General features: G+C 39.8%; 3 protein-coding genes across 4 annotated transcripts in view; all 3 read left to right on the forward strand.

The window, feature by feature from the left end:
• The window catches only part of LOC146636281 (protein mono-ADP-ribosyltransferase PARP14-like), a 19077-nt gene extending 7579 nt beyond the window's left edge, over positions 1-11498 (forward strand). Inside the window, exons 8-17 of one of the 2 annotated variants that reach the window (XM_085350767.1) lie at positions 226-288; positions 386-562; positions 640-822; positions 4589-4604; positions 7145-7184; positions 8018-8037; positions 9349-9890; positions 10352-10488; positions 10572-10752; positions 11215-11498. In XM_085350767.1, the coding sequence (XP_085206893.1) occupies positions 226-288; positions 386-562; positions 640-822; positions 4589-4604; positions 7145-7184; positions 8018-8037; positions 9349-9890; positions 10352-10488; positions 10572-10752; positions 11215-11498 (1643 nt within the window). Of the gene's footprint in view, positions 1-225; positions 289-385; positions 563-639; positions 823-905; positions 1253-4588; positions 4605-7144; positions 7185-8017; positions 8038-9348; positions 9891-10351; positions 10489-10571; positions 10753-11214 lie in introns of those variants that run through there. The other variant, XM_085350768.1, reaches the window with a different exon arrangement.
• A 2724-nt stretch (positions 11499-14222) lies between these two features.
• Positions 14223-26103, forward strand: LOC146636282 (protein mono-ADP-ribosyltransferase PARP14-like). The gene is made up of 14 exons (XM_085350769.1): positions 14223-14394; positions 14488-14612; positions 16269-17783; positions 17868-18104; positions 18342-18566; positions 18718-18772; positions 18934-19080; positions 19759-19821; positions 19906-20082; positions 20233-20409; positions 20522-21136; positions 22207-22343; positions 23579-23759; positions 25811-26103. The coding sequence occupies exons 1-14, from the start codon at positions 14223-14225 to the stop codon at positions 26101-26103; spliced, it is 4119 nt and encodes a 1372-aa protein (XP_085206895.1).
• A 5470-nt stretch (positions 26104-31573) lies between these two features.
• Positions 31574-58337, forward strand: LOC146636283 (protein mono-ADP-ribosyltransferase PARP14-like). Its single transcript, XM_085349507.1, has 14 exons — positions 31574-31745; positions 31819-31943; positions 45954-47468; positions 47553-47789; positions 48120-48344; positions 48430-48484; positions 48647-48793; positions 52453-52515; positions 52600-52785; positions 52878-53054; positions 53181-53795; positions 54619-54755; positions 55813-55993; positions 58045-58337. Exons 1-14 carry the CDS (start codon positions 31574-31576, stop codon positions 58335-58337), a joined length of 4128 nt encoding a protein of 1375 aa, XP_085205633.1.
• The last annotated feature ends 2611 nt before the right edge of the window (positions 58338-60948 follow it).

Genomic DNA, 60948 nt, shown 5'->3' on the forward strand with positions numbered 1-60948 from the left:
ATGTCCATTCCTTGTGTTTCTTGCTTTGCAGCGCTGTCAACAAAGCAAAGAGTAGCTACTTTGAGGAATCTAAAATATAAGATATGATTTTTATGAGTTATTTCATCAATGTTTTCTTTGCTACATAATTCCACATATCTTGCTTCATATATTTGATATCTTCAGTATGTATCTAATGTAGAAAGTAGTAAAAAAAATGTAAAAGTTATTATTATTGATCTACAGGTGGTGTATGCCAAGAAATCTTAACTATGGCTGGACCTCAGGTTGAGGCTGAACTCAGAAATGGTGAGAAGAATGGCTGAAGATACACATTTAAAATTGCAATATATTTCTGGCACACAGTTTGCAGTATCTTAATCATGTTTTTGTTGTGTCCGTGTAGCAAAAGTAAAGAAGGGAGATATTTTAACAACCTCACCTGGAGGGTTCCCATGTAAAGCTATTTTACATGTGTGTGGAGAAAAAAATGTGAGTCTCATTGAGAAACAGCTGCTTTCTATCATTCAAACTTGTGAGTCTTCTGGATACAGGTCTGTGGCCATTCCTGCCATCTGTGCTGGTGAGTAGTGGGCAAGACATTAAAGATGCATAAGTGAACAGAAAACATATAAATATTTTATTTGAATGGCTGTCCAGGATCTGGTGGTTTGGACCCCAACCACGTTGCATATGCCATCCTCCAAGGGGTTAAGACTGGTGCAACTTTCCGTCCTCTCCAGTGTCTCACCAACATTCGCCTTGTCCTCAACAAGTTCAGTGTTTTCCTGGCATTTAAAAAGCGAGCAATGCAGATGTTTCCATCTGCTGTTATCAACACAGGTAACAGCTGTTCCTCTTCCTCATGAGGCACCTTTTTCATTTTTGAGCTATTTGTGACTGATTATAAATCATCTGTTTTACAGTTGTTGCACAAGCCACCCCAGTTATGAACATAGACCCAAGCATCCTTTCTACCAGCTCCAGAGTTCAACATTACACCTTCATGATTGTCGGACTATGCAGAAAAAATGTTGACAATGCCATTGCAAATCTCAAAAGTCTGTATCAGGCTGAGTGCACTACGCAAATCTTCAGGCAGGATGAACTTGCAGGCCTCACTCAAGATGATGTGAACCACTTAAAGCAGTTGACTGAGGTCCTGGGTGTGTATGTATTGGAAGACCATTTTAATCCAGGCTGCTGGACTGTGAGTGGGCTGAAAGATGGAGTCCATCAGGTGATGCAAGTGATTAGAAAATCTGCTACGTAAATATTTAGTCAAGCAAAATACTGAAAATCCACTTTTTTTCTTACATATCTGTGAGACAGAAGAGGTGTGTAATAAAATACAGATAGATATTAGGTTTTGGTAAAAGAAACAAAACAAAACAAAAACACACCCATACGTTTGTTTATAGTGATCTGAGTTTCTTGAATACCTCAAGTAGCTTAGCACCAACAGAAATGTGTGAAATGCACTCTGTTCTGCTGAGCACAGAAAAAAATAACCAGCCACAACATTTATTTGTAAGTTTGTGATTACAGCAAATGTAAATGCCAAGGTTTTTGAATTTGTGAGCATGTCTGCAAATCAAAGCAAGAATAAACATCCTTCCTGGGATATTAACACTCCTGCATGAATTTACTTTCTGTTTTTTTTTTTTTGACAAATTCACAGCTGCTATGTTATTGTTAACAGTATTGATGCAATTTCTAGTCTCAGTATGACATCTAGTGGATGGTCTGCTAACACAGCAACATTACTGCAGTATTGTTGCACAACTTATTTATTGCTTCAGTTTAGCCTTCTTTTTTCTTTTTGTGTTGTTTGAAATCTCAATGCATGAATTGAAATGTTCAGATCCTAACTTATGTCTGCTTTACAACCGATAGAGTTACAGCTGTTAAATGTGTAAAAACAACATCATCAAAAAACATAAATACCCATGAGGGCTTGTGTGGAAAAGTGGCCTCACATTGCTGTTACAGAAGACGACTTTGCAACTTTTTAAAGTTGTAAAGTTGTTTTTAAAGTCTGTCATTGCCATATTTAACAGGTACTTCGTGTAGTAATAGCAATAATAATCATTTAAATAGATAAATAGATAGCAGAATAGATAATCAGCAGACTTCAGATCTCTTTTAAAAACATTATATATGACTGTGTCAGGTTCGACGGTGCCCCGACCGGCGACCTGTGTGTGTGTTTGTTCTCCCGCTCTGTTTTTGTCTCCGTTGTAGTTGTTACGCGGTTGCGTAGCAACGGGAGATGTCCGACCCGGAAGTTCCGCCACTCTGAGTGGTCCCACCTGCAACTGATTCCTCGCCAGCTGCTGCCAATCATCCACCATTGTGACAGAACTATTTAATGATGTGGCTGAGTGACAGACAGCGCTGGAGTATTCCACCAAGCCGGGTAGTGACTCGAATTCAGCGAGTGTTAGACAAACGTTTGATAGCGGAGGGAGGCTAACCGCATCTGTTTGCCTTTTTTCCAGGCTACGAGTGAGACGGAGATACGAGAGGAGAGACGTCACTGTTTACGAAAGTTGTATGGACACACGAGGGGAGCACGGAAGGGACTTAGCACTATGGATTACTTTGGATTTGCTTCACTGTAAATAAAGACACTGTTCAATCTTAACGAGCGATCCGCGTCTGGGTTCTCTTACTCATCACTCCCGTAACAGACTGTGACTTCATATATAATGAAGTCACATATATGACTTCATATATGAAGTCACATATATGAAGTCATATATGTGACTTCATATATGACTTCACAGTCATATATGAAGACTGTGACTTCAAAGAGAGGAGCATATTTTTTCTCCTCTGATTTAATGATGGTTTGGAGAATCACATGTTTTAAGTGTTTCTTAAAGTGTATGTATTTCAGAGAGCTAAAGAAGCCTCTTGTACAAGAGGTACTTCTTCATGAACCAAAAAGAAGTCCAGCTGCCTTCTTTACAAACACTCAAACCTGCCTTGAGAATTTTTCACAGGCATACTGATACAAGTACAACATTTATTCATGACTATTTGGTAAGTAAGACCACGCCCCTTCAAAATCAGAGTTTCTATTGTCATGTCAGTGTTTGAAATGAAGTATTTAATATCTGTCTGGTAATTTCCTCAACAGTAGATTTCTCCACAAGCACATTTTACTCAGCAACATAGACCGTGGGGACGAGGAAAGTAGGACCCAAAACGCAGGACTCTGCGATGCCACAGTGCACTTTATTTACAGTGAAATAGACACGCTAGCCGACTACCAAGAACACACGTCTCACACAGACTATACCAGTCAGGAGTAATAATCCCACGTCGACTGTCGCCGCGAGTCCCGGTTAAATACCTCTGTCTACATCGGTACTCCCGATGACGACAGTCGCCAGGTCACGCCTTTCCCACGGTGCGCACTTCCGTAAACAGCCCCGAGGACCAGGGGGAGAGAGAGAGAAGCAGACACACGCACACACACTCTACATACAAACGTGGACAGAACAGTAGACGACACAGACCCCAAATAATAATAATAATAATAATAATAACCACTGCTCACGGACCCCGAGTCCTCCAGAGCCGGGTCCGTGACAGACAGACAAGTTAAAAACAGTACCCGCTCCAGCATTGCTCGTAATAAAGATAGGGGAGAGCGGGGTAAGTTGTCACACGGGTAAGTTGTCACACTGTTCATAACTCCAACACTAGAGGCTCTATCTCAAAAATGAAATAGCCACTTTGTGTGACTTCTTCTTCTATAGTCAACCTCCTGTTCACATGTGGTCAAGACTGCTCTAATCTGAGGTGAGCACATCTTTTTTATTTTTTTGACCTAAAAGGAAAAATAAATCACTTTAAATTTTCTTCAGTACAACTTTGTTAGGTATAGATGTTACAGATTATTATTTTACACAAAATAGAGGAGACATTAACGTGTCTTTTGATACTTCAGCTGATGTGCTATGTTGAGCTAACCCTGACATTTAGCCAAAATTAGCATAAATGTCAGTTTGGGGCAAGTTGTCTCATTAACTTTGGGGCAAGTCGTCACATGTGACAACTTGCCCCAGTACAAATAAATGCTCCAAAAAATTGTGATATTGTAATTCATTTGTATTTGTAATAAGGTTTTTGAAGAAAGGAAGGAGAGGCAGGAATTAAGGAAGGAAGGAAGAAAGTAAGATGGTTCGAAATTATCAACGAAAGACAGAGCGTGGCAGAACACCACCTGACATTATGTTAAAGGCAGTCAGGCAGGTAAAGATGCAGAACAAATCAATCACAAGTACAGCAAAGGATTTTGACATAAATTACCGCACTGCAATTACTGACAGCGGACTACCAACTCCAGAGGACATCCAGCCATATCCAAAAGCTGGCCGCCGAAAACCATCCAGCAAAGGAAGAAAACGATGCAAATCAGCAATTCTAACCGACACGCCAGTGAAGCAGCAACTAGAAAAAGAAAAGAATAAGGCTGAATCTAGCAAAAAGCTGTTTCAAAAGAGGGACGCGAGGGGGGAAAACATCTGGACCTATGAAGAACAACGCAGCTAAAAGAAGAAAAATAATTCAAGAGTCATCATCAGATGATGAAGAGTGCTTCTGCCTTGTCTGTGTGGAGCCATTTTCAAACAGTCGTCCAAAAGAGACCTGGGTAAAATGCGTGAAATGCAACAAATGGGCCCATGATGCTTGCACCTCAGGCCAGGCAATTTATGTGTGCCAGAATTGTGACTCTGAAGTTGAGTCTGATTAATCAGAAATAGGGCATCTGTTTTGTTCAGAGGATAAACATGTTAAGTAAAGCAAGTTATTTGCAGCATTCCATTCAGTTATGATGGATTTATGTGCAAGCCAGAGAACATTTGAGTTTAAAGTTCAAACTAAAGTTTTCTTTCTACTTAATGTTTTGATTAAAATGTGTATTGGATTGAAATAATTGTTTTTTTCCAAATTCTCTTGGCATAATTGTTCAAATTTCCAGTTTTGGTTTGAATTTAACAATTAAAATCAATAATCATAATTAAGTATTTGTGTTCATATTTTAAGATAATCTAGTGTGACAACTTACCTGCCGATGGGGCAAATTGTCACAAGTGCACATTCTCCATTCAACAGTCTACAACTCCGTAATGAGATAAGATATGAAAATGTAATGAATACATCATATGTGCCCGAGACTTCCGTCTTTCATTTGGTGAAACATTTATTACGTTGTGATGTATGGTGCTCAGTAAAAGTTAGTCAGTGTGAAGAGTGTGACAACTTACCCCGCTCTCCCCTACTTCTACTCTAGCAAGTTCCCTAAATGTTACCATCCCAGCAGGACAAACAAGGAAATTCACCATATGAAACACAGTGACCTATTTTCATATCTAGGTGTGTCTGTGATTATGACATTCCAATGGAGGTTACAGGGACTTACAGGAAAGCGAAACAGAAAAAAAACCCCTGGGAGATTAATGCTTTCTCAGGAATGTGGTCTATGGAGACGTAAGATATAGAGGACTTGTATAAAACATATTGTAGATATTGTAGGTATTGTAGGTAAAATGCCATTATTGTACTTTATAATCAGATCAAAGGGAGAGAAAACATCAAAATAAGAAGTTGGCCTTCTGAGGGATTTGAATATGGAATTAGTGGAAAAGAAGGTAAGGAATCCCAGTGTGCTTAAATTGTGTTATGTGTAAAAACTCTGTCTTAACTAGCCAACAAACAATCTGGGTCATGTTTATGGGGGACAGTGTCAGACATGAAACTAATGCTGAGAGGTCAGTAAAAAGAGTAGAAACTTTCTTTCACAAAGTAAATGTAAGAGATTAGGCATCATGTGAAGGATAAATATATTCTATTTTTATGTAATTTCTCTAATTACCTCAATGAATAACAATAAACATAGCTCATTTATGATCTACTTACAATCATTCTTTGTCACTTCCATATCTACACCATGCAATAACAAAAACAAAGTAGTAGTTCCCAAGGTTTTACTATGGCTACACTTGCGTTTCTTTCTGGTAGTTCCCCCACCGGATAAAAACTACATTTGGGAAACGGGTCTATCCTGCTGGGTTGGATAGACACCATCCCAGCAGGTTATTTCATAAACTAACCTGTTGCCGTGGTGACATCCTGTCACAACGCCATGCTCACTTCCATGTCCTTTTTACAATGACACAAGAGCAATTTCTTTCAAAAATGTTTGTAAAGGCAGACTTCATGGCTAGGCGCTTGATTTTATACACCTGTGGCAATGAGACTGAAAACACCAGAATTTAAAGATTAAGAAGGGTGGCCCAATAAAGGTGAATGTAAAGTGAAGGTAAAGGGATCGTCCACATCCAAAGACAGAAAAACAAACAGAAGATAAAGTTCATGGTATTTCATGATTTGTGGTTATAACCAGTCACTGCCAGTACCACAGTCAGCAAAATGCTTTGCAGTTTCAGTCTAGCTTTAACTTGGACTTGTTTCCGCTCTACAAAAGGGGAGGGTTGTTTGGTTTTGCACTTCCTTTATAAAGTGCAAAACCAAACACACTTCCGTGTAAAGAGCCTGATCAAAGTAAGTGTCAGACTAATTTTCTTCAAAATATTAAATCCTCACGTCAACCATCAGCCACCGGTAACCAACAATGTAACACCGACCTTTAAATTTTGTAATGTATGCTGATATATTTAAAAATAATTTACACACATAATAACAGCACATTCAGCACACGGACGGTTGTCCAGTGCGGCATCGTGGTGGGGGGCGGATTCACGGGCATCGGCAAAAAAAAAAAAAAAAAAAATTGCTCGTACTCACGCTGCCCCGATATCAGCCAGCGCATATTGGGAATGTCATAGGCACCGATCGGTTTTCTATCGCCCATTTGCTGGGAGTAAGGGCGCCCTCTGTTTGCGAGGTGCGCCTGCTGCTTGCGGCACAGGGAGGAGAGGGCGGGGATGCGGGAGCAGCATCTAATAACCAACTCGCAAAATAAAATAAAAACAAAACAACAAACACGAAAACACCAGACATTATGATACAGACTTATAATTTGCACCGATGTTTTTTCGAAATTCTATACGCGAGTGCGAGAGCCCTCGGTGCGCCTGCTCGCTGCTGAAGTCAAAGTAAACTTTATTGTCATCTCCGCTACATACAGTCCAGTAGAGAGACAAGACGACAAGGCTCCAGTTACAGCAGTGCAAGTAAACAAACAACAAATATAAGAAGAGTAAGAAAACAAATACACACTTTAGGACCAGGGGTAAAGGGATTAATAACAATTTAAAATGTATATTTTACAGTTTGATGATTTAAAGTCTCACACACAACCTGTCGAAAAGGGAGGGGGCCCTGCTGCTTCCAAATAGAGCACATTTCATTCAAAATGATGTAAATCCAAGCCCATTATGTATTCATGATTTGAATCCTGGGTTGTGTGAAATCTCAGAAATAAAGCCTAGACAAAGTGAATCTGTGAACTAAGGTGTAGCTCTGTTGTGTTGTGTTGTGGTGATCCTCAGGTTGGGGGATTTGTGTTCATACTGGAGTTCAAAATTAAAACCAATGGATGTTCATTTTGACTAGATAGTACTTGACAGATTTACAGAAATGTAAATTTATTCTTTGTACATTACATTTCTGAAATCCAGTACTTTTTTTCCACCAGATTTTTACTAAAGATTTCTTGAAGGAGAAGCGGAGGAGCAGCTAGGAGCTACTAAACTTGAGGAACTAATAAGGCAAATATCAGAAAAGAGAGTCAAGCTCCCAGCAGATTTGAGGACTTTTATCAAATCCAGCCATGCCATCTCCAAGTACCAGACTCTCTTTCAAAACTTTAGACATCCTGTTTTCATAGAAGTGGGATCAGATCTGGTTCTGTCCAGTTTGTCCTCTGCTGACCTGGATGAGGCTCTGGCAGCTGTGGTGAACGATCTGAGTGTGGAGATTGTGAAGCTGCAGGGAAATGCAGCGGTATCTCCAGATCTTGACAGGATGAAAGAAGTCCTGATGAAAGCCAAGAACAAAGAGAACGTTCATGAGCTCAAAGTGGATATCAGCTTTGTCCCAGGATCTAATGGATCTGCCACAACCAAAGTAAGACTGGTGGGCTACAGTGAAAATGTGAGCAAGCTCACTGATGTTCTTCACGACTTCCAGTTGAATCAAGTTACAACTCAAGAAAAAATCTCTCTGCTTCATCCTGAAATGGTTGACTGTTTTCATAAAATCTTAGACCTGACTGGCATGAAACAGACCAAGGTTCCTTTAAGAGCCTCACATGTTCCAAATCCACATGTGTCTCTATCTGGACCCCGATGCCAGGTTCAGGAGGCCAAACAGGCCCTAACGTCAGCTCTAACCAGTCTGACAATAGAAACTTTGGGTCTGGATGGAGCAGGGGCTCAGCGGTACTTCAAGACTCAGGGTAAAGTGAGTAAAGAGCTGGTAGAGGACTCCTGTTGTGTCATCATCCAAGAAAAGCAAACTGTAGTCACCCCAAATGTGAGCACAAAAGCATATGCCAGCAAGTCACTTACTATCACACCCCAAACTTTGATTACTGGAAGGTCCATGAGGACTCTGGATACCACAACAATCCCATATGTTGATGTTAGCAGTTTGGTTCAACAGGTTAGATTATTTCTATTTTATTCTATTAACAGTTCGATAACAACACATGTCATAAAAAGATGGTGTTTACTGCATGCATTTGTATTTGCAGGTTTACGGTGCCTCCTACAAAAACAACTTGAGCATGAAACGGGAAAACCAAGGTATACCAACAGCTATTGAGTTAAGTAAACTAAGGTAGATGTAAAGCACAAAACAAATGGAAGCATAAAGGTTATTTAGATAAGTAAAAGTATAAATACTGTAATCTGCAGGAGCTCAACAGTCAAAATAAAGATGCAAAGTGCTATCAGCAAAACATACTGACTAAAAGAGCCAGTTGACCTAACAGCAGAACAAAGAGGCAGTCCAAGTTTGCTTGAGTATAGCTTTTTATTTAGAAATTATACATGAGACTAACAAAAAGGGACAAATACAAAGTTCAAAAACGGGCTAGGAGTTAAAAATGAGGGAGGTATACAAACAGGCCAGCATAAAACTCTTAAAATGCATAGATGCAATTGAAAAGGGGAACTATTCAAGGACAAGTTCATGAAGACTATTCAGTTATATTTTTGCAGTAGATGTTTTTTTTTAAATATTTAAACACCAAATAATACAGATGTTTCCTTCTGTTGTAACACAAGTAGTTTGATGAATGTTAACATCAAGTTCCTGTTTATCAGAATCCTGTTGATGTGTTTTTATAACCTATCAGTGCTTGACTTGTTTTAACACAGACACGAGTGTCCTCTGTACTACTCATCAGCGGTCCATCTTCCTGTTCCTGGGCCTTGGTAAAAAGAGTGTCCATGATGCAATGAAGAAGGTAAAAGATTTGTACCAGGCTCACTGCTCCACAAAAAAAATGACAAAGGAGGAGTTGGCAGACTTCACCCAGGATGAAATAAAGGATCTACAGAAGCTAGTGGAGGCCCAGGGTTTGCATGTACAGCAGGACCAGAGTGGAGATGGAGGCTTGGTAGTCAGCGGGTTAAAAGATGGGGTCACCGAGCTGATACAGATGCTTCACGCTGCTGCTCGTCTACGGAGAGAAGTCAGAGTTAGGGAGGAGGATAATTTGTACCATTGTGTGGCGTGGTGCATCCTGGGATATGATGGTAGCTGGGAAAGGCTCCCCAAAACAGATAATTATAACCTAGAGCATGATATCAAGAAAGAGATAGTGGACACACACGGAAACATGTGGAGCGTGGATCTGCAGAAGATGGAAGCCAGAAGTCGGTTAGCTAGAAAAACCAAGCTAAAACGACTGGAGAATCACTCAGGTGAGAAGAGTGGTCTGGAAAAGCTGTCGAGTCCTAATTAGCACATCTTAAATGTCAAAAGACTTACAAACATTAGAGTGGTGATAAAATACTTTAATGGGATTTATGATCTGAGCTAGAGCTCCTTGACATATTTTTAATCATGATTTCCTTTTGTCTATGCATTTCTTTATTTTTAAAGTTCATCTTAATTTCCCCGATCACTATTTTAAAAAGTGTTCATGTGAGCAAAGCAAGCCCTTTGTTACTCCATATGGTCAGTTTATGTAGTGCACAAAATATACGCCTTCGTTTTTTACCTTTTCTGGAAGCCTTCTGTGAGATTATGTCTGATTGCGCTGCACTCAGGATTTATGACAGTTTCAGTATGGATTTTGTCTTGATTTGTTTGTCTTTGGAAACAATAATTTTAGAAACATTTTTTTTTATCTTCTTTGGTTAACTGGTCTAACTTTTTCCAGACTTTACTCTTCCTTTGTACTGGGACAATATGGCTAGTGGTGAAAATCTAAAAGTGGTTGCATTGGAGCCTTCCTCTTCAGAGTACCTCAAAGTAAAGGCGGCCTTCACGCAAACAGTTCAGAAGAATATATTGAAAGTGGGTGGTTTTTACCAGAAATCTAAGTTAACTGTGTTGAACAGGAAACTTGAACAGCTGAACATTTTGTTCTTTTGTGTTAGATTGAACGCTTGCAGAATGTCCATTTGCGGCAAAGCTACGAAGTGCAAAAGAAGAAGCTTTCTGAAAAGAACAGACAGGAAGGGGGAGCACGTGAAAGGCTTCTATATCACGGGACGAGTCAGGACAGCTGTGAGTCCATCATAAGAAATGGATTCAACAGGAGTTTTTCTGGGAAACATGGTAATTATCCTTTGATCCAATCAACTTTAATCAGTATGATCACCTGATTCTGTTTATAGAACACCGGTGCATAGAAAATATCCTATAATAATGTTATAACATTTGATGTCACTGTTGCTTTATTTTGTTGATATTCTTTTTTTATTTTCTAATACAGAACATTACAGTGCTCTGCAAATGTTTTGACCTACCCTTCATGTTTTTTATATTTTGCTTCCAAGCAGCCATTTTTTCTTGTAATATTTAGGGTGGTCTATACAATCGTTTTCCAGACATTTGCTTTTTCACAAATTTATAGTCCTTGTACCTGACCATTTTCAGAGGATTGTGTTGTGTTTTTTAAACCACCTAACAAGATCTTTGAATCTTTCAAACGTAAAAAAGACATCTAACCTGAGAAGTGATATAAATGTCTGATAATTCCAAAACTTTAAATGTCTCTCTTTTATTTTCTGTTTTCAGCAACCTTATTTGGTCAGGGGACCTACTTTGCTGTCAATGGCAGCTATTCAGCCAACCCCGGCTATTCAGGGCCAGCTGCTGATGGTTCTCAGAGAGTATTTGTGGCCCGAGTCCTCACTGGTGTTTACATTCAGGGCAACAGCAGCATGAAGGTGCCTCCGCCTCGCAGCAATCAGCCCGATGACCGTTATGATTGTTTGGTGGACCAAATAGCAAATCCAAGCATGTTTATTATTTTCAATGATAACCAGGCATATCCAGATTACCTCATTACCTTCTGTTAGTGCTTCATCATGGGGAACATTTCCTATACAGCTAATACATTTTCAACACAGCATTACCATCAGTAACTTGAATAGTCAGGCCCCATCTTATGTTAAAGACCTCATAGTACCGTATCACCTCTATAGAGCACTTTGCTCTCAGACTGCAGGCTTACTTTTGGTTCTTGGGATATTTAAAATAGTGTGGGTTAAGATTAGGCTTAAAACCTCAATTTTTGGTAAAGCATATGTTTAGTGCAGATAACCCTCAATCCTCCTTTAGTTACGCTTTAGTTTTTCCTTCCCACTCTCGGTCAGCATTGTCAGCACTTGCTCATAGCACTTGTCTGATGTTTGTGTGTTTTTCTTTATATCTGCATTATTATTGTCTTTATTTTACGATGTGAAGTGTCGACCTTTGTGATTTGGTGTTATATATGAATAAAACTGAATTGAATTGAACTGAACTGAATTGAATTAAATTAAACAGTGAGTGCAGACAGCAGCTTGCTTTGCAACATGGCTGCTGTTTTGTGTTGAACAACATTTTGACTCTTCTGATAAAAGGAATCTTCTTATTGTTATTCTTATTATCTTCTTATACAACTCACTATTAACTGAACAGCCAACGAAATAGTCACTCTGTGGAAAAACTGGAGAAGTAATTAGTCGCTCAACCACACAACATTAAATAGCAAATAAATCCATCTTCAAAAGTCTCTGTGCTTAAATTCCTGAACTTAAATTTAAAGAAAACTGGCTGCTCAAGACAGGCCAAGTGTAACTTTGTGTTACTACTTCTGCCACAGCGCAGTCTGGATTTTCCCAGCCCTTGTAGGCGGGGCTTCTGAAGCACCTTTGAATGGGAAGGACATATTTAAAGAGGCACAGATCACTGTTGATGTCGAGACAGTTCAAATTATAATTTATGTCAGGTCTCTGGTCTTTCTGTTAATTTACATCTAAAATATGAGCATTTCAATAATGTTATTCAAACCATATGTTGAAAAACTGTCATTATTTGTTAATGCATAATAAACTAAGCTAACTTCAATTGGACTCTAAAGTTTGGATTCTGAGCTTTATCTACAATTTAATCTACAAATATCTATAGATATTTGTAGATTACCACTTGATACTACATGTGAGAATGTGGAAGAACACTGTGGAAGACCAAGACAAATCTGTAACTGATGACTTACCAAAATGAGCACAAAAGTAACTGTAGTGTTTCACACTAAAGTGAAAGATGTTTAATTTCCTCAGCAGTGAATAATAAAAGATTTGGAGTTTGTTTAGTAGCTGTAGCTTTATGAAAATTTAAGTATTTTTAAAATGTATTAAATCAACAATCCCTACCCTCACCTATGGCCACGAGCTGTGGGTAGTGACCGAAAGAACGAGATCGCGGATACAAGCGGCAGAAATGAGCTTCCTCCGAAGGGTGGCTGGCCTCTCCCTTAGAGATAGGGTGAGAAGTTCGGCCATCCGGGAGGGGCTCAGAGTAGAGCAGCTGCTGCTCCACATCGAAAGGAGCCAGCTGAGGTGGTTCGGGCATCTAACAAGGATGCCCCCTGGGCGCCTCCTGGGTGAGGTGTTCCAGGCATGTCCCACCGGGAGGAGGCCCCGGGGCAGACCCAGGACACGCTGGAGAGATTATATCTCTCGGCTGGCCTGGGAACGCCTTGGTATTCCCCCGGATAAGCTGGAGGAGGTGGCTGGGGAGAGGGAGGTCTGGGCCGCTTTGCTTAGGCTGCTGCCCCCGCGACCCGGCCTCGGACAAAGCGGATGAAGATGGATGGATGGATGGATAAATCAACAATGCTTTTTTTGCCCTGTGAATTTTTACATATACTGTTTGCTCTTAAAATAAACTCTTTGAGAATGAAAAATCTAACATATTTATATAATTTGTTCAGCAATTTGATCTTAACAAACTGATGCCACTTCTCTAATTGTAGAGGCTAAGCCTACGGTTGAAGCGACTGAGGTGGTCGTTAACGGGGTGACGCGATGTCACTGGTACGTATGAATTAAGTAAACAGTCCAATAACTCCAGTAGTTCTTATCTTGTCCTTTTTGGTCTTTATTCCCATATCATCTTAACATAACAGCGCAGCGGTCTCAAACTGTTTGCCTTCTTACAATTAATGACACACCTGACGCCGATTACGTGCGTCTACCTTAAATACCTTTACATGAACAAAACAGAAAAAGGTGACCTCTAGCGGCCACATAAGGTATTAACCCAAAAATGGCTCCTACACCCTTGTTTAAAGAATCAATGTAATGTATGCTATTGTTCACTGCATGACATCTTCCCATAAAGGTCCTCATCACATGATTCAGTCACTGCCACAAATCTCCTGAGCTTATTTACCTCCTTCTTAGTAAAAGCCATATCTGTAGAATTCTCTTTGATGTTTTAAAGCTTGAGTTAATGACAGAGCTCACATAATTACTGGTAAAATGTCTTTCTCAAAACCATGTTAAGACATAAATATGATTTAGAGTTATACTCTGACAGCTGAAACACCTTGTAAAGTACCTGCAGAGTAGGTAGGTGAGCTGAAAAGCCCCTGAAAATTAAATGCGGACTTTTTGCATTGCTGGGTGTATGAGTTTAAGTATGAGGATGCGATACTTGAAAAGTGAAAGTGAAACAAAAACAGGCACTCACAGAGCGGCACAACCAAGTTTTAGACGGGCTGAAAGTTCTCGTGTTAGTGTAGAATTGCAGATAAAATGGATGAATATCAGTATCCACTGTTTTTTGAAGCCACTGACTTTACAGACAGAGAGAAGGAGAAAGTGAGGAGATACTTTCAGAAAAGGCGAGACTCCGGGGGTGGCGACTGCGGTAATGTAGAAAAACTCGGAGGAAGCGTTTATAAAATCTGTTTCAAGGAAAAAGAAGGTAGGACAGTCGATTATTTGTAAAATATTTTTTTGGGGGATTTGTGTTTAATTGCAGGCTGTTTCAGTGACTCTGTTTATGGATGTTTTCCAGATCAAGATAGAGTTTTGCAGAGGAAGTTTCACACCATCACTCTTCCGAGTGGAGAAGTGCGGCTGACCGTGAGCAGGACAAATTCGCAACAGACCTCTGACCAGCCATCGCCAAGCCAATCACTGGTACAGTTTACTGCACTTTCAAACATGACTTTTGGTTACAGTAAAAACTCAGCGTCAGAGCCGGATAATGTTGCGAAACCAGTTTTAGAGGAGTTAGCCTCCAGGGAAAGTTGGACCGCTGAGGACAATATTGACAAAAACAGATGATTGTAAAATAGTTAAAACACATTGCAAGTACTGCAAAGAATACATTCTAAATAGTAAAACTCTCTCTTTTAAAAACTACACGATCATTAAATTCGATGTCAAGGACAAATTTACAGAATGTGTTTGTTGTTTTAGAAGAATATCAGTGATGTATCACTTCCTCTTCTTACAACATTTGGGCAATAGACACACCAGCCACTTTAGTTTTGGAAGTATATGTTTGCTCCACTTTTGCTGTGCCATCTTTGTTATTCATCGTTATTATTATGCCTCAGATGTTTTCAGTGGCTGACAGTTCTCAGGCTTCTTTAACTTATGAGTCTCGCTTTTGATACAAAGTTTAAAATATAAGTGTAGTTTAGTGTTTAAATAAGGAAGCCCTTCCCTGAAAAATACATCATGTGGATAGCACAGCATGCTTTTGCATTAAAGCCTTTGTAGACAAGTAAGTAACCCATGCCATGTATGTCACTCCACCTCCATACCATCAAAGATAATGCTTTTCAGAACATGGGTGACAACAAGCAAGATGGTGATACACTCATGGGACACTTTACTTTCACCTTGATAGTACCAAGTAAGACTTCAGTACTGCTTTAAATCGTTGCTGTTAGTTTTTGATTGTAATGAGTTGTCATTTGAGTTACTTTTTCTTTCCTATCAGCTCGAAGCAGTCTGGCCACTAAACTAGCACACAGATAAAAAACAAAACAAAACAAAAAACATCATGTTTTAAATGATTCACAAATTATTTCATTCTGCTTTCATTTACATTGTACACAATAGCCTAATTGTTTTAGAAACAGGGTTGTGGTGTATTTCTGTTATAAGACAGTGTCATAGTCAGACATAACAAAGAAAAACAAAAACATATTAACAGAAATGTTAATGTTAATGTCAATATGTTTTATCTACATAGGACTGTATGAATCTGTACCACTGGCAACTGCTGTGAAATCCAGTTTTTTGTGAAACGAGTTTATTTAGGAAACAAATACTTATACTTGTCTTTTTTTAAGAGGTGGTGATTAAAATGGTGTTTGGATGTTGGATGGATGTTGAGGTGCTAGGGCTGTGCGATATGACTTTAAATAAAAATCATGATTAATTGAACGCAATGACACACAAACTAGGTTTGTGCTGTAAATATGCTGAACCACTAAAGCTGAGATATTTTTGGTATTTTCTCATAGTTTTCTTCTTTTTGATTGATGTTGTGTTTACTAAAGTCAATTGGGCATTGGGCTCGGCGTTTCAAGTTTCCTCTATGATGGTTGTCATGCCACAGACTGGACATAGCAGAGATAGTACATAATGGGTGAAGTATTAATAAGTGTAAAGAGAAAAGAAATAAAATACATGACATGGCAAAGATAACGTCAATTAGAGGTTTTGAAAGAGGGTTATGATTCATTTTTGACTTACTGCCCAGACCTATGTGGTACACAATAAGTAGCATATCTTATAGCATAAACTCACAGATTTGTTTGATTTCTTTCCGTCTTTTAGACCTCAACAAACCCAAACATAAAAGGTCTTGAGAAGACTTTCAGGATAGATGTTTTCCTGATGTTTTTCCTGAGAGACAACTGTAAAGCATATACATTTTTTGAAAAACAACTGTCGTCAATCGGCTGCACAGTGGAGCTAAATTTTGATGAAGAGGAGGTTTTGGTTAGAGGGGAGGTTGACAAGGGTCCAGGAGGAGGTTTTGGTGGTGCTGCAGAGAAATGGGAGTATCAAGTGGATCAGGTCTTCGTGCAGCTCACCGAGACCTACAACTGTTTTCATGTACTTGAGCCAAAACAGATGGAAATGGTACTGCAGGACTCGGCCTTTAAGACAGATGATATCAAAGTTTACACAGAGAGTGGCTATGCTGTGGTTGTGGGAGAGGTTGATGCCGTGAAGGAGAAGATTGCAGTTCTGGAAAAAAGCCTACCCACCAAAAAGGTAATGCCGATTGTGGAGAAGAAGTTCAAGCTCATAGAAGAAGAGTTCAATCGAGAAATGCGTGCTAATTGTCCAGAGGTTACAATCATCAGAGGTAGTGCCATGATCACTTTGGAGGGCCCTGACAAAGAGGTGCAGTCAGGAGCTGCAAAACTGGTTGAACTGATTAAGAACATAAAGGAGAAGAGCGTTAAGTTCCCTACAGCTCTGCTAACCTTCATGAAGACCAGTGATGCCATCCCAAAATACCAAACTCGCTTCCAGCAGAGCCTCAGAAACCCTGTTTTCTTTGAGGTGGGTGCAGATCTGGTTCTGTCCAGTTTGTCCTCTGATGCTCTGAATGAGGCAGAGGCAGCAGTAATGAGAGACTTTAAAGTGACCACTGTACAGCTGCAGGGTGCAATAGATCTCAACAGGTTGAAAGAAATTCTGACGAAAGCCAAGAACGAGGCAAACAGTAGAGAGTTCAGAGTGGACATCAGCTACATGCCAGGCGCCAGGGGAACCTCAACAACCAAAGTCCGACTGGTGGGCTTCAGTGAAAATGTGGCCAAGCTCAATGAAGTTCTTCATGACTTCCAGTTGAATCAAGTTTCAACTCAAGAAACCATCAATCTGCTTCATCATGACACTGTCTACTGTTTTGATAAAATCTTAGACTTGATTGGCATGAAACAGACCAAGGTGACCTTACAAGCCTCACATTTTCCAAATCCTTGTGTGTTTGTGTCTGGTCCTCGATGTCATGTTCAGGAGGTCAAGAAGGCCCTAACATCAACTCTAGACAGTGTTGTAGTAGACACTTTGACTCTAGATGGACCAGGGGCTCAGCAGTACTTCCAGGAAGAGGGTAAAGTGACTAAAGAGCTGATAGAGGGTTCCTGTCACGTCATTATCCGAGAGAAGCAAACTGCAGCCACCCCAAACGTGCAAAGACCACGAAACACCAGCAGACTCAGCGACACACCTAGATCTCTCAGCTACAGCAGCAGCATGTACAGCACAGTTGGAAACTCTGCAATCAACAGAACAAACCTGAAGATCAAACTCAGCAGTTTAGAAAATGAACAGGTTTGATTATTTCCATTCAATTCTATTTCCCATAATCCCAAAATAAAATATCAACATTCATGTTATTCAATATTATTTCTGCAGGTGGATGTTCTGGTGGTCCCCATGCTCAACAAGCAGCTGACTTCTACAAATATTGGCAACAGTTTGTTGGCCAAAGCTGGGAATATATTAAAGTTAAAGTTTGATTCAGTCTTAGCCAGTTGTGCCCTCGCCCCTGGTGATGTTCAGCTGGTTGATGCACCTCCATCTCTGGGCTGCTCCAAGATTTTCTTCATTGAGTGCTTGCCTTGGGACGGAGTAAGAGGAAAGAGTGTTCAGGTAAAATTGAGGACATAATACTTATAGTGATGGAAAAGATCAAATTCATTTACCTTTAGAAGTACATGAATGAATTTCCTTTGGGATTGGTAAAGTTTCATGAAATTAAATAAAGTACCATTTCTGTGTATAGTCTGTGTATAGTAGTTTGGAATAACTTGATGTTATATGGCACAAACTTATAGAATGAAATCTAACTGTATCATAGTTTAAAAATATATAACTTTTGATTTGCAGGCTCTTGGTAACGGTCTGAAGAGGTGTCTGGAGCTTTGTGCACAGCTGAATTTGGGTTCAGTGGCCATTCCAATCATTGGGCCAGGAATTGTTTTACAATACCCGCTGAGAGAAGCTATTCAAGTGTTGACCGACATCATTCAGCAGTTTGGATTATCTGCATCTTCTGGATCTCTTACAAACATCCACATTGTGATTAAACCTGGCTACCCTGATTCTGAGGCGGTCAGTGTCAATCAATATGTCCTGATCTGACATGTAACATGCATATCATACTATATCACTTAATTTATAAAGCACTTTTAAAAACAAAAACAGGGCTGTTCTGACCATGCATCAATTCTTTATCGTGTTATTCTTGTGTTTTTATCTACAGTGCTACCACGATGTCTACAAACAGCTCAGCTTAAATATGAACCAGGGAGGCCAAGGTAAACTAGCACTACTCATACTGTCTTCAGTATGTGACATTAATGCATAGTGAGCAGATAAAAACCATTCAGCCAGTGTCATATTTTACCATATTCATCAGCACCCTCAGTATCAGAATAAATTTCAGACAAAATCTAATGTGTGGTGTTCTTCATCTCAGCAATCTTCAGGTCCCTCACCAGTGACCTAGATGACATTGTCATGATACTGGAAAGAGGAGTTAAACTACATGTGGTGTTTGGTGACATCACTAATGAGACTACAGATGCTGTGGTGAACACAACAGACTTCCAAAATTTTAACCTTGGTAGGTGAAACACAAAGGCAGGAAGGCGTAGTGAGCAGGATGTTCACCCTGTAACTGTAAAGTTATTTTTAACCACAATGGTAGCATAGCTCTCTGTGGATGCCAAAGGCAGACAGCTATTTATGAATATTTGCTCAGAAATGGGGATGTATATTTGAATGTAATCTTTGAAGATTGAAGTTTTCATTTGGCATATACTTATGAACTGGCACATCATGAAATGAGCACAAGTAGTCATGGTCCCACAATGTAAGTAATTAGTCAGTTACTTATACTTTACATTTAATGTGCATGTGGCTGCAAAACTAACTACTAGTTTACATTTTGTATTTTATATCTCGTACCTATCATGGTTGTAGTTTCACATTTTTTGTTCAAGTGCGGATCAGGCAAATTCAGCAGCATTTCCTATAAATACTTGTAGATTGATTGTGAAATAGAAACAGATCATGTGGCTTGAGTCACTGTCAGAGGAATCAAAACTAAGAAATCAAATGGGTAGAATGTCTGATATTACACTGCATGCATCTGTCTTAGAGTAGTTGAAATTGATTGAGATTTGTCCACAGCTATTTGAATGATTGCAATGAAACTAATGTAAAAAATACATCTAAGGTTGTTACTAGGTCCAGATTTATGTATTCATTAATTTTTTATTCTTTTTCTTCTCCTTCTAAGATGGGGTATGCAAAGACATCTTAACTGTAGCTGGACCACAGGTGGAAACTGAACTGAAAGCAGGTGAGAAAAAGAGAAGCAGCTATTTATCTTCTTATCTTACTTATCTGACTCTCACTCATGCTTCCTGTGTCACTTTCTGTGCAGCAAAAGTGGACCGAGGAGAAATTTATGTGACCCAGTCTGGAAACTTCCCCTGTAAAGCAATTTTTCATGTATGTGGACAAAGAGATGAAGCCCTTATTGAACAATTTGTGTGTGATATCATTTACTATTGTGAATGGTATAAATACAGCTCTGTGGCAATTCCTGCCATTTGTGCTGGTAAGTATTTTTTTTTTGGCATTCTAAGAATTTATTGTGCCACACACACACACACACACACACACACACACACACACACACACACACACACACACACACACACACACACGCACACGCACGCACCCCTAAATGCAAGTGGTGTTTTTCCAGGTGCTGGTGAGTTGGACCCTGCTGTTGTGGCAGGAACTATTCTTCAAGGGATCAAGTCTTCTACATCATCAATGACCAGCCTCACCAACATCCGCCTCGTCCTGATTAAGATTGATGTCTTCTTGGCTTTTAAAGAGGAAGCGATGCAGATGTATTCCCCAGCTGTCATCAACAGAGGTGACAGAAATATTCACAAACTGACATCTTGTGTGGTTATTTAGTGTAGTGATTTTTTAAAATAAAAGCAGATTAAAAATTATTTTACTTATTTGTTTGATCCACCTTCCAGTGTCATTTCAAGAACAACAACAGCAACAACAGTCTGCTCCTAGTGTGAGTGCATACCTCAGCAGTCTCCAAATCAGCTCCACAAGTCAGCAGTCTGTCTTCACATTTCTGGGTCTTTCCAGAACGGACATTGACGATGCCATGGAAAAGCTGAAGCATCAATATCAGACGCAGTGCTCCAGTAAAACCTTCTCAAAGGAGGAACTGGAACTCCTCAACCAGGATGACATGATGGAGCTGAAGGAGCTGGTGGAGTCTGAAGGTCTATTCATGCAAACTGATCAGTCTGGCGCCCTAACAGTGAGCGGGCTAAAAGACGGGATCACCTGGGTTATGCAGAAAATGAATCAGTGTCAGTACATGACCCTCACTAGAGAGGTGAGAGTGAGGGAGGAGGAGGATGTTTACAACAAAGTGGTTTGGTGCATCCTGGCAAATAATGGTAACTGGGAAAGACTTCCCAAATCAGCTAATCACCAATTGGAAAAAAACGAATTAACAGAAGGAATAACAGATGCACAGGGACTTATATGGGAGGTTGATGTACAGGCAATGGTGGCCACACGACCACTGAGCAGACAGACGACAAAGCTGAAACGACTTGAGAATCTTCCAGGTGAGTAGATAGTTCTCAGAGATGTTACAAAAATGAGCCTGACTGATACTGGAGTTTGATGCTTGAGAGTAATATAAACTTCAATAAACAAATGTTAAGGTTTTGAAAGAAATAATTCTACTAAAAAAGTATTAAAAAATGTACTTGTAAAAATAGTTGCAAAAGTCACTATGAGGAATGACAGTAACAGTAAACAGTTTTGAAACAGGAAATGTCAAAATTTCAATATCAGAAATATTAAAGTCTCTCCTTATCTGCTGATTTCAAATTGCATTGCAAAGCAGTGTTAGATTGGTGTCAGAAGGGCACCAATATAGCAAACAGTGTTAAGACTGATATGTGGCTGGACTGAACCAAATCCCAATTTTAAAACATCTATGCAATGTGTAAAAGTCAATGACAGCTTTATTGCTAAGCTCTTAAAAATACAAAGAAACAGAGGAGAAAAAATACTTTTTCAACTTCTTAGAAAACACAAGGCACAGAGGAAAAGAGCTGAGAGAGAACACAACAAAGGGCAAGGGAAGATTGATGAGACAGAGGAAAGAACTGGACACGAAGCGCAAGAGACGAAATACCACCAAAGTAAAACAGGAAGTAAAAGATGACAGACTCACAACATGAAAGTGTGACAGAGAGACAGAAGATAAACATAGAGACACAGCTGAAGGAACAGAATCGGAATAGAAAAGGGCTTTAACAAACTTATCATCAGTTAAAGAAAGCAAGCACTAAAGTCACAGAAAACAGGAAATTCAAAAGACTAAGGAGCTAAGCTAAGTCCAATGCCAAAACCAAAACACAGAATGAACCGAAAAAACTTTGGAACAGGAGAAAAAAACAAGGACAAACAAGAATACACAGTTAGAGAAATACTTAAGTGTCCCACAGAAGCCAAAACCCTGTGTCTAAGCCTAAACTTACAAGTTCTGTTTTTGTTCTTTTCATGCGCCATCCTACAAAAAAAAAAAACAACAACAACAAAACAAAACAGTTTCTTCTGTGTCTTCTCTTGTGTATACTACATTACCTGACTTAATAAAATATAACAAACATGTTGTCTTTTTCAGACTTTACTTTCCCTCTGTACTGGGACCCCATGGCTGCCAATGAGACTATGAAGGTGGTTTCTCTGGAGACTTCTTCTGCAGAGTATCACACAGTAAAGGAGGCTTTCAAACGAACTGTCCCCAAAACTGTGATGAAGGTGGGTGGCTTTTCCTGCACAAGTACAAGTACATATATACACAAGTACATGCATACAAGCTGAAAAAGTTGATTGTGGCATTACAGTGCAAACTGGTGAGCATTACTGACTGTAATGTGGTCTGCTTAACTGGTCAGCTATCATGATACATGTTAACATTCAGGGATTGTATTAAGTGCACCAGACTTTATATCAGCAGCGCATGTGGTCATTATTTACATTTTTTGGTAATATAAAAGGTGTAACAAAAAGGTATTTCTTTTTTTTTAATCTAAAAATGGTAAAAATATTTTTCCATTGGAATTTCTTTTTCCTATATGAAGAAAGAATGTCCTGTAACCCGGGGCAACTGCAGCATCATCACATACCTGCTCTCCTACTAACCTCTGTAAATTTTGTATATTTTACTTTATTTAATTTTATATATATGTATACACACACACAGACACACACACACATATGTATACATACATATTTGGTATACATATTGAGTAATGCGCATACATTCTTATATTTGTACATATATTTATTCTTATAATTCTCAGATTCCCATTCTTATAATTCTCTTTGTTCTTATGTTATTGTATTTTGCACACATCTGTTGCTTGTGAAGCTTGCACACAAGAATTTAACTCGCAGGGTCTATACCAGTGTACCTGCACATAAAAACAATAAAAGTGATTTTGATCCTTTTGTGTCCACACGTAAAACATGATTGGATTTAATTAATTTATTTAGTAAATTTATATATTAAAATCAAAATGAAAAAAGAGAAATACAGGAAATTAAAGAAAACAGAAATCAGTCACATTCTGTCAACAAATTAATTGCCACATTAAAAAAATAAATACATTATATTTTATTTTATCAATCAATTTATCTATCTATGTTGGATATTTGCAGTTTCCGGCCACCATATCTCTGTGGTCCATTGAACCGATGTCAATATATTTGCTCAGAAATGCTATGAAAAATTCAAACTCCCTACCTGAGAAATATCATGTTTCTAAAGTGTGTTTTTTATTTTAATTTTTAAGTTTCTAAAGTTTTCAGTTTTGCAGTAAGAAAGTCATTAATTATTCACTGCTGTAATCTAAACTTCTCATACCTGAAACACATGCCTCAGTTTATGGTTACCACCATAAAGACATGAACTAAGCCATCAGATGTAATTAATATCCACACTGCTTTGTTTGGCATCTCTTTGATCCTTTGGCTTCGGTCTCTCTTGTCAGATTGAACGTTTGCAGAACGTTCACCTGCGGCGCGCCTATGAAGCCCAGAAGAAGCACATTTCTGATAAGAACGCACACGAGGGAGGAGCAGCGGAGAAACCTCTGTACCACGGGACGACCCAGGAAAACTGCCACTCCATCATGACAACTGGATTCAACAGGAGTTTTGCTGGACAAAACGGTGATAATTGTTACTGAACAAGACAACATTTTTCTGTTGCTTCAAAACGAATCACTAGTGTTGACTTTGTCTTAGAAATTATTACCTCCTATACACCAAGGTTTTACATATACATGTAAGTCTTTACCGCTCTGATCACTCTGACATTGTGTCTATATTGGTCCACCATTCAGGGACGTGCAGAGAGGTTTAAAGGGGCGGGTGCTCAAAGTTAAAAAGGGGCACATTGAACCATGCTGAATAACAACAACACACATTCATCAAGAATCTAATATGGGAAGGGCAGGGCTGTGTTGATCTGAGACTGTAGACATTAAAAAGTCCACAGGAGAGATGGTAGCTGATTAAACAAGTGTCATGAGATAATAACAAAATGCAAAGATTGGTGACAGCGCTTGGAACCATAAGGCAACAAAAAACTGAGAAATAATTTAGGCTCTGCCTGTGAATCACTCTTTGCTTCTCTTCTTCCTTCCATCCCATCATTTCATATATCACTCTCCACTTGCTGTCTATCTGAGAACAAGGCACAACTTGCTATTGCAATAAACTATAATCTAATTATCCACACCTAACAACTCTTGCACTTAATCTATAATAAAATGATGACAGAAAAATGTTATAGCACTGCCTTTAGTAGCCTCACACAGCTCCTACTGTTTCCTCCTCATGTCCTTACCAGCCATGTCTGCACAATGTTATATCATGAGTAATATTTTTTTAAATCCAGCTAAATAAAACACACACATGCACACACACACAATGACATTTTAGACCTTCTTCAGAATACTGTATATACTGTGGGCATCATGGTGCTGATCCAGAATCCTTACATTGTTATTTATTACTAGAGCTACAATAATAAAGCAATGAGGAGGGGGAAGTAATAAATATGAAATAATGTATTTATGATGATTCCATTTGTTTCACTATCCACTCTGTGCAGGGCAAAGCTTATTACATTTTTAAACTGTAGAGATACAATCATTTTACTGCTGTAAAATCCTAATTTTGTCTTATTTAAAATATAAATCTAATATAATCTGCTTCTTAATGTATGTTCTTTAAAATACAGCGTGTGTTTTTTTAATATATTATAATTATAATAATTATTATGTGGACATGCATATTAGATCGTTTTTTAGTGAAATATAATCCCTCCAGAAAGGCAGGAAATGCCCAGAAACTTACTTTAAAACTAAATATGTTCCCTAAAACGGTGACAGAGCTACAGACCCATGACAGCCTTACACAGGTAGCCAGCAGCTATGACCAGCACTACTTGTGCAGTTAATAAAAGGACAGGTAATGTTTGTCGCGCTGTTGCACACACAGCACGCTCGTTTGTTTCAGTTCGTCAGTTGCAACAAGACAGCTTACCAACGTGTACGTAATAAGCTAATACTCCTGGGTGCTACACACTACAGTGTACGCTGTACACCTACTTACTGGGTTTTGTCGCATCAGTCTGTGTCTCTGAGTTAACTTGTGTTTCTCCTGCAGCTCCGGACCGCAAAAAATGCGCGTGCTCTTTGTGAGCTCGTTCCCGGCTCGTAACCCGCGCGTTCTGCCGTCGAGGGCGATCATTGGTTAAATGTGATCATGTGACTGATGCAAGCCAGATCCTTTTATTTAGCAAAACTATGATTAATAGTTAAATATTATTGTTGAGGGGCACAGACAGGACTCCGCACGCACACACACATAAAAATAAATAAATAAATAAATAAAAAAAATTTAAAAGTTGCCTCAACAAAAGGGCACTTTGGGCACTCATCAGGAAAGGGGCGGGTGCTCAAGCCCCTCTAGCCCCCCCCCCCTCTGCACGTCCCTGCCACCATTACATGGTGACAGATTGATCATTTGCAGACTGCTTCAAGTATTTTATGGTCTTGAATGTGGTTGTATTTAACCATCATTTATAGACACAAACAGGACTCTTAGGATATTAAATGCAAACTTACAATACTTACGTAATATATGTTGGAAGTCACCATGTTTTATCTATGATAACCTATTACTAATTTCCTTTTTTTTCTTCCGACATTCAGCAACTGTACACGGTCATGGGACCTACTTTGCTGTAAACGCCAGCTACTCAGCCCAGCCCACCTACTCCAAGCCAGCTGCTGATGGTTCTCGGTTAATGTTCGTCGCCCGAGTCCTCACAGGCGTCTTCACTCAGGGCCAAGCTACCATGAAGGTGCTTCCACTCCGAAACAGCCAGCAGCCTCACAACCGCTTCGATAGCGCAGTGGACAAAATTGATAACCCTGCCATGTATATTGTGTTCCATGACAACCAAGCATACCCCGACTACCTCATCACATTCAAAGGAGATTAAGGGAAAAGTATTTTCTACTGTGGAAAAATGAAGGTCCAAAAAGAACAATATTAAAGTTATATTTCTAACTACATAAAGATTTATGTAGTAACTGGAAGTGTGTGGAAAAGTTACATTTGTAAAGGACCCAGAAACTTTATCATAGTTTACACTAAATATTTAAGAAGTTTTGCACACAAAACTAAATTTCCCTGTTGGGTACCTATGTGGTAGGTTTCTCTTACAAGAAGACAATGCACTTTTCATACTACAAGCAATTATATTTAATGCAAGCACGAGTTTATTTCTTCAGTGTTAAAGGATATCTTATCATAATCTAGTTCTGAAAGCTGTAAGAATTATGCCAACAGAAGCTGCTTATATATGAAGTATATGAAATATGAAGAAATATGACACGTACATACATACACACTAAAGGCATGTCACACAATTATGCAGTTTTTAATCTTTTATTTGATTGATATTTGTATCTTACATCTTCACAAGATTTACTGTATGCTTGTCTGGTCCTTTTTAGTACAAAGAAAAATTAGAGGAGGTGGGTGATCAACATTCAAATAGAAACTGTATAATTTTAATTGAATTTTGGTCGCATTATGCAAACATCTCAATCATCCAAGTAAGTAAATCCCAAAAAGTTGATTCTGTTCATTTGGATGTAGCATTTTTAGTGGGAGAAACGTTTCGTCACGCATCCAAGTGACTTCTTCAGTCTCAGCTGACTGCAGGTTTCCCCAACCCTTATAAACAGTGCATTTGCATAATGACTGAAACTACCACCAATGAAGGAACAATGGGCTGGCAGGTCAGTTCCTTGTTAATTGCGATTAATTAATTTGAAAAAAAAAATAACGCATTTAAACGCACTTTGCATTCCAATCAAACAAGAAATTTTGTCAATGCACAATTTCCTGGTATACCGATTACACTGATGCACACATCAGAGCTACAAAGATGGCGTGCCCAAAACCATAGGCTGCATCCTCCCGAGGACCCGGCCATTGCGGTCTATGTGGGCCGGGTCTTTAGAAGGTCGGGTAGGCCGGAAGTAAACGGCTGTGAAATTGGATGGTCTAGCCTTCAGATTTGCGTCACTGCTGTCTCGGTGGAGTTTAATAAACTCAGCCGTCTGCTCCTTGCTATCTAAAATATAACAGGGCACTGGAGTAAATTCTTGACCATCTCACACTTCTGTTTATTCAGTTTTCTTCGTTTCAGCTGTGTGAAAACTAAGGAGGAACCCACCCGAGGGATTAATAAAGTTTTATTTAATCTAATCTAATCTAATAACTTTAATCTCAGCCAAACCGATTTACTCACAAACAAATAAAACACTGAAAAAGCCAAACAGTAACATTTTTAGGTAATCTAAGTGACTTATATATTACGTTTTACCTGAGTAGCGAAAGACTGCGGTGATCTGAAAATGATGTGCCGTTCTCGACGGCTCTAGTGACCCTCGAGCTCCCGGCTGGCTATCGAGCTGGTGGGTAACAGACGTCTCCAACAACGTCGGAGCACTTTTGCAAATATGCGATGTCTTGATAAACCGAGCAGATATTTGAAGATTACACAGCTACATTCTCGCCTGAAAATATATTAAAAGTTTATTTTGTGACCCAGAAAGTGTAATAAGAGTAATATTGAAACTAAGTAGCTGGGCTGGGCCGCGCTATGAATTCTGGGATATGGTGGGCCACGACGGATACACCAGACTCATCCTTCAAATCTGGGGAAAAGGAGGATGCATTTGTCTGCTGCATTTGGAGGAGTCTATGGTTTTGGACAGCCTTCGTCACCTGGCTGTGACGTAATTGGCCTACAAATGCGTCCTCAGGAGGATGCAGCCCATGGTTTTGGACACCCCCAGAATCAGAGTAAAGCGCGTTGCTAGGACTGGTCAAAGGCAAATTTAATTCCAAAAGAATGGCAGGCGGAAGCCTTGATAAAAGTGTGGTTTTGTGCAAACTGTGCAAAAAGGAGTTTGCATACAAGCACTTTAACCTTATGTTACTATCTAAATGCAGATGTAATGTAATGTAAATTTTAGAATATTATTAACCTTTTTTACTTCAAAGTGTATATTTACTCCTCTTACCTCAGTCTGAAAGTGTATATTTATTCTTACTCTCTCTATATTTATTGCTATTCTTTTGCACTGAATGGAACTGGAGCCTCGTCGCCTCCAGTTCTCTATATAGTGTACTGTATATAGCAGAGATGACAATAAAGTTTACTTTGACTTTGACTCTGAAAACATGTTGCAGCGAGCACAGAAACTGTGGGAGCTATTAGTGCTAGCAGTTCCAGTTTGAGTACCAACTAAAGGTGTCGGCAGCCCAAACTTGATGAAATGACTGGCTTCAGGACCAAAATTAGTAAGTCAACACCGAACAAACTCACAAATTCTCTTGCAAAATGGACTGTTCTGGACTGTAGAACACTATCAGTGGTAGAAGATAGGGGGTTAGAAAATGTCACATTGTCATTTGACTTTGGGTCCTGAAGAGGACTGAATTTAGGACCCAGATTACTCCGTGAGGCACCTGCCTACGGTAGCTGTAATGCTCTGACAATCCATCAAGTGGCGTGCGGCTTTGTAGCTTACTAAAGTCGTACTAAAACATTTTTTGACAGTTTTTTAAGCGCCGTGTACCACATAAAATCGGTTTGAGGTCAGTAAGCACAACCAGAATTCATACATAAGGCGATTATAAGGTGCACTGTTGCTTTTTGAAAAAATCTAAGGATTTCAAGTGAGCCTCATAGTGCGGAAAATACTGTACATGTCTGGTAATTCCAAAATTTTAAATGTCTCTCTTTTATTTTCTGTTTTCAGTAACTGCATATGGTCAGACCTACTTTGCTATAAATGCCAGCTACTCGTCCAGCCCTGGGTATTCAAAACCAGGTGCTGATGGTTCTCAGACAGTGTTTGTAAGTCATCAATGGTATTTACACTCAGGGCAGCAGCAGCATAAAGGTGCCTCCGCCTTGCACCAATCAGCCTGATGAACGTTATGACTTCTGTAAGAATGTGTGTGTGTGTGTGTGTGTGTGTGTGTGTGTGTGTGTGTGTGTGTGTGTGTGTGTGTGTGTGTGTGTCAGACCTCCTGCTGACCAAAGGGTCTTAAACGCAGGAAGCTTACATCAAAAAGCAAAAGGATGTGTCTGTAATAAAAGACTACAGCCCCCCACCTAGAACCTCGAGAATCTGGGGGGAAGGACAGTAGAATTCCTTTCATCCCACAGTTAAACAATGTAGAGATGGATGGTAAGCATAAAAATGACAACATTTAACAATCCACTCTAACATAAGGCTTATCCAGATTACCTCATAATCTTCTGTTAGTGCTTCATCATGGGGAATATTTCCTATACAGCTAATACATTTTCAACACCGATTTACCATCAGTGTTCTGAACAGTCAGGCCCCATCTTATGTTAAAGACCTCATAATACTGTATCACCCCAACAGAGCACTTTGCTCTCAGACTGCAGGCTTACTTTTGGTTCTTAGGATATTTAAAAGTAGTGTGGGTTAAGATTAAATTAGGCTTAAAACTTCCATTTTTGATAAAGCATATGTTTAGTGCAGATGACCCCTCAATCCTTCCCATGATGCACTTTATGTTTCTTTTTCACTCATGTTTTTCACTCTCTGTGTGTTTATAAACTACTGTGTATTTAATTGTTAATTAGAATTTCTGGCTCTTCCACAGTGTGTCTGTTTTTCCTCTCTTCCACCATTAACTATTCAACCAGTCACAGCACATGGCTGAGCAGCCAATCAAATAGTCACTCTGTAGGAAAAAATGGATGATTAGCTGCTCAACTACACAACATTAAACAGCAAATAAATCCATCTTCAAAAGTCTCTGTGCTTAAATTCCTGAACGTAAATTCAAAGAAAAGTGGTTTCTCATGATAGCACAAGTTTTACTTTGTGTAACTGCTTCTGCCACAGCGCAGTCTGGGTCCTTACTCAGCAGCTTGAGATGAAAATAGAAGAGGTGGATTTTCCCACCCCTTAATAGGCGGGGCTGCTGAATGGGAAGGACATATTTAAAGAGGCACAGATCTGATTTCGAGACAGTTCAACATAAAATTTATGTGTGGTCACTTTCTCTCAATTTGCACGTAAAATATGACCGTTTCAATAATGTTATTCTAACCATATGTTGAAAAACCATGTAATTATTTCTTAATGCACAATAAACTAAGCTAACTTTAATTTTATGGTAACTTCAGTTGGACACTAAAGATTTGGTTCTGAGCTTTAGATATTTCTAGATTACTGCTTGAAACTACATGTGAGAATGTGGAAGATCACTGTTGGAGATCAAGACAAAATCTGTAACTGTAAACAGACATTCATGTGAAAATTAAAACATTTGGTGATTTATAGGATCACAAATATAAATGCAGTGTTTAATACTAAAATGAAAGATGTGTAATTTCCTCAGCAGTTAATAACAAGGAATTTTGACTTTGTTTAGTAGCTGTAGCTTTACGAAATTTGAAAAGTGTTTTTAAAATGTATTAAATCAGTAATGCTTTTTTGCCCGGTGATTTTTTAGATATACTGTGTTTGTTCTTACAATAAACTATTTGAGAAAGAAAAATCTAAGATGTTTATATAATTTGTTCAGCAATATGATCTTCACAAACTGATGCTTCTTCTCCATTGTTTAAAGAATCAATGTAATGTATGCTATTGTTCATGGCATGACATCTGTCCATAAAGGACCTCATCACATGAATCAGTCACTGCCACAAATCTCCTGAGCTTATTTACCTCCTTCTTAGTAAAAGTCATATCTGTAGATTTTAGTGTGATGTTTTCAGATGAAAATATGAAAACAGCTCGAGCTTGAGTTAATGTCAGACCTCACATAATTACTGGTAAAATGTCTTTCTCAAAACCATATTAAGACATAAATATGATTTAGAGCAGCGGTCTCCAACCTTTTTTGCGCCACGGACCGGTTTATGCCCATTTTCACGGACTTTAAGGTGTCGCGGATAAATACAACAAAATAAAACTAGTACCGGTACCGAAAAAAGGAAGATTTAAACACACGTGAAAAGACCCAGGAAAACCGAGTTAACGATAAAAACGATAACAAAATAACGCTGAAAACCGATAAAAAAAACCCCCCTGAAAACCATACATTTCACGCCTCAACTCTCGCGGCCCGGTACCAAACGACTCACGGACCGGTACCGGTGACCGCTGATTTAGAGTTATACTCTGACAGCTGAAACACCTTGTAAAATACCTGCAGAGCAGGTGAGCTGAAAAAATCCCCTGAGAATTAAATGCGCACTTTTCCCATTGCTGGGTGTGGGAGTGTAAACATGAGGATGTGATACTTTAAAAGTGAAACTGAAAGAAAAACGGGCACTCAGAGCGGCCAAATGTTTGACGGGCTTAAAGTTCTCATGTTAGTGTAGAATTGCAGATAAAATGGATCAATATCCGTATCCACTGTTTTTTGAAGCCACTGACTTTACAGACAGAGAGAAGGAGAAAGTGAGGAGATACTTTCAGAAAAGGCGAGAGTCCGGGGGTGGCGACTGTGGAAATCTTGAAAAACTCGGAGGAAACGTTTATAAAATATGTTTTAAGGAAAAAGAAGGTAGGACAGTCGGTTATTTGTAAAATGTATTCCTATATTTGTGTTTCAGTGACTCTGTTTATGCTCGTTTTAGATCAAGACAGAGTTTTGCAGAGGAAGTTTCACACCATCACTCTTCCTAGTGGACAAGTGCGGCTGACCGTGAGCCGGACAAGTTCACCACAGACCTCTGACCAGCCAATGCCAAGCCAATCACTGGTACAGTTTACTGCTCTTTCAAACATGACTTTTGGTTACAGTAAAAACTCAGCGTCAGAGCCGGATAATGTTGCCGAATCAGTTTAAGAGTAGCGAGTTAACCTTTTTTTTTATCTAACTGTCTGATGTTTGGCACTATTTACACCCCCACAGAGGAGAGTACTCGTTTTTTCACAGGTACACCACACTTATTCTAGGATGGATTATTTTCTCATCAATAATCGGTTGACTCCATGGGTCCAATCCTGTGAATACCAGGCCATAGTAACATCAGACCATACCCCTGTTGTGTTATCAATGAGTTTTCCAGACGTCCTTCAATCCAGACGACACTGGTGTTTTAATTTAACTCTCCTGGCAGATGTAAATTCCCTGGAATTCATGAATATATATATATATATATATATATATATATATATATATATATATATATATAAATGCATGGAGCTGCAGACTAAATTTGATCTTGATCTCTCAACCTGCCTGGAAGCCCCTTAACTGGCTGGCTAGCATCTTACCCGATTTGTCACTATGAATATAAAACAAACTCTTATTCTTCAGCTGCTGACATTTGATTGAGTGTGTTGAGAGTAGAGATGGACCGATCTGATATTATGTATCGGTATCAGTCCAATACTGACTTAAATTACTGGATCGGAGAAACAAAAAATGTAATCCATCCATTAAATATCAAAAAGCACCTCACAAAACTTGCAACATGGCATAACTCGGCTCATAACCATAGCACGTCGGAGCAGTATGTGAAGGAAATTGCCGTCCCGGGTTTCCTCCGTGGCGTGAGCGATAAGCAGAGTTTTGTCCTTTCCTTATAAGATTCCTAATTATTTAAAGTAACACTCAGGTATGCCGTTCAGCTGGGTTAGTTACGATATCGGGAGCAGTTAGGAGAACAAAGTGATACAGAAACTGTTCAGATTGCTTTCCCAGAATCAACTCAAAGGTTTATTTGATACACAGCAGTTTATATAGAGAAAAAAAGGTTCGTGTGTCAGCTTTCCCAGTTCAAACCGGTACAGACTAAATAAGGAAACGTCTTCCTGCCTTCTGAGCAAAGTATCCCTTGTGTAGTTTATCAGTTCAGCTATAATTTATGATCATCCCAGCAAAATACACTCCTAGACATAAAATACAGAGTTCTTTCATTAGTGAATTCTGAAACAAACCACCTAGCCTTTAACGAGCCTTTTTCTAAGAGATAAGGAAGGGAGGATGGGAGTAAGGAAGTGGTCTCATCTCTGTGGTGTTTTCGACCTTGGGGTACCAGCTTGTGAGTCTTACACATTAATTCTTGGGTCACAGAGAAAGAGAAAAACAACTAGTATATAGGCCTTATTGAGTAACAGTTTTCCTGTATAAAACAATATCCTGTAAATGCTTACCGTGGTATCAAAATATCATAACAGTTCTCCCCTTTTATCATGAAATGATAACATAGTATAAAGACAGAATGTAATAACATAATATAAAGATAAATCATAAATGTGAAACAAATCATAAATGTGAAACAAATCATAAATGTAACTAGTCCTTCGAGTGAGCTTAATATCAAAATCTTAAAAACAAGAAAAGAAAAACAAGAAAACGTCATTCTCTTCTTGGACAATCGAGTAATTTACAATCTAATGCTCAATACATACATCAGGATCATCACCGATGACATCTGACACATAATCTGGGTCAATTTGTGCCAATTGCAAATACATTGAAGTAGCTGTACTAGTAGCTATACGGGTTATCATTGAACGTACACAGGGTACCACACAACAGACAATAATCATCAGAAACAAAATAATACATGCTACAATGGTTACAAAAGCTACAATTAGTTCCTTCCATTTTCCAAACGTGTCCTGCAGCCACTTGTCTAGCCACTGACCGTGACCTGCATTGGCTCTTAGTTCTATCTGCAATGCTTCAAGTTTATTCATAGCCTGTGTGAATGAACCGTTAGGGGCGGTATTATTGGGAATGAAAGTACAACAAACATCTCCGAACATCGCACAAACACCTCCTTTCTCAGCTAACAGCATGTCTAAGGCCATCCTATTTTGCATGGTCATTAAAGAGGTAGCAGACATCTGTTCTCCTAGGGCCTTAAGGGCCGTATTGGTCAAATTAGTAAGTCTTTGCTGATTGTAATAAACATAATTGATCCAGGCTACATTTTTGTTTACCTGTATATGCGGTATTAGTGAGGCAAACCCTGCAGATATTTCCCCTTGTGCCTTTAATTCCCTTGGTATCCCGCGTGGAACCCCTATAGCATCTATGTAAACGTTATGTGAGTAAGTGGAGCGTTTTGTACGTCTGCTGGATACAGGCAGATCTGAGGTTTGTTGTATTAGTAGTTCTTGAGCTAAAGTTACTAGACCGCAGGTACCGGTCCAATTAACAGGTAAAGCCACTCTAAGGGTATTATTGCACATCCAATAAGCATGTGGGATTGGTCTGGTCAGGCGCGAAGCTGTAAAGCCTTTTAATATGCCTCCCCAGTACGAGTCGTTTAGTGTGTTGGGCGAATGCAGGATTGTGGAGTTATCTGAATGCGTACTTATATATGCATATAGATAAAAAAACATATGTCTATGTTGTGTCCTGTCAACACTCGCTGCTAGCCATGTTTCATTACAGCGTGCTCCTGGAGAGTCAGAAAAAAATGTATAGTTTTGCGCGTCATAATTTATGTTTTCAAGTTTTGGTCGGTGTATGCATGTCATCAAGATATTTGGGTGATGGCGCACCTGTTTTGGGGGCGAAAGAGGTTCAGTGCGGTCTTCGGGGCGATTCATTGGGTTACAGGGGTGGGTAGAGTCGTTAATCATGCTAACATCCTTACTAGAGACTTGTCCTGTGTATATGAGTAGACAATCTAAAGGACTTAGTTCCACTCGCACCGCTTCAATCAGGGTTACTGTTAAGGGCCCCTTTTCATCATTTTTGAATAGCATCTTTGTCAGGGGAAAACCTGAGATTGGGTATCCCACTATAACCTGTTCTGGATTACCCTTTGAACAGACATAACAATTGCTGTTTCCTAAATCACGAGCAGCTGTTCTAGCATTTTCATACCAGGAGTTGACTCCTACTCTAGAGGGTGCATAAAATGGTTTATTAGTGGCGTCTATGTTGCCATTTACTGATTTTAGGGAACGTGAAGAGTGCATTAAGTAGGTGTCTCGCAAAATAGAGCATGAGGTATCGTCAGCAAAATATGACCTGCAGAAATGTGAACATGGTTGCAGTTTACAATACAACATAGCAAAGAAAAATCCTAAGGTTAATGCGATAAGTATGATAAATAACCTAAATATATAAGAAAAACAGTTCTTCAGTCGTCTTCTGGCCTGGTCCCAGGTTCGAGAGACATTGAATAAGGGCCGCATGATGACAATGGGCATTTCATTTTCTCCATTATCAGGATGGAGTGAGTCTAGCTTTATCAGGTTAGACATCATGTGGTACTTTTGGCTTTCTATTCCTGCTGGATGTTCGAGTACCTTGCTGTGGCTCTTTCAGACGTTGTGTGTTAATCAGTGATTGCGTGTGTACACTGGATCCGGGCGCTGGCTCGCCTGAGATGTCATCTACCCGTGTGTGTTTATTTGCTCTAGTTCCGGGCGCTGGCTCGCCGGAGATGTCGTCTGCTTGATCCGACGCCTGAGATGTTCCGATTGGGCTGGTCTTAACCCTGCTGGCATGAATCCACTGAGGTTGTCCGTCCGTAAGGATGCTGGTTCTCGTCACTGCCAGTACAGTCTGGGGGCTGGAAAACGCGGCCTCCCCGAGTGTTCTTGGTTTTAGTGACTTCACTAGTACCGCGTCCCCTGGTCTCCACTTGTGGGTTGGATCTGTGGAGGGGAGAGGCTGGGAGAGACAAACTTTCTGATAGTTATTATTCAGTGTTTCTACCAGATTGTGGACATAGTCGGACAATGCAGTGTCTATGTCCCCTTCCAATAGCGGTGCCCCTCTGGAGGCTGACCATGGTGTTGGAAATGGTCTTCCCATGATTATTTCAAATGGAGATAATTTGGTTGCTGCGGATGGAGTCATTCTAATCTCACAGAGGATTTGAGGAAGTAGTTTGATCCAGGTCATTCCTGTTTCTATCATTGCTTTAGTCAGGCGATTTTTTATGGTCCTATTCATTCTTTCTACAACTCCTGAACTCTGAGGATGGTATGGCACATGATATTTCCAGTCTATTCCTAGAGTTTTAGTACATTTTTGAATTACTTCTGATGTAAATGAAGGTCCTCTATCACTGTTAATTTGGTGAGGTATTCCGAATCTGGGTATTATTTCATTGCACAACTTTTGACAGACTACTTCTGCAGTTTCTTTTGAGGTTGGATAAGCTTCTACCCATTTACTAAATTGATCCACTATTACCAGTAAGTACTTGATGCTTCCTTGTGCTGGCATGTGTGTGAAATCAATTTGTAATGTATGAAATGGAAAATCTGGTTGTGGTAAATGCTGATGTTCTGCTTTTGGTCTTCCTACATTAGTTCGTGCACATGTTAGACAGGTTGCTAATATGCTTTTTACTGCATGCAATGTTTTCTCAATTACAAATCTTGATTTTATTGCCCCTATTACCCCTCTTTGTCCGACATGACTCACACCGTGAAAATGTCGGACAAGGACTGGCAGCAGGGAAGATGGGAGGGCAATCAAACCCTCAAGGTTTTTATATAGGCCATCTCTGTCATCTAAGGTACAGCCATTATTCTCCCAATAAGTGTAATCACATGCAGATGCTTGCTCTTGTATGAATTTTAAATCAACATTTGTTTCTAAATAGTCTGGGAGTGTAACAAGTGGCAGCTGTAGGGGCACAGATAATACTTCCTGTGGAGGTGGGAGCTGTGATGCAGCTGCAGCTTTGGCTGTCACGTCTGCTAGAGCATTACCTGTTGCTTCGTCTGTGTCAGCTGTACTGTGTCCTTTCGTTTTTACAACTGCAACGGCCGATGGCAGCTGTATAGCCTGCAAAAGTCTCTGCACAAGATCAGAATTAGCAATCGGTTTTCCATCAGCAGATCTAAATCCTCTTTGTCTCCACAATGTGCCAAAGTCATGTACGACGCCAAACGCATAGCGGCTGTCTGTGTAAATTGTCACACGCTTATCCAAATGGAGCTCACAGGCGCGTATTAAAGCCATGAGCTCTGCTTTTTGTGCTGAGTGAAATGGTAATGAGTGAGCCTCCAGTATGATGTCAGGCAATGTCACCACTGAATAGCCACAAAGAAATGAGTTGTCATTCGGCCTTGAACAGGACCCGTCCACATAAACCGTGGCTGAGTCTGGGATAGGTGTTTGTTCTAAATCTGGACGTGGTGCTGTGGATTCCTGTATACGTGTCATGCAGTCATGAACATCAAGCCTGTCTGAGCCATCCTGTCGGTCAGAAGAACACAGCATATGGATCAATAAATGTGCTGGCGAATTGGGTGTGCTGCTCGCTTTTATGGTGAGGTTTGCTGTGGAGGTCAGTGTAGCTTCATAACCTGAGCGACGTTGTGCAGTCATGTGTTGTGTAGTTATGTTTGCTAGAATGGTCGTGACCTGGTGATTGGTGTGTAGAATAGTGTCATGTGAGAGTGTAAGCTTCTCGCAGTCCCTTATCATGATAGAGCAAGCTGCTACTGCTCTCAGGCAGGCCGGCATCCCCTGAACTACTGCTGGCAATACCTTTGAATAGAAGGCTACTGGGCGGTAGCCACTGCCATGCTCTTGGGCCAGTACTCCTGTGCAGGTCGTGCCGTTCTCTGTAACGTACAGATGGAAAGGTAAGTGGTAGTCAGGCAGACCCAAACAAGGGGCGGAGGTCAGCGCTCCCTTCAATGCATTGAAAGAGGCAGTCATTTCTGTGGACCACAGTATTCGAGGAGGCTTGTCTTTTTTGCAGCATTCACGCAGAATGTGGTCATGAAAAGAACAGTCTGGTATCCACTGTCTGCAATAGTTCACCATGCCTAAGAAGGACAGCATTTCCTTCTGTGTAGTAGGCCGAGGGACGGAGGTCACAGCTTTGACCCTGTCTGCAGTCATGGAACGTTTTCCGTGAGACAGTGTAAATCCCAAATATTGAACAGAAGTCTGACAGTACTGCATTTTCTTTGCAGATGCTTTGTGGCCAGTCTTTTGGAGGTGCTGGAGAAGCATGTGTGTAGCAGTTTGACACAATTCCTCACTCGGAGCACAGAGGAGGAGATCGTCCACATACTGGATCAGAGTACAGCCCTCAGGAGGAGTAAAGCTGTCCAGGGTAGCACGGACCACCATTGAGAAAGCAGCAGGGCTGTCTATCATGCCTTGAGGCAGACGAGTCCAAGTGTACTGCTTATTTCTATGTGTAAATGCAAATAACGGCTGTGTATCTTCATGCACAGGCACTGAGAAAAAGGCAGAGCATAAATCCACCACGGTAAAATGTGTGGCTGTGGATGGAATACATGTCAATATGCTGGGGACATCTGGGACCAGAGGTGGCAAAGGGATAATGACTGCATTAATTTGTCTTAAGTCTTGTGTAAAACGCCATACGCCAGGTTTGTTAGGCTTTGGCACAGGATTGACAGGAGTATTATATGGAGATACTGTAGGCTTTATCACTCCTGTAGTCAATAAATCTCCTATGATGACATCTAGGGCTGAGGCTTTTTCGGCAGAAATGGGATATTGCTTGACATATACTGGCTTGTTGTTTTTTAGCTGTGCGTGATAAGGTATACAGTCAATAAATCCTACATCATTCTCACCTTTAGACCACAATGTCATATTCTGGTATTCAGCTGGCAACGTAACTGCAGAAATAGTACAGTGGATAGGATAGGTTAGATCTATGTGACGACATGGTGTAGTTATGTCATAACCTATGTCTGAGTTATGTGACAAAACCACTGTTTGGCCTTCACTTGTGTGAGCAGTTATCATGTTGTTGAACAGTGTGAGAGAAACAAAAGTGTGGCTCCCAGATATGGGATTACCTGGCAGTGGTTTTTGAACACGTCTTTGGCACAGTGTGTGTCGTGGAATACCAGACAAAAAGGTGTTGAGTTCATTCTCTGCTGAGCCGTCCAGCTGACACAGAGGCTGTTCCTTCTCCATGGTACATAAGGCAGAGAAAACATAGCTGTTATCAGTATCAGCAAACATTTCACCCTTTGTGTTAAATGAAATACACAAATTCATTTTTGCCATTAAATCTCTGCCTAATAAATTCACAGGCGAGTTTGGAATAATTACAAATGGATGATATGTGATTTCATCTGGTTTAGAGCCCCAACGTGTCTTTAGAGAATGAGTTTTAGGGCATTGCACTACAGTTCCATTAATTCCCATAGTGTTGATGCACACAGAGGACACAGGCCCATTATAGAATTTCCCAGACAGTGAACTTTTAGTGGCTCCACTATCCACTAAAAATGGGTATTTTTTACCATCTATTTCTACTTGTAGCATGGGCAAATGTTCTGTGTTAGGGGACAGCTGCAGATGCAGCATCGTGTGTAGTGCTTCACACTGCTGTCCCTCATCCTCACCTGGGCCTCCCTAGTAGCGACCCAGCCGGGGATTATCAGGTGATGGGAAAAGATCATGGTGAGAATTGTAACGCACCCTTTCCCATTCTGATTCATGCTCTGGGTGTCTGCGGTTACTGGAAAACTGAGCTAAATTTGCACCTCTAGCTTGTCTGCTTTGTGGGTTATAATGTGGGTTGTAAGGCTGCGGCCTAGATGTGGGGCCATTATTGCATGTTTCTTGTGGTTGCCAGTTACCTTGACTGGAAGAGCTCTGCTGACGCCTAGTGGCGGGAACTTGTACTGCGTTCTGTGGTTGAGGCGTGTGTGCCCTGTTGGTGGCTGCAAAGCGACACTCTCTGGACCAGTGTCCTACCCTTCCACAGTAAAAACAAACATCTCTATTCTTACCATTCCGTCCTCTGAAACTTCCTTGCTGTGCTGGAGCGGGTGATGCTGCATACATTAATTTCTCACTTTCCTCTGAGCCTTGAACATCAAAATTCAACATCATCTTAACACTGTTAGCTTTTGTGATAGTAGGAAAAAGGTCTGCACTGGCCTTCAGTTGTACAAGCTTTAAGAAAGCATCTTTACTCAATTCGTAGAGATTATCAGTAGCTGTCACTTTTAGCAACTGAGAGCACTCAGGGTGGATATTGTTCAAAAAGGTGGTGATGAAAATCTGATCATTACCATCCTCTGGCATGCATGCCTCATCAGTCCAACAGTGCATAAAGCGTTTTATGAATACTAGGATAGATTCATCAGGCTTCTGTTTACACATAGTTACTGCATTTAAGTCAATTTTGTCTCTGGACATTGTGAGCAGGAATTTCTTTAGATTCTTAAAGAAATCGGTGATTTTGTCATTATTTACCCACAAAAACTCTACAGTTGTGGATGCTTTATCATGCTTTGGGTCTAATTCACCTATCTCTCTTATGAGTTGTGACTCGGTTACTCCAGGAATGCATTGACACAATATGTACCTGTAATCCGGACCACCCAAATGGTGATATCTGGTACTTCTCTGTAGTGCAGAGACAAAGGCTGTAGGATTTTTAAGAGGATTGGGAAGCTCTTTAATAGTTGTCACTAATTCTGAGATTTTAGGGGGCTGAATACAACACTGATCTCCTATTATCATAAAGGGGTAAGCGTCATTGACGTCACTAGATTTTGGGTTTGTTTGTTTACTACCGCGAGTGTTGGCGTGAGGACCTTTGTCATTCCGGCTTTGTTTTTCCTTTTTTCCTTTTAGATAAGTCTTTATTAAAGTTCGGGTAACAGGTATTTCTTTAGCTACCTCTAAACCTCTAGCTACGATATCGTGGCGTTTCATGTGGGTGTCTATTGTGGACACTGCCTGATGCAAAAGTTTTTCTTCATAGACGTCTAAATTGTTTTTCATAAGTTCCTCACATTCTTCTTTCAAAAGTTTTTCTCTCTTTCTATGTTCTGCTAATTCTTCCTCGCGGCGTATATATTGTTTTTCCTGATCTTGTTCAATTAGGTGTCTAAGATCCGTTGCATGTGATTCAGATTTTTCGTCGCTTTCTTTTGAGCTGGTTGGATCAGAATGCTGACATTGTTTGCGTGCAGCTGCTGCAGCAACTATTAATTCGGTCTCATCTTCGTAAGGCGGCGGGGCTGTGGGCTGAATGGCTGAGCATGCAAGACTAGCTTTTCCCGCGGTAGATTTATTTTCTATGCTGGAGCCTGCACTAGTTTTATTTGATGTAAAAGTATCTACACCTGGTTCCGGTCCCTTTTTCCATAGCGGTAACATTTGATGCATCACGTCGCGGCATTCTATCATATATTTTCTACAGGACTTTTTAAGCAGACTACTTTTCTTATCACAAATGATATTCAACATTTCTACGGACCTGTTTTCTGGCGATAATCGTTCGGGATAAGGCTCCGGAAATAAATTAGAATGCATTGAACTTATAGTCCGTAAGTTGTAAACAAAGTCAGTCACATAAGCACTTCCGCATGTTCTGGATACGTAATCATGGAAGTCTTCGCCGATTCGTGGACGTGGGTTACACGTAACTGGAAATGGGAGTCGTACTGAGCTGTTGTTTGAGACTTTAAATTTAATTTTTTTTGGTTTTACAGGTAATTTTGATTTTTTATCGGACTTGTCTGTGGTTTTTGAATTATTCTGACCCATGTTCAGTGATTTCCAGAGGGGTTTACACGCTTGAAGGATTTATGTTAGTATTTTCGCTGCGGCACAGCTGAGGTTACTTTAAATTTATTGCTAGCAATTTTTTGTTTGTGTGAGCAACTCTCACTTAGCGAGCAACTTCTCGCTTAACGAGCAACTTCTCGTAAAACAACAGGCAACTTCCTGTGTCTTTCTGCTTTTAATTTGCTGCTTTTAACCCTTGTATGGTAATCGGGTCTGTGAGACCCGTTTTCAGTTTTCTTTCGTTTTTTTTTTTTTTTTTTTAACAAAATTAAATTTAATTATTTACTAGCTTTCTGTGAGTGAGCAACTTCTCACTTTTTAACGTACGTTTCAAGATAACAGGCAACTTCCTGTGTCACTCTTTGGTGAGCAACTTCTCACTTAACGAGAAGTATTTAAGACAACAGGCAACTTCCTGTGTCACTTTTTCTGAGTGAGCAACTTCTCACTTTTTAACGTACGTTTAATTAAACAATTAATTATTATTATTATTATTTTTTTTTAAACAAAATTAAAATATTCAAGACAACAGGCAACTTCCTGTGTCCACCAACACCACACCAGGGTTAATTTACTTTATTCGGGGACTGAGGAAGTCGTCAGTGTATCTCTCTGGATCACTAAGTGAAACTTTGTCAGCATATCCCGTTTCTTTATGGATCGATCACTGAGAGAGGCATAATACGGTCTTTATATAAATATGAAAGACGTGTATTTACCTTCTGTCAGCCATCCCACTTCTGACACCAAAATTGAAGGAAATTGCCGTCCCGGGTTTCCTCCGTGGCGTGAGCGATAAGCAGAGTTTTGTCCTTTCCTTATAAGATTCCTAATTATTTAAAGTAACACTCAGGTATGCCGTTCAGCTGGGTTAGTTACGATATCGGGAGCAGTTAGGAGAACAAAGTGATACAGAAACTGTTCAGATTGCTTTCCCAGAATCAACTCAAAGGTTTATTTGATACACAGCAGTTTATATAGAGAAAAAAAGGTTCGTGTGTCAGCTTTCCCAGTTCAAACCGGTACAGACTAAATAAGGAAACGTCTTCCTGCCTTCTGAGCAAAGTATCCCTTGTGTAGTTTATCAGTTCAGCTATAATTTATGATCATCCCAGCAAAATACACTCCTAGACATAAAATACAGAGTTCTTTCATTAGTGAATTCTGAAACAAACCACCTAGCCTTTAACGAGCCTTTTTCTAAGAGATAAGGAAGGGAGGATGGGAGTAAGGAAGTGGTCTCATCTCTGTGGTGTTTTCGACCTTGGGGTACCAGCTTGTGAGTCTTACACATTAATTCTTGGGTCACAGAGAAAGAGAAAAACAACTAGTATATAGGCCTTATTGAGTAACAGTTTTCCTGTATAAAACAATATCCTGTAAATGCTTACCGTGGTATCAAAATATCATAACAGTATGCATCACGTGATAGAGGGGCTGTGTGCCAGACCCGTCTGCGGTCTGGTTGAGCAGTCGGAGCCTCGCTACCAAACCGGCATTTCATCTCCGAGAAAGTTATCCCAGAGAGAAGTAAAGCAAGTGTGTAAGTCCATCTAAATGTTTGTAAAGCATTCCCACGGTAAGCTTGACTGATATATGGAGCGACTGCCTCTTCTCTCTCCCTCCCTCTCCTGCTGCTACTTCAGCGTGAAACTGATTAGTGATCAGCTGATCGGCTTTTCTGTCGCGAGTCTGTCTCTCTTGTTTGTTTGTCGCCCAATTCGCGCCAGAAAGAGAAAACCAGCAGCTGAATAACAGCAGCACGTTTAAGCTTGATAAGCAGTTGTTAGAATTTTTTTTTTTTTATATAAAAAAAGATCCTGGTGTACAAAGTAATTACTTTGTACACCAGGATCTACTAGCTGACGGCTGGTAACTGTGCAGGGGCGGATCTAGCAAAGTTTAGCCAGGGGGGCCGATAGGGCATGAACAGGGAAAGGGGGCACAAAGACATACTTTTCTTTCTTGTTCTCATTTAAAATGTCTAGCTTTTAATAAATAATTATCTGAATCTTACACCCAAATTTTAATCTGATGTAAAAAGTATAGAAGTCCATTATTGTATATAGTTGTTAAGTCTAATATACCCTAGTAAGCTATAGTACTTTTTCCTTTGGGAAGATACCATCTGTGCAGTCTGCACTTCTGTTGAAGAAAGATGTTGAATCTATTTAATTATTCTTGAAAAATAATTGATTTCTGTGCATTTTTTTTCACACTGCATCAAATTAAAGTTGATTACGTCGATTAAGCATCATTAGGTGGGGGGTGGTTCCCTATTTTATATATTTTTTTGCTGGGAGTTTGCAACCCTATTAGTTAGGTTGCTTACTCTTTAAAATACCAGAATAAGAAGGATTGAGTAGGTTTAAGTTTATTAGATTGATCAGTATTGCTGAACTATGAAATATTTTGGGTGCAGTGTATTTTTTGCATACAGGTATAACAGAATAGCTTTAGTGTTTTTTTTCAGGTTTGAACTTATACAAAATGCAGCAAGATATTAAAAAACAGTTTTATTTATTAAAAAACACACTATATTGGCGTCATGGTCCGGAGTCTGTGACTCCGTGTTTATGTTTTAGTTTATTATTATTCTGTGGTTTTGTTTATTCTGGGTTTCTGTACTCTCCTTTTTTCACGTTTCATGTTCCTATGCCATTTTCCAGTGCCTTCTCCCCACATCTCTGGTTCATGTCTCAAGGTTTCATGTTTGTTTTTGCTTAGCTTTTCCCAGTGTAGGTTACTCTTAAGTTTTGGTTTTCGTCCACCTCGTTCCTGTTTGTTTCACCCTTTTGTTAATAAAGCTCGCTCACGACTTAAGCAGTCTGCATCTTGGGTCCGTTAATAATTCACACACGGCTTGCCCCGGCAACCCGTGACAATCGGATTCATATCGGTATCGGCCGATATCCAAATTTATGATATCGGTATCGGATATAAAAAAGTGGTATCGTGCCATCTCTACTCATAAGCAGAGAGTGCTTGCTAGCACTGTCCTTAGACAGTAAATGTGACAAAACTATTCAGGAAAAAACGCAGCGTATATATTGTTTATCATGACTCTGGTTTTACTGGCCTATCAACACAATTTAAAAACCAGTATATATCACCTTGTTGCTTTGTCATCTTGAAGTGGTCATGTGACTGGCTTACCACGACTACTTTATTCTTCCTCAGTCAAACAGCAGCACTCATGTGATTGCCCCTTAGCTCCAGGTGTTGTGCCAAAAAGTGATTGTCTGCTGAACACATCTTCGACCGCCTGTTTGTGGAAAAATAGTAACGCACTGCACCGCACTTTTCTGTTAGTAATGGTAACGGCATTGTAACGATAGAAATAGTAACTAGTTTACTCGTTACTGAAAAAATGTAACGGTGTTAGTAACGTTATTCCTATCACTGGAAATAACGTAGACGATCCAGTAACGAACACAAGAGAACACACACTGTAAATGCACAGAGGGGAACGAGGAAACTACACACATAAGGGAGGCACAATTGACTGTAATTGACAAGACGAGACAAGCAAGTAACCAATGCCATGTATGTTACTCCACCTCCATACAATCAAAGATAGTGTTTTTTTTTAAAACATAGGTCATAAAAAGCCAGATGGTAACACTCTCACTGGACATTTTATTAGGTACACTTTGATAGTACCAAGTAAGACTTCAGTGCTGTTTCTTTTAAATCTTTGTTGTTAATTTTGGATTGTAATGTTGTGATGTTATTTGAGTTACTGTTTCCTTCCTATCAGCTTGAAGGAGTCTGGCCAGTAAACAAAATTTTAAATTCTTTGTGGAATCCATGGACACTGCTAGCAAACAGATTAAAAAAAAAAAAAAAACCTCAACATCATGTTTTAACTGATTCACAAACCATTGTATTCTGCTTTCATTTACATTGTACACAATATCGAAACTGTTTTAGAAACTCGACTGTAGCATATTTCTGTTCTAACACAGTGTCATAGTCAGACATAACAACAACAAAAAAAACATATACAGAGAAATATTAATTTTATGTGTTTTTATTTACATAACAGAAAGGACTCTATGAATCAGTACAACTGAAAACTGCTGTGAAATCAACTTTTTTTTAATGTACGTTGATTAGAGTTTTTGAATGAAGGTTATGATTCGTTTTTGATTTACTACCCAGGCCTATGTGGTACACTCCAATTGTTCATGATAAGTAGTCTATCTTATAGCATTAATTGACAGATTTGTTTGATTTCTTCTCTTCTTTCAGAGCTCTACAAACCCAAACATAAATGGTCTTGAGAAGACTTTCAGAATAGATGTTTTCCTGCTGTTTTTCCTGAGAGACAACTGTAAAGCATACACATTTTTCGAAAAACAACTGTCGTCAATCGGCTGCACAGTGGAGCTAAATTTCGATGAAGAGGAGGTTTTGGTTAGAGGGGAGGTTGACAAGGGTCCAGGAGGAGGATTTGGTGGTTCTGCAGAGAAATGGGAGTATCAGGTGAATCAGGTCTTCGTCCAGCTAACTGAGAGCTACAACTGCTATCATGTGCTTGAGCCAAAACAGGTGAAAATAGTACTGCAGGACTCGGCCTTTAAGACAGATGATATCAAAGTTTACACAGAGAGTGGCTATGCTGTGGTTGTAGGAGAGGTTGATGGCATGAAGGAGAAGATTGCAATTCTGGAAAAAAGCCTACCCACCAAAAAGGAAGTGCCAATTGTGGAGAAGAACTTCAAGCTCATAGAAGAAGACTTCAATCGAGAAATGCGTGCTAATTGTCCAGAGGTTGCAATCATCAGAGGTAGTGCCATGATCACTTTGGAGGGCCCTGACAAAGAGGTGCAGTCAGGAGCTGCAAAACTGGTTGAACTGATTAAGAACATAAAGGAGAAGAGCGTTAAGTTCCCTACAGCTCTGCTAACCTTCATGAAGACCAGTGATGCCATCCCAAAATACCAAACTCGCTTCCAGCAGAGCCTCAGAAACCCTGTTTTCTTTGAGGTGGGTGCAGATCTGGTTCTGTCCAGTTTGTCCTCTGATGCTCTGAATGAGGCCGAGGCAGCAGTAATGAGAGACTTTAAAGTGACCACTGTACAGCTGCAGGGTGCAATAGATCTCAACAGGTTGAAAGAAATTCTGACAAAAGCCAAAAACGAGGCCAACAGTAGAGAGTTCAGAGTGGACATCAGCTACATGCCAGGCGCCAGGGGAACCTCAACAACCAACGTCCAACTGGTGGGCTACAGTGAAAATGTGGCCAAGCTCAATGAAGTTCTTCATGACTTCCAGTTGAATCAAGTTTCAACTCAAGAAACCATCAATCTGCTTCATCATGACACTGTCTACTGTTTTAATAAAATCCTAGACTTGATTGGCATGAAGCAGACCAAGGTGACCTTACAAGCCTCACATTTTCCAAATCCTTGTGTGTTTGTGTCTGGTCCTCGATGTCATGTTCAGGAGGCCAAGGAGGCCCTAACATCAACTCTAGACAGTGTTGTAGTAGACACTTTGACTCTAGATGGACCAGGGGCTCAGCAGTACTTCCAGGAAGAGGGTAAAGTGACTAAAGAGCTGATAGAGGGTTCCTGTCACGTCATTATCCGAGAGAAGCAAACTGCAGCCACCCCAAACGTGCAAAGACCACGAAACATCAGCAGACTCAGCGACACACCTAGATCTCTCAGCTACAGCAGCAGCATGTACAGCACAGTTGGAAACTCTGCAATCAACAGAACAAACCTGAAGATCAAACTCAGCAGTTTAGAAAATGAACAGGTTTGATTATTTCCATTCAATTCTATTTCCCATAGTCTCAAAATAAAATATCAACATTCATGTTATTCAATATTATTTCTGCAGGTGGATGTTCTGGTGGTCCCCATGCTCAACAAGCAGCTGACTTCTACAAATATTGGCAAAAGTTTGTTGGCCAAAGCTGGGAATATATTAAAGTTAAAGTTTGATTCAGTCTTAGCCAGTTGTGCCCTCGCCCCTGGTGATGTTCAGCTGGTTGATGCACCTCCATCTCTGGGCTGCTCCAAGATTTTCTTCATTGAGTGCTTGCCTTGGGACGGAGTAAGAGGAAAGAGTGTTCAGGTAAAATTAAGGACTTTTATTAACACTTCTAGAGATGGATAAGAGCTTATTCATATTTAGTTTACCTTCAGAAAACCAATGAAATGCATCAATGAATTTCCTTTGGGAATAGTAAAGTTTTATGAAATTAAATAAATATCATTGCTGTGTATAGTTGAAAGGTTGGAATAACTTGATGTTATATACCACAAACTCCAAGCCAGGACTTATGCAAACAAATTTAAGTTTTTTGTGGAGCCTCAAGGTTTTCCTTGTGTGCTCAGTTGCAGTGTACAATCCAAGAGTTAAGTTTGAAAACATAGTTAAAAATATGTAACTTTTGATTTGCAGGCTCTTGGTAACGGTCTGCAGAAGTGTCTGGAGCTTTGTGTACGGCAGAATTTTGGTTCAGTGGCCATTCCAATCATTGGGCCAGGAATTGTTTTAAACTACCCGCTGAGAGAAGCTATTCAAGTGTTGACTGACATCATTCACCAGTTTGGATTATCTGCATCTTCTGGATCTCTTACAAACATCCACATTGTCATTAAACCTGGTTACCCTGATTCTGAGGAGGTAACCCTTACTTGATGGCCTGTATCTGATATGTAACATGCAGGCATCAATTCTTTATCGTGTTATTCTGTGTTTTTATCTACAGTGCTACCACAATGTCTACAGACAGCTCAGCTTAAATATGAACCAGGGAGGCCAAGGTAAACTAGCACTACTCAGACTGTCTTTAGTATGTGACATTAATGCATAGTGAGCAGATAAAAAGCATTCAGCCTGTGCCATATTTTACCATCTTCATTAGTACCCTCAGTTATCAGATTAAATATCAAACAATAGCTAATGTGTGGTGTTCTTCCTCTAAGCAATCTTCAGGTCCCTCACCAGTGACTTGGATGACATAACCATGACAGTGGAAAGTGGGGTTAAACTACATGTTGTGTTTGGTGACATAACCAATGAAACTACAGATGTTGTAGTGAACACAACAGACTTCCAAAATTTTATCCTTGGTAAGTGAAACTGAGGATGCACACAAGTACAGTGGGGCAAAAAAGTATTTAGTCAGCCACCGATTGTGCAAGTTCCCCCACTTAAAATGATGACAGAGGTCAGTAATTTGCACCAGAGGTACACTTCAACTGTGAGAGACAGAATGTGAAAAAAAAAAAAATCCATGAATCCACATGGTAGGATTTGTAAAGAATTTATTGGTAAATCAGGGTGGAAAATAAATATTTGGTCAATAACAAAAATACAACTCAGTACTTTGTAACATAACCTTTGTTGGCAATAACAGAGGTCAAACGTTTACTATAGGTCTTTACCAGGTTTGCACACACAGTAGCTGGTATTTTGGCCCATTCCTCCATGCAGATCTTCTCGAGAGCAGTGATGTCTTGGGGCTGTCGCCGAGCAACACGGACTTTCAACTCCCGCCACAGATTTTCTATGGGGTTGAGGTCTGGAGACTGGCTAGGCCACTCCAGGACTTTCAAATGCTTCTTACGGAGCCACTCCTTTGTTGCCCGGGCGGTGTGTTTTGGATCATTGTCATGTTGGAAGACCCAGCCTCGTTTCATTTTCAAAGTTCTCACTGATGGAAGGAGGTGTTGGCTCAAAATCTCACGATACATGGCCCCATTCATTCTGTCCTTAACACGGATCAGTCGTCCTGTCCCCTTGGCAGAAAAACAGCCCCATAGCATGATGTTTCCACCCCCATGCTTCACAGTAGGTATGGTGTTCTTGGGATGCAACTCAGTATTCTTCTTCCTCCAAACACGACGAGTTGAGTTTATACCAAAAAGTTCTACTTTGGTTTCATCTGACCACATGACATTCTCCCAATCCTCTGCTGTATCATCCATGTGCTCTCTGGCAAACTTCAGACGGGCCTGGACATGCACTGGCTTCAGCAGCGGAACACGTCTGGCACTGCGGGATTTGATTCCCTGCCGTTTTAGTGTGTTACTGATGGTGACCTTTGTTACTTTGGTCCCAGCTCTCTGCAGGTCATTCACCAGGTCCCCCCGTGTGGTTCTGGGATCTTTGCTCACCGTTCTCATGATCATTTTGACCCCACGGGATGAGATCTTGCGTGGAGCCCCAGATCGAGGGAGATTATCAGTGGTCTTGTATGTCTTCCATTTTCTGATGATTGCTCCCACAGTTGATTTTTTCACACCAAGCTGCTTGCCTATTGTAGATTCACTCTTCCCAGTCTGGTGCAGGTCTACAATACTTTTCCTGGTGTCCTTCGAAAGCTCTTTGGTCTTGGCCATGGCGGAGTTTGGAGTCTGACTGTTTGAGGCTGTGGACAGGTGTCTTTTATACAGATGATGAGTTCAAACAGGTGCCATTCATACAGGTAACGAGTGGGGGACAGAAAAGCTTCTTACAGAAGACGTTACAGGTCTGTGAGAGCCAGAGATTTTCTATGTTTGAGGTGACCAAATACTTATTTTCCACCCTGATTTACGAATAAATTCTTTACAAATCCTACCATGTGAATTCATGGATTTTTTTTTCACATTCTGTCTCTCACAGTTGAAGTGTACCTCTGGTGCAAATTACTGACCTCTGTCATCATTTTAAGTGGGGGAACTTGCACAATCGGTGGCTGACTAAATACTTTTTTGCCCCACTGTACATAGCATAGTGAGCAGGAGGATCATGTTGTAACTGTGACATTATTTTTTTTAGCCACAATGGTGGCATAGCTCTCTACGAATTTCAAAGGTAAACACATGTTCATGAATGTTTGCTCAGAAATGGGGATGTCTTTTTAAACATGATCTTTGAACATATTACGGGCGATCGTGGCTCAAGAGTTGGGAGTTTGCCTTGTAATCAGAAGGTTGCTGGTTCGAGCCCTGGCTCCGACAGTCTCGATCATCGTGTCCTTGGGCAAGACACTTGACCCGTTGCCTACTGGTGGTGGTCCGGTGGCGCCAGTGTCCGGCAGCCTCGCCTCTGTCAGTGCGCCCCAGGGTGGCTGTGGGCTACAATGTAGCTTGTCATCACCAATGTGTGTGTGGATTGGTGGATGACTGGATGTGTAAAGCACTTTGGGGTCCTTAGGGACTAGTAAAGCGCTATATAAATACAGGCCATTTACTATTTTTACCATCCAAGTTTTCATCTAGTATTATCAGCAGGCCACTTATTTTAATATCAAATACTTACTTGTATTTTACATCTCGTACCTATCATGGTTGTAGTTTAATATTTTTGTGCAAGTGCTGACCAGGCAAATTCAGTCGGAACAGGTTTGGTGGATGACAAAATGCAAAGCAGAGATTTATGGGCATTGTTGTCCAATGATGACTTGCTAATTTTGGTCCTTAAGCCAGTCATTTCATCACATTTGGGCTGCCGATATCTTTTGTTGGTACTCGAACTGCTAGAGCTAACAGCTCCCACAGTTTCGTGCTTGCTGCAACATGTTTTGCAATTAGATGGTGCCGTAAAGTTGAAGTGCTTCATGGTACGCAAACTCCTTTTTGCACAGTTTGCATAAAACCATGCTTTTATCAAGGCTTCCGTCAGGTAGTCTTTTGAAATTAAATTTGCCTCCGCTCAGTCACAGCAAGTCACGTTATTCTGATTCTTTTTACCTCTGATGTGTGCATCAGTGTAATCTAGTGATGTTCGATTCGTGAACGAATCGTTCAATACTCGAGAATCACTTTACTGACTCGTAAATCATGATTCACAAGCCCAACTGACTCACTGACTCATCCCTGTTGCTGTTAGAAAACTAATTCCATTAGTAGAAATATATCTAGCTTATAATTAAAATTGTGGGGGGGAAAAACAACAGCCAGTTTCTTAACAAAAGCATTTCTGCTCTGAACTGAAAGAAAAAACCCTGAGTGGAAGCTCACATCAAGAAAATAGCTCCTCGGTTCACAGTAGCATCGCTCTACTAACATGCTAACACCCTCCCTTCCTGTGCTGAATCGTAAGCGTAAGCGAATCACTCACTCACTCACTCACCCCCTCCCTCCTGGCTCACAGCTTCTTCTTCTTCTTGGTTGGCAACCAATGTTAAGGCACATTACCGCCCCCTGGCTCACAGCTCAGAGGACATTTAGATGAGAAAATATATATTTGACACATTTATGGAAAATACTAATAAAATACAAATAAACAAAATAAATGTTTATTAAGCAGTTTTGATAGGAAATTGCTTAATTTTAGAAATGTTTTTGCTCTTTTTTGCTCTATAAAATAGTTGTTGTTTTTTTAGAATCATTCATCTTAGCAGTAGGATTTACATGAAAAGAGAAACAAATTAACTTTGAGTGAAAATGTACATTTTTTGCACTCTCTAGTCAACTGACTCAGTGAATCAAATGACTCAAAAATCCGATTCACTTTGGTGAGTGACTCATCAAAACTCGATTCAGTAAAAAGAATCAAATTTACCATCACTAGTGTAATCGGTATACCAGGGAAACGAGCATTGACAAAAGTTCCCCTTTGCTTGGAATGCAAAGTGTGATTAAAAGCGCTTTTTTTAACGCGTTAAATTTTTTTCTAATTAACTAATTGCAATCAATGCATTAAAATCCCACCCCTTGTAAAAATACATGTAGGGCAGTTAGCAGGTCCAGATTTAATTATTCAGTATTTTTTTTATTCTTTTTCTCTTCTTCTTCTACAGATGGGGTATGCAAAGATATCTTAACTGTAGCTGGACCAGAGGTGGAAGCTGAACTGAAAGCAGGTGAGAAATAGAGAAGTTGCTACTTATCTTCTCATCTTACTTATCTGCCTCTCACTCATGCTTATTTTGTCACTTTCTGTGCAGCATACGTGGAACGAGGAAAAATATTTGTGACCCAGTCTGGAAATTTCCCCTGTAAAGCTATTTTTCATGTATGTGGACAAAGGGATGAAGTCTACAACTTGGACTTCATCCAACTTGTGTGTAATGTCATTTTCTATTGTGAGTCGTATAAATACAGCTCAGTGGCAATTCCTGCTATCTTTGCTGGTACGTATTTTGTTTGGCATTCAAGTCTTGTTGTGCTACACACACAAACACACACACACACACACACCTAAATGCAAGTGGTGTTTCTGCAGGTGCTGGCGAGTTGGACACTACTATTGTGGCAGGTGCCATCCTTCGAGTGATCAAGTCTTCTACATCATCAATGAACAGCCTCACCGACATCCGCCTCGTCCTGATTAAGATTGATGTCTTCTTGGCTTTTAAAGAGGAAGCGATGCAGATGTATTCCCCAGCTGTCATCAACAGAGGTGACAGAAATATTCACAAAGTGCCATCTTGTGTGGTTATTTAGTGTAGTGATTTTTAAAATAAAAAGCAGATTAAATTATTATTTTACTGAAAATACTTGCTTATTTGTTTGATCCACCTTCCAGTGTCATTTCAAGAACAACAACAGCAACAACAGTCTGCTCCTAGTGTGAGTGCATACCTCAGCAGTCTCCAAATCAGCTCCACAAGTCAGCAGTCTGTCTTCACGTTCCTGGGTCTTTCCATATCCGACATTGACGATGCCATGGAAAAGCTGAGGCATCAATATCAGACGCAGTGCTCCAGTAACACCTTCTCAAAGGAGGAACTGGAACTCCTCAACCAGGATGACATGATGGAGCTGAAGGAGCTGGTGGAGGCTGAGGGTTTATTTGTGCAAACTGATCAGTCTGGCGCCCTAACAGTGAGCGGGCTAAAAGACGGGGTCACCCGGGTACTGCAGAAAATGAATCAGTGCCAGTACATGAACCTTGCTAGAGAGGTGAGAGTGAGGGAGGAGGAGGATGTTTACAATAAAGTGGTTTGGTGCATCCTGGCAAATCACGGTAACTGGGAAAGACTTCCCAAATCAGCTAATCACCAATTGGAAAAAAACGAATTAACAGAAGGAATAACAGATGCACAGGGACTTATATGGGAGGTTGATGTACAGGCAATGGTGGCCACACGACCACTGAGCAGACAGACGACAAAGCTGAAACGACTTGAGAATCTTCCAGGTGAGTAGATAGTTCTCAGAGATGTTACAAAAATGAGCCTGACTGATACTGGAGTTTGATGCTTGAGAGTAATATAAACTTCAATAAAAAAATGTTAAGGTTTTGAAAGAAATAATTCTACTAAAAAAGTATTAAAAAATGTACTTGTAAAAATAGTTGCAAAAGTCACTATGAGGAATGACAGTAACAGTAAACAGTTTTGAAACAGGAAATGTCAAAATTTCAATATCAGAAATATCAAAGTCTCTCCTTATCTGCTGATTTCAAATTGCATTGCAAAGCAGTGTTAGATTGGTGTCAGAAGGGCACCAATATAGCAAACAGTGTTAAGACTGATATGTGGCTGGACTGAACCAAATCCCAATTTTAAAACATCTATGCAATGTGTAAAAGTCAATGACAGCTTTATTGCTAAGCTCTTAAAAATACAAAGAAACAGAGGAGAAAAAAATACTTTTTCAACTTCTTAGAAAACACAAGGCACAGAGGAAAAGAGCTGAGAGAGAACACTACAAAGGGCAAGGGAAGATTGATGAGACAGAGGAAAGAACTGGACACGAAGCGCAAGAGACGAAATACCACCAAAGTAAAACAGGAAGTAAGAGATGACAGACTCACAACATGAAAGTGTGACAGAGAGACAGAAGATAAACATAGAGACACAGCTGAAGGAACAGAATGGGAATAGAAAAGGGCTTTAACAAACTTATCATCAGTTAAAGAAAGCAAGCACTAAAGTCACAGAAAACAGGAAATGCATTCCTATGCCAAACCAATAGTTACCTGAGTTAATAAGATATAACAAACATGTTGTCTTTTTCAGACTTTACTTTCCCTCTGTACTGGGACCCCATGGCTGCCAATGAGACTATGAAGGTGGTTTCTCTGGAGACTTCTTCTGCAGAGTATCACACAGTGAAGGAGGCTTTCAAACGAACTGTCCCCAAAACTGTGATGAAGGTGGGTGGCTTTTCCTGCACAAGTACAAGTACATATATACACAAGTACATGCATACAAGCTGAAAAAGTTGATTGTGTGGTTACAGTGCAAACTAGTGAGCATTACTGGCTGTAATGTGGTCTGCTTAACTGGTCAGCTATCATGATACATGTTAACATTCAGGGAAAGAAGCTAATTAAAATATTAACTGCACCAGACTTTATATCAACAGTGCATGTGGTCATTAATTACATATTTCGATAACATAAAGGGTGTAAAAAATAGATATTTTTTATTTTTAACTGACTTACTATAAATACTATTTATTTATTTTTATTTAAACATAAATAAATAGTGTTTAATTTCCTATTATTTTATCTAACCTGTAAAATGCATAAATATTAAAAAAATAATAAATGAATATTAAAAAAAAAAAATTGAAAACATTTTTCCCTAGGAACTATTTTTTCCTATGTAAAGAAATGATGTCTTGTAACCCATGGCAACTGCAACATCATCACATACCTGCTCTTCTTTTTGTGTCCACATGTAAGACATGAATTGATTTAATATATTTATTCAGTAAATGTATATAAAAAATCGAAATCATAAAAGAAAAACAGGAAATTAAAGGAAACAGAAATCAGTCACATTCTGTCAACAAATTAATTGCCACATTAAAAAAATAAATACATTATATTTTATTTTATCAATCAATTTATCTATCTATGTTGGATATTTGCAGTTTCCGGCCACCATATCTCTGTGGTCCATTGAACCGATGTCAATATATTTGCTCAGAAATGCTATGAAAAATTCAAACTCCCTACCTGAGAAATATCATGTTTCTAAAGTGTGTTTTTTATTTTAATTTTTAAGTTTCTAAAGTTTTCAGTTTTGCAGTAAGAAAGTCATTAATTATTCACTGCTGTAATCTAAACTTCTCATACCTGAAACACATGCCTCAGTTTATGGTTACCACCATAAAGACATGAACTAAGCCATCAGATGTAATTAATATCCACACTGCTTTGTTTGGCATCTCTTTGATCCTTTGGCTTCGGTCTCTCTTGTCAGATTGAACGTTTGCAGAACGTTCACCTGCGGCGCGCCTATGAAGCCCAGAAGAAGCACATTTCTGATAAGAACGCACACGAGGGAGGAGCAGCGGAGAAACCTCTGTACCACGGGACGACCCAGGAAAACTGCCACTCCATCATGACAACTGGATTCAACAGGAGTTTTGCTGGACAAAACGGTGATAATTGTTACTGAACAAGACAACATTTTTCTGTTGCTTCAAAACGAATCACTAGTGTTGACTTTGTCTTAGAAATTATTACCTCCTATACACCAAGGTTTTACATATACATGTAAGTCTTTACCGCTCTGATCACTCTGACATTGTGTCTATATTGGTCCACCATTCAGGGACGTGCAGAGAGGTTTAAAGGGGCGGGTGCTCAAAGTTAAAAAGGGGCACATTGAACCATGCTGAATAACAACAACACACATTCATCAAGAATCTAATATGGGAAGGGCAGGGCTGTGTTGATCTGAGACTGTAGACATTAAAAAGTCCACAGGAGAGATGGTAGCTGATTAAACAAGTGTCATGAGATAATAACAAAATGCAAAGATTGGTGACAGCGCTTGGAACCATAAGGCAACAAAAAACTGAGAAATAATTTAGGCTCTGCCTGTGAATCACTCTTTGCTTCTCTTCTTCCTTCCATCCCATCATTTCATATATCACTCTCCACTTGCTGTCTATCTGAGAACAAGGCACAACTTGCTATTGCAATAAACTATAATCTAATTATCCACACCTAACAACTCTTGCACTTAATCTATAATAAAATGATGACAGAAAAATGTTATAGCACTGCCTTTAGTAGCCTCACACAGCTCCTACTGTTTCCTCCTCATGTCCTTACCAGCCATGTCTGCACAATGTTATATCATGAGTAATATTTTTTTAAATCCAGCTAAATAAAACACACACATGCACACACACACAATGACATTTTAGACCTTCTTCAGAATACTGTATATACTGTGGGCATCATGGTGCTGATCCAGAATCCTTACATTGTTATTTATTACTAGAGCTACAATAATAAAGCAATGAGGAGGGGGAAGTAATAAATATGAAATAATGTATTTATGATGATTCCATTTGTTTCACTATCCACTCTGTGCAGGGCAAAGCTTATTACATTTTTAAACTGTAGAGATACAATCATTTTACTGCTGTAAAATCCTAATTTTGTCTTATTTAAAATATAAATCTAATATAATCTGCTTCTTAATGTATGTTCTTTAAAATACAGCGTGTGTTTTTTTAATATATTATAATTATAATAATTATTATGTGGACATGCATATTAGATCGTTTTTTAGTGAAATATAATCCCTCCAGAAAGGCAGGAAATGCCCAGAAACTTACTTTAAAACTAAATATGTTCCCTAAAACGGTGACAGAGCTACAGACCCATGACAGCCTTACACAGGTAGCCAGCAGCTATGACCAGCACTACTTGTGCAGTTAATAAAAGGACAGGTAATGTTTGTCGCGCTGTTGCACACACAGCACGCTCGTTTGTTTCAGTTCGTCAGTTGCAACAAGACAGCTTACCAACGTGTACGTAATAAGCTAATACTCCTGGGTGCTACACACTACAGTGTACGCTGTACACCTACTTACTGGGTTTTGTCGCATCAGTCTGTGTCTCTGAGTTAACTTGTGTTTCTCCTGCAGCTCCGGACCGCAAAAAATGCGCGTGCTCTTTGTGAGCTCGTTCCCGGCTCGTAACCCGCGCGTTCTGCCGTCGAGGGCGATCATTGGTTAAATGTGATCATGTGACTGATGCAAGCCAGATCCTTTTATTTAGCAAAACTATGATTAATAGTTAAATATTATTGTTGAGGGGCACAGACAGGACTCCGCACGCACACACACATAAAAATAAATAAATAAATAAATAAAAAAAATTTAAAAGTTGCCTCAACAAAAGGGCACTTTGGGCACTCATCAGGAAAGGGGCGGGTGCTCAAGCCCCTCTAGCCCCCCCCCCCTCTGCACGTCCCTGCCACCATTACATGGTGACAGATTGATCATTTGCAGACTGCTTCAAGTATTTTATGGTCTTGAATGTGGTTGTATTTAACCATCATTTATAGACACAAACAGGACTCTTAGGATATTAAATGCAAACTTACAATACTTACGTAATATATGTTGGAAGTCACCATGTTTTATCTATGATAACCTATTACTAATTTCCTTTTTTTTCTTCCGACATTCAGCAACTGTACACGGTCATGGGACCTACTTTGCTGTAAACGCCAGCTACTCAGCCCAGCCCACCTACTCCAAGCCAGCTGCTGATGGTTCTCGGTTAATGTTCGTCGCCCGAGTCCTCACAGGCGTCTTCACTCAGGGCCAAGCTACCATGAAGGTGCTTCCACTCCGAAACAGCCAGCAGCCTCACAACCGCTTCGATAGCGCAGTGGACAAAATTGATAACCCTGCCATGTATATTGTGTTCCATGACAACCAAGCATACCCCGACTACCTCATCACATTCAAAGGAGATTAAGGGAAAAGTATTTTCTACTGTGGAAAAATGAAGGTCCAAAAAGAACAATATTAAAGTTATATTTCTAACTACATAAAGATTTATGTAGTAACTGGAAGTGTGTGGAAAAGTTACATTTGTAAAGGACCCAGAAACTTTATCATAGTTTACACTAAATATTTAAGAAGTTTTGCACACAAAACTAAATTTCCCTGTTGGGTACCTATGTGGTAGGTTTCTCTTACAAGAAGACAATGCACTTTTCATACTACAAGCAATTATATTTAATGTAGTGTTGACTTTATTTTTTCAGTGTTAAATTTCTTAGGTGTTAAATTATATGTTATTTTAATCTTGTTCTGAAAGCTGTAAGAATTATGCCAACAGAAGCTGTTTATATACGAAGTATATGAAATATGAAGAAATATGACATGTATGTACAAACACACACTGAAGGCACGTCACATGATTATGCATTTCTATTCTTTTATTTGGTTGATATTTGTATCTTACATCTTCAGAAGATTTATTGTATGCTTGTCTGGCACTTTCTTGTACAAAGAAAAATAAGAGGAGGTGGGTGATCAACACTCAAATAGAAACTGTGAAATGTAAATACAATTGTGGTAACATTATGCAAACACATATAAAAACATATTCAATTCATAATTAACTAACTGTTGAACATAGCAAACTGTCTCCAGAGGAGTTTAAAATGTTAACTGTGTTAAAATGAGAGTTAAACACATGAGTGATGAGATAATAGCTCCAACGGGATGATAATCTTTCTTGTCACACAGTTAAATGTGGCTTGATATGTTTCCTTGGAAGTAATTCTCCCCCCTAGTGGCCAAAAAATGATTACAATTTAGCTTTGAAATTAAATTTATTTAAATGTGCTTATTTTAGAGCTAAGGATTATTCAGGTTGTCAAAGGGTCAAAAAGATAATTTTACCATATATCATAAAGTCAAACCTCCTGTTGTCATTTACTCAAAAGCCAAATCTTTTTAAAATATGTAATCTAGCAACTAGCTATTCATTTTATTGCTATCTCTGCAGCATTTGAAAGAAATATCAGCAGTGCTGAAGCTAAAGAGCTGAAAAACTGCAGCTACACAACACATTTTTGTATAGCACATTTATATAGGCCTATATAAATGTGCTATACAAACAGTTGTTCATCATCACTCACCTGTAATACCTGGACTTTGGCTCCAACATCCCAGGTCCTTCCATGCGAATGTGGATGTTCTCCAGGTTAAAGCTGAAGGAGTTTATAAACTCCACAGTTGCTATCATCTCTTCACTACCAGACACCTGAAGTACACACAGGAATTGTAAAAATCCAGCTTTGTATATGATAACAGATAACAGTTTCTGGATAGGGCATCAAGCAACTAACGAAAAAAAAAAAGGCCGTCTGACTGCGTGCCACCAGGTTTGTCTTTAATGTGATGTAGGATGCATACTGCAATATAAGAAAACACCAGCAAAGAAAAATAATGTGGCAAAAGCACACAAAAAACATCAGAAATAGAAAAAAAACTGTAAGAACTAAAATTAAATAAATAAATTGTGACGATAAAGTGTTTCTGGGGACACACATGAGCTGCAGCAGTGACAGAAACCAAAACATGTGAAAGGTTACACTGAGGTACCCAAACAGAGGGTACAAGTGTTTTAACCACATGAGTCATATAATGGTCATAAATTGGGGCGGCATGGTGGCACGGTGGTTAGCACTGGTACTGCACAGCAAAAAGGTCCTGAGTTCAATTGCACCATCAGGCTGGGGTCTTTCTGTGTGGAGTTTGCATGTTCTCCCCGTGTTTGCGTGGGTTCACTCCGGCTCCACCGTCCAAAGACATGCAGTTAGTGGGGATAGGTTAATTGGTTAATCCAAATTGCCCATAGGTGTGAATGTGCGAGTGAATGTGAGCACAAATGGTTGTTTGTCCCTGTGTGTTGGCCCTGCGACAGACTGGCGACCTGTCCAGGGTGTACCCCGCTTCTCGCCCTATGACAGCTGGGATAGGCTCCTGCGCCCCACGCGACCCTGAAAAGGACAAGTAGAAGCGAATGGATGGATGGATGGATGGAATCATATAATATTGTAGGTAATACCTATAGTATTAACTGCTGATTGGTTTTGTATTCTGATTTCCCTTTAAATTGATTTCTGATATCAGGAAACAGCTATAAAGTTAACTGGTGTTTGTTTTTGTGTTTGTTTTGGAATATTGATTGTTTTAATTGATTTTGTTATCAGTTGGAATCAATTGGAGATCATCCTGATCTTTTAATTATCAGTTAACACTCTTCACAAGTGTGAAGCAAACTGCTACTACCCTCAGGATGTTGAGATAATTTGGTACAACAAGGATCCAGTTGCTCCACATCCTAAGCCACTGAACCACAGTGTTCTGTTGAGCCACAAAAAAGTCAGGACATGACCTTCTCGCTGTCAGGTGTTTTCTGCCTCCAGGCAGTGCTCAGGGACTCTGGGAAAAGGCTCACATGCAGTGCCCGTTACAAAGAACTTCACCCTGAATGCAGAAGGTAAGTTATTAAAAAGAACTCGGGACTTGTGACTTTGCTAGAAATTATACTGGACAGGAATGCAGATTTT

Source organism: Diplotaxodon limnothrissa, linkage group LG3 (assembly GCF_057381915.1).
Source record: "Diplotaxodon limnothrissa isolate DT_005_m linkage group LG3, D_limnothrissa_male_GT1.1, whole genome shotgun sequence".
Lineage (NCBI taxonomy): Eukaryota > Metazoa > Chordata > Actinopteri > Cichliformes > Cichlidae > Diplotaxodon > Diplotaxodon limnothrissa.

Excerpts from the sequence above, each read along its gene's own strand:
- LOC146636283 (XM_085349507.1), top strand. The coding sequence starts at position 31,574 with ATGGATCAATATCCGTATCCACTGTTTTTTGAAGCCACTGACTTTACA. Across the intron at positions 48,794-52,452 it reads CTTCCAAAATTTTATCCTTG|ATGGGGTATGCAAAGATATC; the intron begins GTAAGTGAAACT and ends CTTCTTCTACAG. Across the intron at positions 52,786-52,877 it reads AATTCCTGCTATCTTTGCTG|GTGCTGGCGAGTTGGACACT; the intron begins GTACGTATTTTG and ends GTGTTTCTGCAG.
- LOC146636282 (XM_085350769.1), top strand. The coding sequence starts at position 14,223 with ATGGATGAATATCAGTATCCACTGTTTTTTGAAGCCACTGACTTTACA. Across the intron at positions 18,773-18,933 it reads TATGAACCAGGGAGGCCAAG|CAATCTTCAGGTCCCTCACC; the intron begins GTAAACTAGCAC and ends TCTTCATCTCAG. Across the intron at positions 23,760-25,810 it reads GAGTTTTGCTGGACAAAACG|CAACTGTACACGGTCATGGG; the intron begins GTGATAATTGTT and ends TCCGACATTCAG.